This window comes from Vicugna pacos, unplaced genomic scaffold, assembly GCF_048564905.1.
Source record: "Vicugna pacos unplaced genomic scaffold, VicPac4 scaffold_19, whole genome shotgun sequence".
Taxonomy (NCBI): domain Eukaryota; kingdom Metazoa; phylum Chordata; class Mammalia; order Artiodactyla; family Camelidae; genus Vicugna; species Vicugna pacos.
Window position 1 is genome coordinate 50,813,495 of NW_027328740.1, and position 72,089 is coordinate 50,885,583.

The 72,089-nt window shown below is 33.2% G+C and overlaps 2 long non-coding RNA genes across 2 annotated transcripts in view; both read right to left on the reverse strand.

The window, feature by feature from the left end:
* Window positions 1–1,218, reverse strand: part of LOC140693312 (uncharacterized) — a 1,857-nt gene extending 639 nt beyond the window's left edge. Inside the window, exon 1 of the long non-coding RNA XR_012069033.1 lies at window positions 1,024–1,218. This is a non-coding gene — a long non-coding RNA (uncharacterized lncRNA). The remainder of the gene's footprint in view (window positions 1–1,023) is intronic.
* A 35,175-nt stretch (window positions 1,219–36,393) lies between these two features.
* LOC140693313 (uncharacterized) lies at window positions 36,394–38,064 on the reverse strand. The gene is made up of 3 exons (XR_012069034.1): window positions 37,792–38,064; window positions 37,006–37,147; window positions 36,394–36,666 (listed from the first exon to the last, which is right to left on the reverse strand). It is a non-coding gene; the product is annotated as an uncharacterized lncRNA (long non-coding RNA).
* Window positions 38,065–72,089: the final 34,025 nt, after the last annotated feature.

Below are 72,089 nucleotides of genomic sequence, written 5' to 3' on the forward strand. Positions count from 1 at the left end.
AATGAAGATACCAGAGAGGCATTTTTAATCCCAACTCTTCTTTTTATTCTGATTAAAACCTGGGGAAAGACTCGTTTAAAATTTGAATTATGGTAGATCTGCAGCTACAATCAAAGTGAAAAATTTTAGTAATATTTTAAACCAAAATACAAGACTACAATAAGCCTAACGTATAAAACATCAGATTTCACATTTACAATGCACAGATAATATCATGAAAATATGAACATTGCTATTTTTTAAATTTCCTTATTTGTAAAAGACACATACAAGTAGTATAGTCATCAAATTAAAGAAGTTAGCATTTGCAGTAACTGTGAATGCCACTTTTCACAAGCAGCTTTAATATCTTTATATAGATTTCTGATAAGATTCATAGTTGCAAGCAAAGTTTCTCTGAATCTTGAATACATATGGCACTGTCCTCATTTTTAGAAAAAATAAAGAATTTAAGACTTGGTAATTTTATACAGTTTTCAAAATCTAGCTTTAAATATATATTACCATAGACTGATGTACAACATAAATTTTCATATATAAGTTACCAAGTGGTTACTAAAATTTCTGAATACCTTGCTTAAAACAGAGACTTCTTTTCCTTGTGCCATAAAGTCAGCTAGACAAGCAGATCTTTGAAAATTCTGCCTCACTTTACTAAACACATAAAGGTTAAGCTGTCTAACTAAACTTTTCATACTTTCAGTTTAAATATTCTGAAAGGGGCCTTTCTTTCCAAAACTACCTTCTTAAAGACATCTTCATCAATCACTATGGAAGATCCATTATCATCCCACCAGATGGATTGATATTGGTCACTCCTAGCCATTTTCCAGAGTTTTCTTGGAAATCTCAGAGAACGAAAATCATTATCTTCATCTGGTTCTGAGACACAATGTGTGTAACATGGTCTTTTTATCAAAGATTCTTCAGACAAAGTCTGAAAAGCATTTTCTTCAATCATAGACCTTAAGTCCAAGTCCCCAGAGAATGTTTGATCACACAATAGAGATCTACCAGAGTTACCTGAAACAGTTGGTCCATCTTTATGAGACACATCTTGAATTTCTGAAGAAACATGTGTCATCTCAAATAACTTTTTCTACAGCTACTTTTATAATCTGCATGATTTTGAGCACTGCAGGTTCAAATGCTGATTTGGCAAGCCTGCACAGATAAACTGCTAGGCAATCACAATGGTTCTCAACCTGAGTAGCTGTGTCATCACAATACGACTGGTATCCCAGCAACCCAAGTGTAAAATTCCGCCAGTGTTTACTTCTCATTCATCCAGTTAAAATGAAACATAAATGTTGCTTATTTTTATAGTGTGATCTGCAAATATTATCCCCACAAAATCTTTTTAAATAATATAATTTTGGGGTCTATGAAATAAAACCAATCTCCATACTTTTGTACACAAATTTATACTAGATTGGTGAACAGAGAATAAATAATGCAAAAAAAATAATTTTAAAGTTTTGGAAGTTAAAGTGAAATTTGTGTAAAACCTCTACAGAAAATGTGTAACAATTTCAATATCATTTGTTATTAAAATTAAACATAATTTGATTCGGAAATGGAAGTATGTATTTATCTGTGTTCTTTAAAATAAGTAGCTGTATATTCAAAATATGAGAAAAATAAATATCAGTTTATTTGGAATGTTAATAAATAAATTGTAAATATTTATAAAATAAAATTTTATTTATATAATCAATCAAATTTAAGAAATCCCAAAGGGGGAAATTTTTGTTTTAAATTGTAATTCAGTGGTATAAGTAAAACAAATATAATTTAATATTCTGGTATAAAAAGTACAAAAGAGACAATCTTATTGTATATTTGCAAAAGTTTATTTTTGCCATTCTTTCAGTCAGAGGTTTTTCAGTCCCTAGAAGGAATAAATTTTCATGTCATCTGTATAATCCATACTCTTGTGGCTTCTGTTATGTGTTCCAAAATGCTGTTGATAAATACTCTTATGTACAAGATCCTGGGTTCAATAAGCAGTGCCTCCATTAAGGGGCAAACAAACAAACAATCAAAAAACAAAGAAATAACAGTATATGTGGTTTGGGGTGGAAAATACCAGGTAATGCATTTTAGGAAGCAATATGTTTCTCAGTCTTCAAATAGTTGGCATTGTTTATATAATACAGCATTTTAAGGCAAGTGTTCTGTTCACTAATTGTAAATGATAGCTATGTTCTGTATCAGTAAACTGATATAACTGGTATTATATATTATATATAAATCCAGTATAACTGGATTTATACCAAAATTTATATTATTTATTTCAAAATAAATTCCATTAAGGATAAGCCAAATTCAAAATGACAGATATAATTTTAAGTAAATAAATGTAAAATCAAGCTGTAATGTAAATTCTTACTTCAGTATCTGTAAATTCCATTCTAAATAAATATTAGCAACCTGAATTCATGGCATATTATATGTATTATAAACTATAGTTAAGTTGGATTTAGTCTTGATTCATAAATATTATTTAACATACGCAGATTATTATATGTGGTAACATCCTATAAAAAACAAAGAATTGAAAAATTACAATTTCAAGAAATGTAGGAAATTTATTGACAGAACTGATCTTAACTATTTTATTTAAATATTCTTTACAAATTCGCTCTATATAGAAGTTAACTAAACAAAATAAAAGCCATATATGAAAAACCCATGAGTAACATCAAGTTCAATGTTAACATACAGGAAGGTTTTCCTCTGGTACAGTAATAAGAAAAAGAAGCTCATTTTCACACATCCTAAATTACACTACTAGAAGTCCTAGCCAGAACATCTTGTCAAGAAAAAATATAAAAGGTATCCAACTTGTAAAATTCAGTAAAGTATTTACAGATGACATAATTATACATTGATAGAAAACTCCATAGACTCCTCCAGTGACTGTAAGAAATAATGAACAAACTTAGTATACTTGCAGAATACAAAATCAATATACAAATATCCGTTGCATTTTTATATAGTAACGACACATTATCAGAAAGAGAAATTAGGAAAACACTTGTGTGTAAATCTATACCAAAAAGAATAAAATAGGAATACATTTGTTAAGTGAAATAAAAGATCTAAACATAGATCTATAAATTTCAGGTGTAAGAAATATAAGTAAATTAATTAAATAGAAAGATATTCTGTGCTCATGGATTGTATACAATGTGAGGAAATATTGTAATCTATCTTTTCAATATTCAATCTCCACAGCACTAATTATTGAGGAGAATATGTTTTCTTCATTTTATACTCTAGCTTTCTTTTTCATGGGTTAATTCATCATAGGTGTGAGGGATTATATCTGGTTGCTCTACACTCTTCTATTGATTGGTGTCTGTTTCTGAGCCAGTATCATGTTGTTTTATTTACTAAAGCTTTGTAAGAGTGTTTAACATCAGAGAATTTTACACCATGACATTTAATACACTTTTTCAAGATTATTTTGGCAACTCATGTTCTTTGTGGTTACATATAAATTTTGATATTATTTGTTCTATATAATGGAAAAATCTCATAGGTATTTTGACATGAATCAAACTAAATGTAGATTCCCTTGGGTAGAATGGTTGTTTCAACCACATAGATTCACATCATTAACATAAGAGATCTTTTCATTTCTTTGGATCAGTTTTAATTTCCTTCACTAATGTTTTCTGTTTTTTAACGTATACGCTTTCACCTTATTTGTTAAATTCATTTCGAGGTGTTCTTTTCATATATATATAATTATATGCATAATATATGTAAACTCGTTTCCTACACAAATACAGCCGGCAGAAGGCAGTGGCAAGACCTATTCAAATTACTGAATGAAAGAAAGCTGTAATCAAAGATACTTTATCAAGCAAGGCTATCTTTGAGAATAGAAGGAGAGGTAAATAACTTCCACACAAGCAAATACTTAAAGAATTTGGTAAGAGAAAATGAAATAATGAAAGATCTACTCTAAATACAAAAGAAGCAGGATGCTATAGAAAAGAGAAAGGCATAATTATAAAGGCAATATCTTCAGTGACTTACAACAGAATATATAAGATGTTCTAAAAGAGAACATCAGAATTTTTAAGGGTCACAGAATGAAACAGGACAATACAGCGTTTTTATTTCTTGTTTCTCTTCTCTGTAGGATGGGTAAGAGTTTGTATTCTTATCAGTTAAAATAAACAGATACATTATGGGTAAATATAAATACACAACAAGGTAAACATAAGTCAAAATCTTACAATGAAATCACAAAGCCATAAAGAAACCAAGATAATAAAAGAAAACTATCAAGCCATAAAAAGAAAAAGAAATGAACAAAAAGGAAATACCACATCAACTGGAAAATGAAGTTCAAAATGGAAATAAACACCAGTCTATCAATAATTATCACAAATGAAAATGGAATTAATGCTTCATTCAAAAGATATATAGTCAGATGGGATAATATAACAAGACCCTACATAATGAAGCATACAAGAGACCCTATTTAGTAAGTGGAAAACACAATTGGAAGTGAGAAGATGGAAGAATATATTGCATGCAAATACACATGACCAGAAAGCAGGACTAGCAGTTCTTACTTCACAAAAATAGACTTTACAAGAAAGGTCATAGAGAAAGATAAACAACGACATGATATAATGATTAAAAGAGCAATAGAAAATGAGTGTTTTATACTCATTAATACATATGAACTCAATATAGGAGCACCTAAATAAATAAAGCAAATACTAATAGATAAAAAGAGAGAAATCGCTGGGAACACAATCACAATAGGATACTATAACACCCCGTTACCATCACTGGACGGGTCTTTCACACAGATAATTAATATGGGAACAAAGATACTAAAAGACATGATAAAATAATTGGAGATGGTTGATACTTCCAAAAGAGTACTTCTCCCAAAAACAGAATATACATTCTTTTCCAATACACATGGAACATTTTCAAGGAAAGATTATTAACTCAGGCACAGAAGAAGCCTCAAAAAATTTAAAAAGATAAATATTATTTCAAGCATCTTTTCTGAGTATAATACTATGAAACTAGAAATAAATCATAGAAAAACAGGGAGAAAAAATAACAGCATCCAGATTAAAAAACATGGTACTATAACAAAGGAGGGAGTTGATGAAATAAAAGAAGAAATTAAAAAATATCTTGAGAAATATGACAAAACACTTCACAAAGTCTATGGAATACAGTTAAAGCAGGTTTAAGAGGGAAGTTCTTAGTGACAAAGCCCTCCTCAAAAAGAAGTACAGTTTCAAATAAATAATCTGAAGTTCTATGTAAACTAATCATGAAGAGTAGAGCAAACAAAACCAAAAGTCAGCAGAAAGGGGGAAAAAGTAAAGCTCAAGGAGGAAAGAATTGAAATAGGGATTAAAAAATAGAAAAAAAATCAATCAAATTCTTTTTTGAAACTTTAAACAAAATTGACAAATCTCTCGGCAGGATCACCAACAAGAAAAGAAAGAGAACCCAAATAATATAAGAAATGAAAATGGAGAAAATACAAAGAGTACAACAAATTTACAAAATATCATAAGGAAATATCAAGAGCAACAGTATGGAAACAAACTGGATAACCAGGAAGTAATGGAGAAGTTTTTGGCAACATTCAGTCCACCAATATTGCATCAAGAAGAAATTAACCATTTGAACAGACAGATTACTAGAAATGGAATACAATTATCAATACAATAAAAAATATCTGCAAACAAAATTCAGACCCAAATAGCTTCACTGGGGAATTTGACCAAACATACAAAGAAAAATCCATATAAGTCCTCCTCAAACTCTTCCAAAAGATTGATATGGAGAGAGTACTCCCAAACCCACACCATAAGGCCAACATCAACCTGATACCAAACCAGACAAAGACACTACCCCAAAAAGAAAACTATAAGCCAATATCATTGAGAAACATAGATGTGAATGTCCTTAAGAAAGTATTAACAAACAGAATCCAACAGCATGTGAAAAAAAGATCATGCACCATGGTCAAGTTAGGTTCATCCCAGGAACACAAGGATGGTTGAACATATGCAAATCAATCAGTCAATTGTGATACACCATATCAACAAAAGACAAAAACGATATGATCATCTCAGCAGATGCAGAAAAAGCATTTGATAAAATTTAACATCTATTTGCCATAAAAGCTCTTATCACAGTGGGCATAGAGGGACCATACCTCAACATAATGAAAGCTATTTATGACAAATATATAGCCAGCAAAATACCCAATGGTGAAAAACTGAAACCCTTCCCACCAAAACCTGAGACAAGACAAGGATGCCCATTCCCACAATTTCAATTCAATATAGTCTTGGAATTCCTAGCCACAACGATCAGGCAAGGAAAATAAACAAAACTATTCAGACTGGGAAAGAAGAGGTAAAGTTGTCAATTTATGCAGACATGACACTGTATATAGAAAACTGTAAAAGCTTCACAAAAAATTACTTAGGCTAAAAAAGGAACTGGGCTAGGTAGCCAGATTAATCTACAAAAAAAAATTACATTTCTTTACACTACCATTGAATCATCAGGAAAACAAAGTATGGAAACAATCACTTTAATAACTGCACCCAAAACTATAAAATGCTTAAGAATAACTCTGACCAAGGTGGCAAATGACTTATACATGGAGAACAAGGAAATATTGATTGAGGAAATCAAGAAAGATTTTAAGAATTGAAGAGATACCCAATGGTCTCGTAATGGAAGCAATAATACTGTTAAAATGGCCATAATGTCCAAGGTAATCCACAAACTTAAACTGGTTTCCTATCAAATTATGCAAAACATTTATTTTGAGGACTGAAACAAATGATCAGAAGATTTATATAGAATCCAAAATGATCCATAATTTCCATAACAATATTAAAGACAAAGAAAGAGGCTGGAGCAATAACCCGACTGGTCTCCATACACTATTGCAGAGCTACAATAGTTAAAATGGCATGATATTGGTACAGAAACAGGCATATGGATCAATGGAAGAGAATAGAGAGCCTAGGAATAAATCTAAAGGCCTATGTTCAATTAATATTTGACATAGTAGCCAAGAATATGACAGAGAAAAGCCCATCTCTTCACCAACTGGTGTTGGGAAAACTGGATAGCAGCATGCAGAGCAATGGAGTTAGAACAATCCTTCAATCCATACACAAGAATATGCTCAAAATGGCTTGAAGACTTAAATGTAAGGCAAGACACACTATATCTCCTAGAAGAAAATATAGGCAAAAAACTCTGAGATAAATCTCAGCAATGATCTCCTAGAACAGCCTATCCAGTTAATGGGTGTAAGAGCAAAATTAATAAATGGGACCTAATTAAACTTCTAAGCTTTTACACAGAAAATGGAACCATAAACAAAGCAAAATGACAACCTACAGGATTAAAGAAAATATTTAGAAATAATGCAACTGACAAAGGCTAAATTTCCAAAATATAATGACTTCATACAATCTAATAATAATAAAAAAAACAAACAAGAAACCCAATCTGAAAATGGGCAGAAGCCCTAAACAAGCAATTCTCCAAAAGAGACATACAAATGACACATAGATTTATGAAAAACAATTGCTCACTATCATTATCAGAGAAGGACAATTCAAAACGATAATGAAGTATCACCTCACAATAGTCACAATGGCCATCATTCAAAAGTCCACAAACAATAAATGCTGGGGAAGCTGTGGAGAATGGGAACCCTCCTAAACTGTTGGTAGGAATGAAGTTGGTGCAGTCACTGTGGAAAACAGGATGGGGATTCCTCTAAAGTATAAAAATAGACTTAACATATGATCCAGCAATCCCACTTCTGGGTAGACATCAATCGGAACCATATTTCAAAAAGACAACTGCACCCCAAATTTCTTAGCAGTAGCCTTCAGAGAGGGGCCTACAAACACAATATTCCTTGACAGAAAAATGGATGAAGAAAATTTGATGTACATATGCAATGCAATCAATACTTTGCATTCCTATCAACACTGTCCACAGTGTTCCTTTTCCTACACAATCTCACCAACATCTATTTCTTTTCTTTTTGATGAGAGCCTTCTGACAATTGTGAGGTCTTGTCTCATTTTTGGTTTATGACTTTCCCAATAATTTATAGCTCTGAACATATTTTCATGTGTCATTTTGCCAACTGTATGTTTTCTACAGAAAATTGATTCAGATCTATCTATTCAGTTCCTATGGACACTTTTTTAACTGGATTGTTTGGTCTTTTTTTGTTTTTGTGGTGTATGAGTTTCCCATATAGTTGCATATTAACTCTTGTTTGGAAAATTTCACTTGCAAATATATTCTCCCATTGTGTTCGTTGACTTTTCACTTTATTGATCATTTCTTCTGCAGTGTAAATCTGTTTAGAGTGATACAATCATATTTTGTTTGTTTTCCATCTGCTTCCCTTGGCAGAGGAGACATATTGAGAATCAAATTAAATCCAATGTCAGAGTTTACTTCTTATATTTTACACTACGATTCTTTGTTTTCAGATTTTAGGCTTTATATGCCCAGGAGTGGGATTGCTGGGTCATATGATAGGTCTATAGAAAATTGCCTTCTGCTCATTTTCTGGCTGAGTTGTTTGTAGATTTTTGAAACGGAGTTGTATGAACGATGTGTGTATTTTAGAAATTAGCCTCTTGTTGATTGCATTGTTTCCAAATGTTTTCTCCCATTTGGAAGTTCATCTTTTCATTCTGTTTATTTTGCTGTATAGAAGCTTTTAAGTTTAATTTGGATCTATTTGATTATTTTGCCTTTATTGTTTTCAGCTTGGGAGAGTGACATAAGAAAATTTCGCTACAATTTATGTTTTGACTATGTTAGTTTCCAGGAGTTTATTGTGTCATGTATTAGATTCAGATATTTAAAACATTTAGAGTTTATATTTGTACAGTGTGATGGAGTGTTCTAATTTCATTGATTTACATGTAGATGTCTAACTTTCTCAACATCACATGCTGAAGACTGTCTTTTAGGCATTATATAATTTTGATTCCTTTGTCATAGTTTAGTTGACCATAGGTGTGATGTTTAATTCAGCCTCTGTGTTCTGTTCCAGTGATATAGATGTTTGTTTGTTTTCCAGCATTGTGCTGTTTTGATTACAGTTTTTGTAATATAGTCTGAGATCTGGGAGGGATATGCGTTATGCAACCAACTTTGTACTTTTCCCTCATTGTTTCTTTTGCAGTTCTAGTTCTTTTGCTTTTCCATACAAATCTTAGGACTGTTTTAAGTTCTGTGGAAAATATCATGTAATTCGATCTGAATCACTTTATATTTGTAGACATTTTTTGTAGTATACATATTTTAACACTATTAATTCCTCTAAACTAAGATCTTGAAATTTCTTTCCATTTCTTTGCATCAAATTCAAATTTCTTTATCAGTGTCCTATTGATTTTATTATCTTGGATTTTTCATAGATTTTTCATTTTTGATCTGTTTTCATATGGATTTTTTTAAAATAATGGAATATTTCACTGTTAGTATAAAGAAATGTGACATTTTTTGTATATTAATCATGAATCATCCTACTTTGCTAAATGTCTTTAATAGTTTTAGTTGTTTTCATGTGGAGAATCTTTAGGGTTCTCTATATAGATTATCCTGTCATCTAAAATAATAACAGTATTACTTTATTCAATCCAACTTGAGTAACGTTTTTTTCTTGTCCGATTGCTGTTGCTATGACTTCCCATACTGTGTTTAATAGAAATGGTGAGTGTGTGCATCCTTGTTTTATTCCTTAATTTGGCTTTCAGTTATTCACTTTTGCATATTATGTTGTCTGTGGGTCTGTAATTAATGACTTTAGTTATGTTGAGATATATTTCCTGAATCCTACTTTGGTAAGAAGTTTCTGTTTTTGTTGATTCTACTGTTCTTGTTGTTGTTGCTGCTGCTGTTTTAATGAATGAAAGTTGAAGTTTGTGAAATGTTGTTTATCGATTTATTGGGATGACCAAGTCATTTTCCCTTTTTCTTTTGTTAATGTGGTGTATCAAACTGATTGATTTCATGTAATTTCAACCTCTCTTATGACCCTGCAATGAATTAAAGTTGATCATGTTGTATGATTCATTTTAGGTATTGCTGGATTTAGTTTATTAATAATACTTTTTTGAATTTTTGCATCTATTTCAATCAAAGTTATTGGCTTGAAATTCTCTTTGCTTGTACTTTGTTTGTTGGCTTTGCTATCAGGGTAATGAAAGCTTCATAGAATTAATATGGGAGTTCCCTACATCTTCACTATTTTTGAATAGTTTGAAGAGTATAAGTCCTGCTTTGTATTTTTCTGCAATTCTCCACGGGAGCTGTTTAAATCTGCACCAATGTTTAATGTTTTTTTAAATGCAGATTCTATCTTTCTTCTAGTAAACAGTTTGTTCAAATTAATGTTTCTCCTTATCTCTGTCTATTTCTAGACATTTGTCTATTTCTTCTAAGTTTTCCAGTTTATTAGCATGTAATTGGTGACAAAATGTTCCCTTTTTTGTATATCTGAGAGAACAATTGTTATTTCTTCACTTTTATTTCTGAATTTATTTCTTTGGAGCATCTCTCTTTTCTTCATGATGCACCTGGATAGAGGTTTTTTGATTTTGCTTATCTTAAAAAGAAAACAAAAAACAAAATCATTGGTTTTACTACTTTTTGAATAGTTGTTTTTGCTCTCTAATTTACATTAACACCTGTAATATTTAGGATTATGTTTTTTTCTTTTTTTAACTTTTTTAAATTGATTTTCAATCATTTTACAAAGCTGTCTCAAAGTCCATTTTAGAGCACACTTTTTTAGGTACAATTAACATATATACATTTTTTCTCCCATTTTTTCACCTGTGAGCTGCCGTTAACGTCTTTTATATATTTCCCTGTGCTATAGAGTACAATCCTGTTTATCTATTTTACAATTTTGACCTCCCAGCCTATCTCTTCCCACACCCCACCCCTTGGCAAACAACACTTTGTATTCTCTGCCTGCGAGTATATTTCTGTTTTCTATTTATGCATTTTTTGCTAAGTTTGGTTTTGTTTTTTGATTCCACACATGAGCCATCTCATATGGTATTTTTCTTTCTATTTCTGGCTTACTTCACTTAGACTGATTTTCTCCTGGACCATCCATGTTGCTGAAAATGGCATTATATTGTCAGTTTATAAGAATGACTACTATTCCATTGTATAAATATACCACCTCTTCTTTATCCAGTCAACTGTCGATGGACATTTAGGCTGTTTCCATGTCTTGGCTATTATAAATAGTGCTGGCTATGAGCATTGGAATGCAGGTGTCTTCCTGAAGTAGGGTTCCTTCTGGATTTATGCCCATGAGCGGGATTCTTGGGTCATATAGTAAGTCTATTCCAAAGATTTTGAGTAATCTCCATCCTGTTTTCCACAGTGGCTTCACCAACCTGCATTGCCCCCAGCAGTGAAGGACGGTTCCCTTTATTCCACAGCCTCTCCAGCATTTGTCATTTGCGGATTTTTGAATGATGGCCATTCTGACTGGTGTGAGGTGATATTTAATTGCAGTTTTGATTGGCATTTCTCTGATCATCAGTGATATTGAGCATTTTCTGATGTTCCTTTTGATCATTTGTATGTCTTCCTTGGAGAATTGCTTGTTTATGTCTTCTGCCCAATTTTGGATTGGGTTGTTTATTTTTTCTTATTCAGTTGGATGAGCTGCTTATATACTCTGGAGATCAATCCTTTGACGGTTTCATATGCAAATTTTTTCCCATTCCGTAAGTTGTCTTGTTGTTTTACTTCCGGCGTCTTTACTGTGCAGAAGCTTGTAAGTTTCATTAGGTCTCATTTGTTTATTCTTGGTTTTAATTTTTATACAAGGAAATTTATGCAATATATATTTTCTATATATTGTAACATATTTCTAAATATTGTAACATATTCTCTGCATATAGTGAGACTTTTACCTCTTCCTTTCCAATCTGCATCCACTTTACTTCTCTCTCTTGTTTGATTGCTGTGGCTAGGACTTCCAAGTCTATCTTGAGTAGGAGTCGTGATAGTGTGCATTCTTTTACTTTCCCAGATTTTAGTGGGAAGAATTTGACTTTCTCACCATTGAGTACTATGCTGGCTGTAGGTTTGTTATCTATAGCTTTCATGATGTTGAGATATATTCCCTCTATGCCCACTTTGGTGAGAATTTTTATCATACGTGGGTGTTGAATTTTATCAAATGCTTTCCTGCATCTATTGAGATGATCATGTGGTTTTGGTTCCTTCTCTGGTTGATGTGCTGTATTACATTGATTGATTTGCATATGTTGAACCACCCCTGTGTCCCTGGCATGATCCCCACTTGGTCATGATGTATAATCTTTTTTCTGTGTTGTTGGATTCTATTTGCTACTATTTGGTGAGGATTTTGGTGTCTGTCTTCATCAATGATATTGGCATATGATACTCTTTTTTGGTAGTGTCTTTGCCTGGTTGTGGTATCAGGGTGATTGTGGTTTCATAGAATGACTTTGGGAATATTCCTTTCTTTTCAAACATCTGGAAGAGTTTGAGAAGGACTAGTATGAGTTCTTCTGTTATGTTTGGTAGAATTCCTCGGTGAATCCATCCAGTCATGGCTGCTATTTTTAGGGAAGTTTTATATTGCTATTTTAATTTCATTTCTGGTGCTCTGCTTTTTCAAGGGGTCAGTTACGTCTTGATTCAGTCTCGGTGGACAGTATGATCACAGAAACTTGTCCAGCTATTGTAGGTAACACAGTTTGGTTTAATATATTTTCATACTATTCTCATATGATATTCTGTTTTTCTAAATTTTGTGGTAATTTCTGCATTCTCATTTCTTATTTGGTGATTTGTACTCTCTCTCTTTTCTTCTTTTTGACTTTGGCCACAGGTTTGTCGATTTTACTTACTTTTTGGAAAAACCAGCTTTTGAATTGGTTGATTTTTTTCCTGTGTTCTTTTTCATCTCTGTGTTATTTATTTCCTCCCCTATATTTATGATTTTCTTCCTTCCCCTGTCTTTTGGGTATTTTTGTTCTTCTATTTCTAGTTCATTCTGCTGGTGGGTTAAACTGTTTATTTGTGGTTGTTCTTTTTTGAGGAAGGCCTGTATCACAATAAACTCCCCTCTCAGCACTGCTTTCGCTGTGTCCCATAAATATTGTGTGGTTTTGCTTTCATTTTCTTTTGTCTCAAGGTGCATTTTCATTTCACCTTTGATTTCTTCATTGACCCATTTGTTTATTAATAACATATTATTTAATCCCTATGTTTTCATTTTTCCCCTTTGTTTCTCTGTTGTTGATTTCTAGCTTCATGGCATTGTGGTCAGTAAAGATACTTGAGGTAATTTCTAACTTCTTAAAATTGCAGAGGTTTCTTTTATGCCCAAGTACATCATAAATCCTGGAAAATGTTCCACGTGCACTTGAAAAGAATGTATATCCTATTTTGTGGGGGGGTGCAATGCTCTGAAAATATTCACCAAGGGTTATATTTCTATTGTATTATATAAATTCTCAGTTGCCTAATTTATTTTCTGTCTCGATGATCTGTCTAGTTATGTTAATGCAGTGTTGAAATCTCCAAATATGAATCCCCCTTTATATCTGTTAGTAATTATTTTATGTACTTAGGTGCTCCTATATTTGGTGCATATGTATTAACGGGTGTGCTATCTTCATATTGTATCACTCCTTTAATCATTATAAAATGTCCTTCTTTTTCTTTCTTTATGGCCTTTGTTTTAAAGACTATTTTGTCTGAAGTCAGTACTGCAACACCTGCTTTTTTGGTTTTTCCAATTATATGAAATGCCCTTTTTCCATTCTTTCACTATCAATCTATTTGTGTCCTTCTCTCTGATGTGGGTCTCTTGTATGCAGCATTTTAAAGGTTCTTGCTTTATCATCCAGCCGGCCACTCTATGACTTTCGACTGGAGCATTTAGTCAAATAACATTTACAATAATTGATGATAGGCTTGTGTTTATTGACAATTTGAACTTTCCTTTGCAGTTGATTTGGTATTTACTCTTTGTTCCTTTCATCTTCCTTTTATGGTTTGGTAAATTTGCTTTGTATTATCATGAATTTTTTTTTGTTTTAGTGACACCCTGATAAGTTTTTGTCTTCTAGTTACCCTTTTTTATAATTCCCTTAGACCATTAATATAACTGTTTTTATTAAATGGGTAGTAACATGATCTCAAACCCATCCTACCGAGAATAAACAATTTTAAAAGGAAAGACCAAAAAATAAATTCTCTATTTTCCTGTCTCCCTTTCCCACTCTCAATGATTTGTATGTGTTGTTTTAAAATTTTGTGTTTATTTTATTTGTAATTCATGAGTTATCACCTTTCCAGCTGTGAGTTTCAAATTTCTGTTGCATCCTGCTACTTTTCTTTTTAGAGAAGGCCTTTCAATAATTCTTTTAGCTTGGGTCTAGATTTGCTGAACTTTTGAAGCTTTTTCAAGTCTTAGAAATTCTTTATGTCTCCTTCTACCAAAAAGGATAGCCTTGCTGGTTAAAGTATCCTAGGATATAACTTTTTTTTCATTCAGGACTTTGAATATATCTTGCCACTCCCTTCTGGCCTGTAGTATTTTTGTAGTGAAATCACCTGGGAGCCTAATGGGGATTCCCTTATAACTCACTCTTTGCTCTTCTCTTGCTGTCTTTAGGATCATTTTTTATCCATGACTCTGGCCATCTTAATTATATGTCTTGGTTTGGGTGTATTTGGGTTCTTCCTGTTTGGGACACTCTGATATTCCAGTATTGGATATCTGATTCCTTCTTTAAGTTTGGGAAGTTCTCAGTCATGATTTCTACAAAAACCTTTGTAATCCCCTTTGATCTTCTTCCCCTTCTGGGACATTTATCATGCCAAATTTGGCATGCTTTCTATTTTCCCGTAGGTCCCTTATGCTTTTTTCATTACTTTCTCATTGTTTCTCTTGTAGCTCTACTGTTTGGGTGCTTTCTATTGTCCTGTCTTCTCAGTCACTAATTCGTTCCTCTGCATTATATAGTCAGCTTTGCTACGCCTTTAAATCATTCCTCATCTCAGTCAACAGGTTTACCTATTCTACTCGGTTCTTCTTTATAGCTTCCATTTCATTTTTGACATATTTAATATGTCTAAACACTATCTCTTTTATTTCTTTCAGTACTTAGATCACTCCATTTTTGAAATCTTCATCTAGTAGGTATCGATGTCTATTTCACTGATCATTCTTTCAGGGGATTTCTCTTGTTCTTTTAATTGGGAATGGTTTCTCTGCTTCTTCATCTTTCTACTACCTCTCTGGCACTGATTTTTATGAAGTATCAGTTATATACTGTGGTCCTAAAGGAGTATGTCTACCTAATGACAATGTAATAATACAACTTAGAAAACAGAAAAAAGAGAGAAAGAGATAAGGAATTTTAAAGATGGGAGAAATAAAGCTTTGAAGACATTGTATAATGAATAATATTAAAGCAATTTGAAGCAGAGTTTGAAAAGTAATAATAATAAAAATATTTTAAAAAATTTCAAAGGGATTAAAATGGTGGTATATATAATTGAATAAGAAGTAAAAATTAAGAGGATAATAGAAAATGGAACAGGTAAAAACAGATTAAAACAAGGGGGTGGTCTGTGTACTCCTGAGGACTGTGTACTTTTAATGTGAAATCTTTCTGTATTCATCCTGTTTTGGAAGTTCATCTTGCTGTTTCCAAAGGCCCTCCATTGGAGCCCTCATCTGTGCTGCTCCCAGAGCATTTTGGCAAGCAGATCGCTTCTACACTAAACACTGGTTCAGGTGCAGCTCTCTTTACTTTGGGCTGGCTTGTCACTGCCCTGCCCGATGCTGCAGTCAGATGTTGCAGACTGACTAGGAAGGATTGGGCATCATGTCCTTTCCCAGCACCATGGTCAGGGGCTGCATTCCAGCTCAAAATTTGAGGGACCACCCGCCCTCTCAGGTTGCCGATCACTCTGCTGCTCTGTGCCACTGTAATCTCTGCCTCAGGTTTGCACACCGGATGTGGGCTCAGTGAAGACTGAGGAATAGGCCTGTCTCTGGTCTGGGCCAAGATCCAGCCCCTTGTTTGTCTTGGCAGACAACTTCTCTGAGGAATGAGACTGTAGTATCATATTTGCCTCATGCTGTCGGCAAGTCTCAGTCTGGCCCTTGATGCTGCTAAGTCCCTAGGTATAGATGCAGGTTTTGCCCTCACTGCCACCTGGGGGCAAAGCACCAGAGTCTATGGTGGCTGTGTCTGAGCCCCAGCTCTCTTCACTTAGAAACTTTTGTGGATTTTCATAGATGGGAATTGCACCCTTCCCACAATTGGGCACATCTGCCCTGTTGTTTTAGGGAGGGCCCAGGTTGTTCTGCCCTGTGCACCCATAGCAATGGCTCAAGCCCACTCCATTCCCCCAGGCCACCACAGTGCACCCATTCCCATCTACCACCCAGCTCGGGCAGCATGGCCCTGCCCCCAGCTTCTGGGCTGCATCTTCGGCTGGGTGCCACAGGGATTCTCTGTGCCTGTTTAACTTAGTTCTGTCATTCAACTTATACTATGTACAAGGCCAAGCCTTGGAGGCTCCCCCACCATCCTGCTGAACTCTCAGTTGGAGAGGGGAGACACAGTGAATGAGCAACAATCCTTCTTTGCTGCTCCCTTCCAATGGGACCTGTCCCACTCTGTTTTGCCTTGTATTCTTTCTTTCTTTCTTTTCCCTACCGATTTTTCACATCTTTATCTACTGAAGAGGACAATGATCTGTCAGATTTCTGCAGGTTATTTGGTTAGTTGAGTGGGTCTGTGGATATGAGTGCATTTGTGGAAAGGGTGAGCTATGAGCATCTTTCTACTCCTCCATCTTTGCCTCCCCCAAAGAAAGTCTCACTTTATGGTGGAAGATAAACATAGTCTGGAAAAAATGGAAAAGATATTCCTTGGAAATGACAAGAAAGTGCAGATTGCAATGCTTAACTCACACAAAATACGTTTTAAAACAAGGGCCAAAATGAAAAGAAATATGAGATTATATAAAGAAAAAGAGATCAATTAAAAAATAGGGTATTACACTCATTAAATTATATATGGACCAAACACCGTAGATCCTAGATATAAAAAGAAATTTTTGTAGACAAGAAAAATTTAATTCATTATAAAACAATAATAGTAAATGACTTTAACTCCTCACTATTCTGATGGCCAGATCATCCAGAAAGAACATTTGTAAGGAAACAGAGGTCTTAATAGCATATTAGATCATTTGAACCTAAGTGAGCTATTGGACACTGCATCAGAAAAGCAGAACACATAAACTTTTCAAGTGTGCACAGGATGCTGTCTAAGGAATTAACCACATATTATGTCATGAAATGAGCCTCAGGGACTTTAAGCAAACATAGATTACAGCAAGTAGTTTTCCATACACAAAAGTATGATACTGTGTATCAACACTAGAAAGAATAGGAAAAGCACAAACATAAAGCCAAACCATATCCTTTAAAAAAAATAAAGAAAGGTCAATGATGAAATCAAAGATGCAGTGAAATCAAAGAGGTTATAAAATCATACCTGGAGACAAATTACAATGAAAACACAGCTTCATAAAATGTATGGGATGCAGCAAAAACAAATGTAAGAGGGATGTTGAGAACATATTAGAATTTCCACAAGGAACAAGAAAAACCTCATAGAAAGTATGAAGCATACTGCACAAAATAGGAAGAAATAAGAACAAACAAAACACAAAGGCAGTAGAAAGAGAAATCTTTAATGATTATGTTGAAAATAAATTAAAAAAAGTTGAAAATTAAATTACAAATCATAAAATCAACAGCTTTAAGTTTTCTTAAAAATATTAACAAACAGTTAAACATTTAGCCAGCCTTATCAAGAAATACAGAGACTGTACCCTAACAAAATAAGAAGTGAAACAATAGAAATAATATCTGATATTACAGAAATACAAAAAATGATTATGAAATCACTATGAGCTGTTACATGACAACCAATGGGACGACCGAAAAGAAATGGACAAATTTCTAGAAATGTACAGCCTGACAACACTGAATAAAAAGAAAACTGAGAACTTGAAAAGAGTAATCAGTGTAAGTTAAATTAAATCTACAATTTAAAATCACCCCTTGAAAAAAATGCCGAGATGCTTTCAGTAAAACCTCTTTCCCCCCAGCTATTTTAAAAAATGAAGGAGGAAGGAAAATTCCCAAAGTTATTCTATGAGGCCACCATTAACCTGATAACAAGACCAGTCAAAGACACTAACAAAAAAAAAATAAAATGAAAATCCAATATCCTTGATGAATATACATTCAAAAATCCTCAAAAAACATCAACAAATGAGTCCAGCAATACATAGAAAAGATTATACACGATGACCAGTTGGACTCCTTCCAGAGTCACGAGGATGGTTCAACATACACAAGTCGATCAGCCTGACATATCTCTAATAAAGGAAGGACAAAATACACAATACCATGTCAATACACAAATAAAAGCATTTGACAAATTTTAAAATACGTTCATCATCAGAACTCTCATGAAAGTGAGTACAATGGAAACATCTCTCAACATACTAAAGGCCATTTATAACCATTTATAATAGTCAGGGAAAAGGCTGAAAGCCTTATGGGTAAATTCAGGACCAAAACAAAGATTCCTACTCTCACCACATCTGTTCAACAATAATAGAAGAAAGGAAAAGATAAAGAAGTAAAAGAAATGCAAAATGGAAAGAAAGAGGCAAAATTGTCACTAGAACTAATGGCATAACAATCTACATAGAGAGTCCTAAGGGCTCCACACTGACTATTATGAACAACAAATAATTTCATCAAGGGAGCAGGGTTCAAGGTTAATGTGAAGAAGTCTCTTGCATTTCTACACATTAATGATGAGATACCATAAAATGGACATTGAAAGCAATAATATTTAAAACCCCATACCCCCGAATACCTTGGAATAAATGTAACCAAATATGTGAAAGATCTAAACACTGAAAATAATAAAACATTGACAAAGAAATTAAAAATGATTCAAACAAATGGAAAGATGTGGTATTGGATTGAAAGAGTTCATATTGCAAACATGGCTGTACTACACAAAGAATCCTAATGATTTAGTGCAATTCCTGTTATGAAGCTGTAATATTTTCCACAGAATCAGAAAATAAATATCTCTAAGTTTTACATGAAACCATTAGAAATTGTCAAAATGACTTTGAGAAAAAACAACAAATCTGGAGGTATAACCCTCCCAGAAACCTTACTATACTACAAAGCTAAAGTAATACAAACAGCATGGCATTGGCACAGAGATATAATCAAAAAAAAATATATAGCCTAGAAATAATTCCACACACCTATGAGAAATGAAACTATGATAAAAGAGGCAAGAGTACACAACGGAGAAAAGACAGTCTCATCAATGGATGGTGTACTAAAAGCTGGACATCTACATGTAAAAGAGTGAAATGAGAGCATTCCCTGACATCAGATACAAAAATAAACTCCAAGTTTATTAAGGACCTAAATGAAAGGCCTGATACTATAAAACCGCTAGAATGGAATATAGGTGATACACTTTTGGATGTATATCATAGGAATATTTTCTTATATCAGTCTCCTAAGGCAAAAGAAATAAAAGGAAAAAAGCAAGTGGGACCTAAACAAACTTGAAAATTTCTGCACAGCTAAGGACACTATAAATGAAATGAAAACACTTCCTGTGTAATTGGAGAACATAATTGCAAACAATACAAGTGACCAGGGGTTAATAGATATAGGTTAATAGATGTAACACGGACTTAGGTTACACAACTCAAGGTGAAAAAGAAAAACCAATCAAAAACTAGAGCAGAGTACCTGAGTTAATATTTTTCCAAAGAAAACTTACAGATGAGTAACAGGCAAGTGATAAAATTGCTCAACATTACTAATTATTATATAATTGCAAATCAAAATCAAAATGAGGTATCACTGAAAACTGGTCAAATGGCTATTATCAAAAATTCCACAAATACAAAGTGTTGGAGACGATGTGGAGGAAACAAATATCTTGTTTTCTCTTCGTAGGAATGTAAATTGTTGGAACTTGTATGGAAAACAGTATTTAGATTTGTTTAAAAACTAAAAAGTTTACTACCATAAGACACAGTAATAACTCTCCAAGAAAAAATCAGGAGAAATAAACCTTAATTGAGAAGAAACAATGTTCACAACAGCACTATTTATAATATGCAAAATATGGAAGCAATCCAAATGTCCACAGTATACTATGGACTTAAGAATATATGATGTTTCTATAAATATACAATGGAATAATACTCAGCCATGAAAAGTATAATACAATGCTATTTCAGCATCATGAAAGGACCTACTACATTTTGTGCTTAGTGAAGTAACTTAGACTAAAACCAAACTATATAATATAATTTATATGTGGAATCTAAAGTATAACAAATATCTGTGTATATCTATTGATAGATGACAGATAAATAGATAGAAGGATAATACATGATAGATAAATAGATAAACAGATAGATAGATAGATAGATAGATAGAGACATGATGGACAGGTAAAGAGATTAGATAGACAAGACTTAAGCAGACTCAAAGATATGGGAAAAAATTTATGTTTAACAAAGTGAAGGGAAAGAGAATTTAATGGTAGAACATTGACAGAGAGAAAGTAGTATAAATAAACAGAGAAGAAACATTGATAATCTGTATAGATAATGGAATTAAACACAATAGCTTAAAATAATTGTAAGTTGCAATAATTGTAATAATACATAATGCAATATGATCTACAAAGTGGTTAGAATAACTATGCTGTAGATCTGAAACAACACAATATAGTACATCTACTGTACTTCAATTAAAATATAACGTCTCATGTATAATTAAGTCCTTTTTCCGTTGATAAAAGCTTCCTTTAATATTGTTTTATTTTTACTCTATTCTTTTTATGATTACTGACTCAAATTATTTCTTTTACTGTTGTAAACAAGTTACCAGTTTGAAGTATGTATATTTATTGCCCCTGTTTTCCTATTTTTCCCTCTTTTTATCCATATAGTATAGTAGCATTTAAAAACATACCAAAGAAACAGTTGCAACTTTCTCATGGTATCTCCTTAGCATTTTGTTCAATGTTTTGCATATATTTGCCATTTTATATTTCTTAGAAGATTTCTTTTCTACACCTCTTATTTGGTGTCTCGGTTTTGTTTTTTTCATCACATTCAGGTTTTGCTTGTCTGTTAAAGTCTTTATTTTCACTTTATATCTAAGTGATAATGGTGTAAGTATTATTGGGTTAGTTATTTCTTATTTCAGTAATATGAAATGTAATTTTATTTAACATTTGCCAATGTTTCCTTCTCAGAAATCTGCTGATAGCCTAATGGGGTTCCTTTGTAGATTATCAAACTATATTTGTCTGTGTTTAAAATTTTTTCTCTGTCATTGACTTTCCAATTTGCATATGACGTATCTTGAAGGAGGTCCCTTTCTCTTAAAGTTACTGGTGTTTTGTTGGCTCACAAATTGTATATCAGTTCCTTACACAGGTTCAGGAATTTATCAACCATTACTTCTTTAAATAAACCATCAGCTGCCTTCTAACTTTCTTCTCCCTCCAGGATTCCATTCTAATGTGCACTTTCTGGGGAAGTCTGATGGCTACTGTTGAATTTCCTCACTTTTTAATATCTTGTATCTCAGCCCTCTCCTATCATTTATAGTTTTGTATTGGTGAGTTTGCTAATCTCTATTCCACAAAGACAGTCTACTTCCACGGCTTTCTGTTGCATTTTTCAACTCATTTATTAAGTTCTACTGGTCCTCAAACAATAATTGGTTATTTTATAGTTTCAATCTCTTTGGTAATATATTCCTTATCATCATTTCATTTATTCTTGAGCTCACTAAACTACTTTCTTAGTATTTTTTTTTTGTATTGAGTTTCTGTATGACACCTATTCGGATTCTCTATTAGTTATATGGCAATATACTATGACTTTAAGTTTGTTTGCTGCAAGGTTGACATTGTGTGTGTGTGTGTTCACAGGTGCATGTGCGTGTGTGACTATGTTTGTGTCAGTGTCTGTGTCTGTGTATCTGTGTGTGTGCATGCCCTATAATTTTACTGTGATTGGTCATGATCTTGAAAAATTATTGCTCTGATGACACTAAATAACAGATTGGGAGTTGGAGTCCTTGCTTTTGTATTCTGGTAGTTTGCACTATTGCACAATTTTTGGTTTTACTTACCTGAGTTACCTCTGATAATATTTCAAATTGGCACTTTCCAGTCGCTACTGTCTGCATAAAAGATGTGCTTTCATTGTCACTTCTTAGACTTCTCGGGTAGTTAATGCCACTGTTCTCACTGGGACGGCAAACCCTTCCTTTTATCTGATATCCCTTGAGACTCAGTTTACACATTGAAGAAAGGTGTAAAGACTGGTGGGTATTTGAAATCAGGCAAGTGCCTTTGCTATGTCCAGTGTTGCAAGGTATCTTGTCTCCACCACTATGAATGGGGAGTAGGGACATTGTCATGAATGTCTGAGTGTCTGAAAGATGGAATTTCTGTCTCCATTGTGGCTCCCTCCCAGTAACATGTGACCATGAGTACTAGTGCAGTTGGGGGTGGAAGCTGTGTGAACTACTGAGACCCTGATTCCACTGGGTTCTCTGAACTTGTGGACTCATTTATCCTAGTCAGGGGGCCATGGTTGCAGACACCAAATCTGCTCTTCCCTCACTCCAGCCTCCTTTGTGTGATTTAGTCCACCAAACTTCACCTGTTCACATGTATTCTGGAGTATTGTTTTGTGTTGTTATTTTTGTTGAGATGTGAACGCTCTACTGACGGTAGATTTAAGGGGAGAGACAAAAATAGTTTAAACTTATGTCACTTTTAAAGTATATACTTTTTCAATTAAAAGCTTAAATTCTTCTAAAGGCAGCAAGAGAAAAGTAAAGAGTGAACTACATGGGAACCCCCATAAGGCTCTCAGCTGATTTCTCTACACAAACACTACAGGCCAGAAGGGAGTGGCAAGATATACTCAAGGCCCTGAATGAAAAAAGATGCAGCCTAGGATACTTTATCCAGCAAGGATATCCTTTAGGATAGAAGGAGAAATAAAGAGTTTCACAGACAAAAAAAAGCTGCAGGAGTTTAGCAACACTAAAGCCATGCTAAAAGAAATATTGAAATGGCTATTCTAAATAGAAAAGCAGCAGGATGCTACAGAAATGAGAAACATACAGCTGGAAAGGTGATAACTCATGAATTCCAAATAAAGAAAACACTTAATTATAAAAGAAGACATACAAATCACTGAGAGTGGGAGAGGGAGGCAGGGAAATATAGAATTTTTTTCTTTCTTTTTTTAAATTTTTTTAACAGTAGGATGGGTTTGAGATCATGTTATTATCAGTTTATTAAAAACGGGTATAGGTTAATAGATTTACAAAAAAGGGTAATCACAAGTCAAAAATTTACAAGGGAGTCACAAAAATTAAATAAAATCCATGATAATACAAAGGAAATTTACCAAACCACAAAAGGAAGAAGAAAGGAACAAAGAGGATATACCAATTCAACTGCAAAGATAAGTTCAAAATGTCAATAAACACACATCTATCATTAATTACTGTAAATGTTAATGGACTAAATGCTCCAGTCAAAAGACATAGAGTGGCAGAGTGGATAATAAAGCAAGAACCTTCAATATGCTGCATACAAGAGACCCACTTTAGGGAGAAGGACACATATAGATTGACAGTGAAAGGATGGAAAAGAATATTCCATGCAAATGGAAAAGCCAAAAAAGCAGGTGTTGCAGTACTGATTTCAGACAAAATAGACTTTAAAACAAAGGCCATAAAGAAAGATAAAGAAGGACATTTTATAATGATTAAAGGAGTGATACAAGATGAAGACATTACACTCGTTAATATATATGCACCCAATATAGGAGCACCTAAGTACATACAAGAATTACTAACAGAGATAAAGGGGGATATTGATGGGAATACAATCATAGTTGGAGATATTAACACTGCATTAACATCACTAGACTGATCTTCCAGACAGAAAATAAACAAGACAACAGAGAAATTAAATACTACACTAGAAAAACTAGATTTGGTGGATATTTTCAGAGCTTTACACCCCCAAAAAATAGAATATACATTCTTTTCAAGTGCACATGGAACATTTTCCAGGATCGATCATCTACTTGGACACAAAAGAAACCTCAACAAATTTAAGAAGTTAGAAATAATCTCAAGCATCTTTACTGACCACAATGCCGTGAAACTGGAAATCAACAACAGAGAAACAAAGGAGAAAAAAAGAAAAGCATGGAGATTAAACAATATGTTATTGAAAAAACAATGGATCAATGAGGAAATCAAAGCTGAAATTAAAAAATACCTTGAGACAAATGATAATGAAAGCACAACCACTCAAAACCTATGGGACACAGCAAAGGCAGTGCTAAGAGGGAAGTTTATAGCAATACAGACCTTCCTCAAAAAAGAAGAACAATCTCAAATAAACAAGTTAGCCCACCACCTGAATCAATTAGAAGAAGAAGAACAAAAAGCCCCGAAAAGCAGCAGAAGGAAGGAAATAACAAAGATCAGAGAGGAATTAAATACAATAGAGATTAACAAGACCATAGAAAAATTCAACCAAGCCAAAAGCTGGTTTTTTAAAAAGTAAATAAAATCGACAAACCTCTGGCCAAACTCAGAAAGAAGAAAAAAGAGAGAGCACAAATTAGCAAAATATGAAAGGAAAATGGAGAAACTACAACAAACAAAATAGAAATACAGAATATCATACGAGAATATTATGAAAAACTATATGGAACCAAACTGAATAACCTAGAGGACATGGACAAGTTTCTGGAAACATACTGTCCACCACAGCTGAATCAAGAAGAAACTGAACACTTGAACAATCCGATCACTAGAAAGGAAATAGAAATAGCAATTAAAAGCCTCCCTACAAATAAAAGCCCAGGATGGATGGCTTCACCGGGGAATTCTACCAAACATACAAAGAAGAACTCATACCAGTCCTTCTCAAATTCTTCCAGACGATTGAAAAGGAGGGAATACTCCCAAACCCATTCTATGAAGCCACCATCACCCTGATACCAAAACCAGGCAAAGACACTACAAAAAAAGAGAATTATAGGCCAATATCACTGATGAACATAGACGCCATAATCCTCACCAAAATTTTAGCAAATAGAATCCAACAACACATAAAAAAGATTATACATCATGACCAAGTGGGGTTCATCCCAGGGACACAAAGCTGGTTCAACATACGCAAATCAATCAATGTAATATATCACATCAACAAGAGAAAGGACAAAAACCACATGATCATCTCAATCGATGAAGAAAAAGCATTTGATAAAATTCAACACCCATTTATGATAAAAACTCTCGCCAAAGTGGGTATAGAGGGAACATATCTCAACATAATAAAAGCTATATATGACAAACCTATAGCCAGCATAGTTCTCAACAGTGAAAAACTCAAAGCTTCCCAATAAAATCTGGGACAAGACAAGGATGCCCACTATCACCACTCCTATTCTATATAGTCCTGGAAGTCCTAGCCACAGCAATCAGGCAAGAGAAAGAAATAAAATGGATCCAAATTGGAAAAGAAGAGGTAAAAGTGTCATTATATGCTGACGACAAGTTACTATATAAAGAAAACCCTAAAAGGTCCACAAAAAAGCTACTAGAGCTGATTGAAGAATTCAGCAAGGTAGCAGGTTACAAAATTAATGTTCAAAAATCAGTTGCCTTTCTTTACACTAACGATAAATCAACAGAAAAAGAAAGTAAAGAAACAATCCCCTTTAAAATAGCACCCAAAGTAATAAAATATCTGGGAATAAATCTAACCAAGGAGGCGAAAGAATTATACAAAGAAAACTATAAACCATTGATGAAGGAAATTACAGAAGACTTTAAAAAATGGAAAGATATTCCATGCTCTTGGATTGGAAGAATCAATATTGTTAAAATGGTCACACTGCCCAAGGCAATCTACAGATTTAATGAAATCCCTATCCAATTACCCAGGACATATTTCACAGAACTAGAACAAATCATAATAAAATTTATATGGAACCATCAAAGACCTAGAATTGCTAAAGCATTACTGAAGAGAAAGAAAGAGGCTGGAGGAATAACTCTCCCAGACTTCAGACAATACTATAGAGCTACAGTCATCAAGACAGCATGGTATTGGTACCAAAACAGACATATAGACCAATGGAACAGAATAGAGAGCCCAGAAATGAACCCACAAACTTTTGGTCAACTCATCTTCGACAAAGGAGGCAAGAATATATAATGGAATAAAAACAGTCTCTTCAGCAAATGGTGTTGGGAAAACTGGACAGCAGCATGTAAAACAATGAAGCTAGAACACACCCTTACACCATATGCAAAAATCAACTCAAAATGGATTAAAGACTTAAACATAAGACAAGATACAATAAACCTCCTAGAGGAAAACATAGGCAAAACATTATCTGACATACATTTCAAAAATTTTCTCCTAGAAGAAATAAAAGCAAGAATAAACAAATTGGACCTAATGAAACTTACAAGCTTCTGCAGAGCAAAGGAAACCAGAAATAAAACAAGAAGAAAACCTACGGAATGGGAGAAAACTTTTGCAAGTGAAACCGACAAAGGCTTGATCTCCTAAATATATAAGCAGCTCATATGACTCAATAAGGAAAAAGTAAACAACACAATCCAAAAATGGGCAGAAGACCTAAGCAAGCAACTCTCCACGGAAGACATACAAATGATCAAAAGGCACATGAAAAAGTGTTGAATATCACTAATTATCAGAGAAATGCAAATCAAAACTACAATGAGGTATCACCTCACACCAGTCAGAATGGCCGTCATTCAAAAATCCAAAAATGACAAATGCTGGAGAGGCTGTGGAGAAAGGGGTACCCTCCTACACTGCTGGTGGCAATGCAGTTTAATGCAGCCACTATGGAAAACAGTGTGGAAATTCCTCAAAAGACTAGGAATAGACTTACCATATGACCCAGGAATCCCACTCCTGGGCTTGTACCCAGAAGGAAATCTACTTCAGGATGACACCTGCACCCCAATGTTCATAGCAGCACTATTTACAATAGCCAAAACATGGAAACAACCTAAATGTCCATCAACAGGTGACTGGATAAAGAAGAGGTGATATATTTATACAATGGAATACTACTCAGCCATAAAAACCGACAACATAATGCCATTTGCAGCAACATGGATGCTCCTAGACAATGTCATTCTAAGTGAAGTAAGCCAGAAATAGAAAGAAAAATACCATATGAGATCGCTCATTTGTGGAATCTAAAAAACAAAAACAAACAAAAACAAAGCATAAATACAGGACAGAAATAGACTCATGGACAGAGATTACAGACTTGTGGTTACCGGAGGGGGGTAGAGGGTGGGAAGGGATAGACTGGGATTTCAAAATTGTAGAATAGATAAACAAGATTACACTGTATAGCACAGGGAAATATACAAAAATATTATGATAAATCACAGAGAATAAAATGTGACAACGAGTGTGTATATGTCCATGAATGACTGAAAAATTGTGCTGAACACTGGAATTTGACACAACACTTTCAAATGATTATGAATCAATAAAAAAATCTAAAAAAAAAAAGCTTAAATTCTACAAAGGTCAATATAAGAACAGTAAAGAAAGTGAACAAAACACCTCCCCTAATATCATAGTACTACAAAATATTTTTATTTTCCTGGGTTCTTTTCTTCAATGTTTTTCCCACCTACATGCACATTTTACTATTATATATCCCTATAATCTCTTTAATATTAATTAAATTATTTAAATATTTCTCTGTGCTGTAAATATAGCCCTGTTGGTTCTCTAATTTACTACTAGTAGCTTACAAATTTCTGTCTTCTCCATCCTTCTTCTCTTTCCCCACAGGAAACCACTACTTGGAACAGTACACATATCTATGTGATTCTTTTCGTGTTTTTTTATGATTATTTCTCTTATATCTTAATTTTCCCCATTTAAGTGACAACATAGAGTGTTTTCCTCTCTATGGCTTATTTTCCTATGTGCAACGCTCTCTTGGTCCAGTCACATTTTTCCAAATGGCAGAAGTTTATTTTTTAATTTGACAATGATGAAGTATTTATTATTTTATCTATATCTCACATCTACTTCTGCAAATCATCTGTTGATGGCAGTTGAGATGTTCATATATCCTTGGGTAATATAAATGATGATGTTAAGAATATTGGGGGTAATGTATCCTTTAAAGTTAATGTTTTCATTTTTTTTGAGGTTTATAGATAAAACTGGAATTCCTGCAGCATACAATGCTTCTATTTCTAGTTTTCTGAGCACTGTCCACACTTTTATAATAGTGGATTCATCAATTTACATTTTCACCAACAGTGTACCTGGTTTCCCTTTGATCGACATTCTTATCAACGTTGGTCATTTGCAGACTTTTTGTTAATAGCCATTTTGATTGCTGTGAGATTATATTTCATTCTGGTTTTGATTAATGATTTCCTAATGAGTAGCAAAGTTATGTTTCTTTTTATGTGCATGAAAATCATCCACATATCTGTTTTTGAAAAGTTTCAATAAAGATCATTCAACTGTTTTTATGTTGGGGGTCTTTGTTTTTTAAATATTGATTCTAATATGCTATATATACATTATGGATATTAATAGCTTGTTGGTTTCATTGTCTGAAACTCTTCCTTCTATTCTGTGTGTTGTCATAAGTCTTGCTGAATATTTCCTTTGCTATGCAAAAGGTTTTGCTCTTCACACTTATACAAGAAGTGGAATCCCTATATCACATATTATACCTATTATTTCCTCAGTAAAATTAAAAACTGTTATTGTTAATTTTCCTATTATTTTTACTTAGGGGATAGATCAAAATTAAAATTGCAATGATTTATCTCAAAGGCAGTTCTGCTCTTGTTGTTGGTCAGAAGTTTTATAATTTCATGTTTACTTAGGAAATTAATCCATTTTTATCTTACTTTGTATAACATGGGAGCAAGTGCTCTTACATTTTCCTTTTACATGTACTGTCCAGTGTTCCCAGAACTACTTCTTGAAGAGACTGCCCGTTTTCATTGCATACTCTTGCCTCCTTCATTGTAGACTAACTGACCATATGAGTGTGTGTTTATTTTAGGACTATTTATTTTGTTCCATTAATCTATATGACTCTTTTAGTGATATATTTTGATGTTTTGATTACTGTAACTTTGTAGTATATTCTTAACTCAGGGAGGATAATAACCAAAGCTTGGTTCACTACTCAAAGATAATTTTATAAATTTGGGTCTTTCACAATTTTGTATAAATTTTATCATTTTTCTCCTTGTTTTGTGAAGAATCATATGGATTTTGTCAGAATAGAAATTTACTACAAGGAAAAACCTGAGAAAAATTGAAAATTGTGGAGGATAAATCATAGAATATTAAACAACCAATGGATTGCTGCATAAATCAAAGAAAAAATAAATAAAGAAATGTGACCACAAAAACAAAGTCCATAGGGTATAGCAAATGCAGTATTTATAGGGATGTTTATAGCAAAATAATCCCACTTATACAAATAAGTCACATCTCACTCTTATAAAATAATCTTACAAACAAAAGATGTAGAAGAATAATAAACTTGTTAGTAGATGGAAAGACAGCTGGAAGGTCAGAACAGAAATAAAAAAATAAAGATGAAAAATAGAAATATCTAATCAAACTACATTATGGCTTTTGAAAGATAAATATAACTGATAAACTTTAACGAGACTCATGAGCAAAAAAGAGAGTACAGATTAAAAAGCTCCAAAATAAATGAGAATTTACAGCTTAATATCAAAGTAACAGAAAGCATCATAAGATGATACAACAAATTATATGCCAATTAAAATGGAATCCCTAGAAGAAATGGACAATTTCTTAGAAAGACATAATCTCCAGGATGGAATGTGAAATGGAAAATATTAACAGATTATCACTAATGAAATTGAATAAGTAATTAAACAAAATCTCCCAAGAAACAAAATTTCAGGCCTAGGCAAATTCACAGGTGATTTCTTCCAAACATTTAGAGAAGAGCTATTACCTATACTTCACAGAGAATTCCAAAAATTTGTAGAGGAAGTAAGGCTTCCTACCCCACATTTGTGTATCACATTATTATTAAAAGAGGAAAAAATATCTCATATAATTACAGGTTATATACTACTGATAAGCATAGATGCAAAAATCATCACTAAATTGTTAGCAAAGCAAACAAAACATTAAAGGATTATACAGTATTATTAAGTCCCTTTTATTCCATGGATGCAAAAGTGTTTCATTACCCACAAGTTAATCAATATGTTACACCAAACTAACAAATTGAAAAATAAAAATTATATGGTCACCTCAAAAGAGTCATAAAATGGTTTGACAAATTCAGTAACTATTTATGATTAAATTTCTCCTCAAATTGGGCATGAGGAAACATACCTCAACACAGTTAAGGTCATATATGAGAAAAATTCAGCTAACATGACACTCATTGATTGAAACCTGAAAGCATCTCCTGTAAGAGAAGGAAGAAGAGAAGAATGATCACTCTTACCACTGTTATTCAGTATAGTATTGGAAATTCTAGCCATAGCTATCCAAAATAAAAGTAAATAAAATATAGCTATTTCAGAAAAGGAGTAAAAGTATCTGTTTGCAGATGAAATACTTTAAACAGAAATCCTAAAGGAGACGCCACAAAACTACTAGGGCTTATCAATGCATTTGGTAAAATTTAAGAATGTAAAATTAACATACAGAAATCTTGCATTTCTACACACTAACAACAAGCTAACAGATAGAGGAAGTGAGGTAACTGTCTCACTTAGAGTTGCATTACAAAAAACAAAAAAATCAAGAAATGTATCCAAACAATGAGGTAAAATACCTGTACTCAGAAAACTATAAAATATTTATAACAGAAATTGAAGATAACGCAAACAGATGAAAGGATATACTGTGTTCATATATTAGGAAACAAATATTGTTTAAATGACAGTACTAGCCAAGAAAATACACAAATTACATTCAGTGCCTATCAAAATACAAAGTGCATTTTCAGACACTTACAAAAAATAAATCTTAAATTTACATGTAAACACAAAATAGTTGAAATCAGTAAAAAAGAAAACAAAACAAAACAAAACAAGCAAACTAAAAATACAATCAACTTTGACAAAGAACAAAGAGGAAGTATCACTGTCCCTGATTTTAAACTATAATACAAAGCTGCAGTAATGAATATAGAAGTGGCACAGAACAAACAGAATTTTGGAACACAACAGAATGCCTAAAAATGAAATCAAACAGTTATGGTCATAAAGCCCATTTCAAAAAATGAACATACATTGAGGGAAAGGTAATCAAAAGGCACATGAAAATGGTCAACATCACAAACCATCAGAAAAATGCAAGTCCAAAACACAATGAGATTTTATGTCACTCCTGTCAGAATGACAATGATCAAACTGGTAACAAATATAAATATTGGTGAGGATGTAAGGAAAAGAACCTTGATCCATGGCTTGAGTGAATGTAAATTTGTACTGCCACTGTGGAAACACTGTAGAGTTTTATCCAAAAATTAAAAATGAAATATGATCCAACATTTCCATATCTGGATACTTATTCCAAGAGAATAAAAACACTAATCAGAAAAGATATATTCAACCCTATACTCACTGCCGCATTATTTACAATAGCGAGGACATAGAAGAAAACTAATTGCTCATCAAAAAATGATGGATAAAGAAAATGTCTGTTGAATATGACACAACACTGTAAAATGATTATGAATCAATAAAAATGTAAAAAAAAAAGAAAAGAAAATGTCTGTTAATAGTGTATATATCTAACCATCTGTTAACTAAAGATTTATCTATATTTGTATATCTATATATGCATACACTCTAAATATGTATATATATATGCTCACTGTATATATATATATATGCACACACACACATAAAATTTTAATGGGTCATAACTCAGCTCTAAAATGTATAAGTTCTTGCCATTTGCAACAAATGGGTAGACCAAGAGTGTAATATGCTAAGTGAAACAAGTCAGATAGATAATGACAAATGCTGAATTATTTTACTCATATTTGGAATTTAAAACAAATTAACATAACAAAACAGAAAACGAGTTATAGATACAGAAAGAAATAGGTTGTTCACAAGAAGGAGGGAAATGTGGTGAAGAAAAAGAAAGAGTTGAGGAAAACTAAGAGAGAAAATTTTCCAGTTGCAAATTAAATGAGTCAGGGACAAGAAAATTCCTGTACGGGGAATAGTCAATAACTATGAAATATCTTTAAATAGCAACATATAATAACTAGATTTATTGTGATCAGTTTGAAATGTATTAAAATTTGCAAACATTTTGTTATGTAAGAGAAACTAACACAGTGTTATACATTAAAGTACACTTCAAAAACAAACAAACATACTTATAGAAAAAAAGCAGATTTGTAGTTAACAGAGGCAGGGGTTGGGAAAGCAGAATTACATTAATTCATTCGAAAGATACATATCTCCAGCAGTTAAATAAACGTGTTCAAGGGATGCTACGTATTAACATGGTAAATACAATTAATACTGTTTTATGTTATATATGAATGTTGTTAAGAGAGCAGACACTAAGGATTCTCATCACAACCAAAAGACAAATTGTATTTCTTTAATACTGTATCTAAAGGAGATAATGTGTTCTCCCTAAATTTGCTATAATATTTACTTTATGATACATGTAACTCAAATATCTACCCTGTGAACCAAACCTTACACAATGTGTTATGTCAAATATATCTCAATAAAAGCAGAAGGAAAAATGGAAAAACAATGATCATTGTTTCCCATGTCATTTCTCATGATTGTTTTTGCAGCAAGTAATCTTGAGTCATGATAGACTTATCCTAGATAAAGATACTAATAAATAAGTGATTCTGATAAATTATACATAAAGATACTAATATAAATAGTGTTTTACCATGCATTAAACTTTCTTCATGTTAACAGCCCACTGATTCTGTAGGCATCAAAATTTCACTCTGTGTATTCATCTGAGATTAGGGAATGGCTACAAATTTAACCATGGCTGCGTTTGCTGTGAGTGATAATGCTCACTGTCTCTGACCAAAGGTCTCATCTCCCCAACAACATCAGTAAGAAAGGAACATGCTAGGTTGCTAAAAATCTCAGCATGGTAAAATCTCAGAACTCCTACAATTCTTAACTGTTTTGCAATGGGAATGCAATACTGACAAAAACTTGATTTTGGATAACAATATGGTGTTTTCTCATGGTTGCATTAGGGGATGTGAAGATAATCCCTGGGATCCACAAGAAACACCCTCGCTCAAGTGCTGGCAAAGAACTGTAAATGTTCTGCATTATCAAGACTGAGGACTGCTTTCAAAATAATGACTATGCTCACTGTATTCCAGGTAGTCCAACGAAAGAAAGGTTATTGGTATTTGTAGTTGAACGGGAATATATCAGCAGTTCAAACTCTATAAACTTGTCAACGGGTGTTCAAAGCCAAAATAAGTCATGTCAACAATGAGAATTAAAAGAAAAAATTCTTGGACATAAGCTTAAATTAAAAAGGAGACACAGTCCTGTAATGGGCTCTGGGGATTGGAGAATGTATATGCCTCAGTCCAATTCAAGGGTTTAGTGGCTTGGCCCTAGCATTAGCTCGGGATTCAATGAACAGTTAACAGTGTACTGGGAGAAATATAATCTACCTTTCCCTGATCGGAAGAGAATCTGGTGGCTCAATGAAACTCTTAATTCACAGACATTCTGAAAGGTACAAAGGAATGATTCACTGATGACTCAACTAAGACAAACTTAGTTACTGCTTAACAATCCATCTTCACACACACACAGAGTGGTAGACAGATTTGTAGTATTTAGTGGGAAGAATTCAGTGGGCAGAGCTCAGAGAATAGTTTTCAAAGCACCAGCCAACTTTTGTACTTTTGCCAATAGTCTAGATTTCTCAGGTAGAAAACTAGAGATGGACAAACAATAAATTTCTTTAGGATTTCTAATTTTGAAAGTAAACTGTAGCTTTTGACTAATCAGTGTAGAACCTTGTTATGATGATCACTATAAGACCCACTGTGTGATAAGAGAGTTTGAAACAAGCTGCTGAACCAGCCCATCTTAACCCCAGACTGCTAATTTAAGCAACAACATAGCCACCATTAGATTTGAGCTGACAAACATTAAAGCTTGATGTTTCTGTTATAGGAAAAACCACTGCTGTCCAGACACTGATCTCCTGCTGCAAGTGGGCTCTTTTCTTCTCTTGGTAAAGGTCATATTGGTGGGATGTTGCTAGAGCTTACCCTGGCCAATTTGACCATTCTCCAGATTTTCACAGTCTTTCTTCACAACTGGTGACACATTTTCAGGACTCAATGTTGTCATTCCAGTCTTATCAGCTGACACTGGCTGCATGATTGTGAGCAGAAGACTTAGGCTCCCTCTCCTTGCCTACACTTTTTCCAGAATTTCAGCTCATTTCAAATTCTGAAAATGCTTCACCTTTTATTTTAAATTAATGGGAAATAGACAAAGTCTTCCATGAATATATTATATTTCCTAATATCTGCAAAAATTTGGTATTCTTGCAGTTGCACAAATTTCTAATTCTACCACCCTCACCTCTTTTTAGTCCACACAGTTTAGATTGCAATTTAGTTACTGAATATGACCACCCCAACCAAGGGGCTAGTACCTTTTAGATAGTTCTTGTGTGAATGTTAGAAGGGGCACAAGTTATTTGGTGTGTATAAATCTACATTAAATGTTTGCAATGGCAGGGTCTCTTCTGGACAAAGCTCTGATTCTAAGAAGTCAATTAATTAGAAGGCAGTATAATTATTAGAATGGGGAAGAATATCAGCTATTTTGAGGTGGATGGATGATGAAGTGACAGGAAAAAATCCAGCAAATGAGAATGGAATGCTTTATGCCTCTGGAGGCATGAATTAAGAAGAAAATAATACTTTGTCTTCTGTACCTACCTCCAATTACTGTGTTGAGTGACTAGTCCTTGGGCTACGAAAAGAGCAAGATTGTGGTGAAGAGTAAAGACCATAATGAAACAGTTTGAAAACCATGAGAGTTTTATTGTTTCAGGAAAGTAGATTTTGCTTAAAGTAAACATGTACTTTTCATTCACTAAATACTAAAATGCATCCTGTGGCATGTGCTGTGCTTACAGTGCTGGTATGCAAGTTAGACAAGGAAAGGGGGATAGACAGAAAATATCTGGAGGAGGTGATTTCTGTGCTGAGACTGGAAAAATCTAAATAGGTAAAAGGAGGACATCCTTTGCCCAAGGATGAGCTTGAGTAAAAGTTCTGAGGTTGGATTTAATATGGTTGATAAGCATTTGCCTGGATGTATCTCCAGAAACAGTGAAACATAAGGATATGTCAAATTAGTCAGATGCCAGATGTATAATGAAATGACTAAACTCTGTTGAGTTTGTGGGCTTAGAGTTGGAAAGGCATTATGTGCCACCCTGAGGATGTAAGCATGTCTTTGGCTGGAACAAAAAAGAAACATAAAATATTCACTTGAAAATATAGTGTAGACTCTTGAGGGGAGGAAAAGAAACCACCAATTTGAATGCTTTGAAAACAGCACAAAGAAGACAATAGATAAAATTACTTCTTAAGTTCTACCACATTCTGAATGTGCCATCTGAGAATACATCATGTGACTTTTATGATACCAGAGATGACATAATAGAGACCATGATTCCTGGGCCGGTTCCTGCATTTATATCCTGTTCCAACATATCCTAACTAAACACATTTAATACTTTCCAGGATGAACCAGAAACAACTTAGTAATTTTCCCTCTCTCCATGTTTTGGTCTTTTTACAAATTCTTCCATTTTCCTCTTTTCCTTACAGAAATTATTTAAATTTACACCCATATTGTTCCATCGAATGATCATATCAATCAAATATCTCTTTTTTTCTTTAAATGGTAACTTAGCCTCCCGTTTAACTCATTAATCCATTTTTTTTAAAAAAAAAGGATAATAAATGTACACAACTATGTTTATTTTTCAAATAAGAAAATTGCAGATATTTGTCGACATTTGCCAACATCAATTTTAATCTTTGTTATCCTGCATAATCTGGTAGTCCTCTGATAGATCAGTTGTAATTAGGATGACATTCATAACCTGAAGATGTCTGATGAGTTGGCCTTGAAAGAGATGTAGCTGATGTATCAGCTATCAATGGCACTAGAAACCGTGGTGTTCTCCCTTGTTGAAATTTAGAAAAACGACCTTCATTGGCAGATATGTTGTGATATCTTTTTGGAAAAGTACAAGGCTCCACAATCAGTCCAAAATAATTGCTCTGTATGGGAGAAAAGATGCTGTACTTAGAGTAGAATTTGTAGTTGTAATGAAGTTCAAAACACGGCCATTTGCTTCAGTGTAGCTGCTTTGAGAGTGCTCATGGACAGTGGTCAACTGATTGAAAATAGCACTTTGATCCACTGCAATTTGTTTTGGTGGTCTAACTGACATTGATGATAGAGGAGAAAAATCACCTTGATTGGGGTAGTTGTATCACCAATTATGTGGCTAGTAGAGGGCTTCCTTATTAGAGCCATGTTTAAATTTGGAGAAGGTAAAAATGCACTTTCTCCACTAGTGTCATACACAAAATCAGAATTATGTTTACCAACATTACCTCCTCCTTTAAAGAGCTTCTTGTTGAAATCTTGAGACGATGAAGATACCAGAGAGGCATTTTTAATCCCAATTCTTCTTTTAATTCTCACTAAAAGCTTGTGACAGGCTCTTTTAAAATTTGGATTATGGTAGAACTGCAGCTACAACAAAAAAAGAAAGATTTTTAATAATATATTAGAACAAAATACAACACTACAGTAAGCCTAACCTATAAAACCTCAGATTTCACGTTTACAATGCAAAGATAATATCATCAAAATATGAACATTGCTGACGATATTTTGAAGTTCCTTGTTTGGAAAATACACATTTAAATAGTACAGTCATCAAATTTAAGACGTTAGCATTTGCAGTAACGGAGAATGCCACTTTTTAAAAGCAGCTTTAATAGCTTTATTTAGATTTCTGATAAGATTCATAGTTGCAAGCAAAGTTTCTCATAATCTTGAATAGTTAATGCACTGTCATCATTTTTAGAAAAATAAGGATTTTAACCTTTGTAGTTTTATACAATTTTCAAAATCAAGCTTTACATTTATATTGCCATTGATTGATGTACAAAATAAAATTTTATGCATAAGTTACCAAATCGGAACTAAAATTTCTGAATACCTTGCTTAAAACAGAGACTTCTTTTCCTTGTGCCAGAAAGTCAGCTAGATAAGCAGATCTTTGAAAATTCTGCCTCACTTTACTAAACCCATAAAGGTTAAGCCGTCTAACTAAACTTTTCATTCTTCCAGTTTCAAATATTCTGAAAGGGGCCTTTCTTTTCAAAACTTACTTCTTAAAGACATCTTCATCAATCACTATGGAAGTTACATTATCATCCCACCAGATGGATTTAAATTGGTCACTCCCAGCCATTTTCCAGAGTTTTCTTGGGAATGTCAGAGGACAAAAATCATTATCTTCATTTGGTTCTGAGACACAATGTGTGTAACATGGCCTTTTTATCAAGGATTCTTCAGACAAAGTCTGAAAAGCATTTTCTTCAATCTCAGACCACAAGTCCAAGTGCGCAGAGAATGTTTGATCACACAATAGAGATCTACCAGAGTTTCCTGAACCAGTTGGTCCAACTTAAGGAGACACATCTTGAATTTCTGAAGAAATATGCTCCATCTCAAAAAATTTTTCTACAGCTTCATTTCTAATCTGCATGATTTTGAGCACTGCAGCTTCAAATGCTGCTTTAGCAGGCCTGCAAGTTAAACTGTTAGGCCATCAAAGTGGTTCTCAACCTGAGAGGCTGTGACATCACAAAATGACAGGTCTCCTAGCAACTCAAGTGGAACATTCAGCCAGTGTTTCCTTCTCATTCATCCAGTTAAAATGAAACATATAGGATGTTTAATTTTATAGTGTGATGTGGAAATAATTTCCCCACAAAATCTTTTTAAATAATTTAATTTGGGGTCTATGAAATGAAACCAATCTCCTTCCTTTTGTACACAAATTTACACCAGATTGGTGAACAGAGTATAAATATGAAAAAAATAAGTAAAATAATTTTAAAGTTTTGGTATTTAACTTGAAATTTGTCTAAAACCTGTGCAGAAAAGGTATAACTATTTTATTATCATTTGTAATTGAAGTGAAACAAAATTTGATTTGGAAACGGAAGTATTTATTTATCTGTGTACTTTACAATAAGTAGCTCTATATTTAAAACTTCAGCAGAAAAAATATCAATTTATTTGTTATGTTTATAAATAAATGGTAAATATATATGAATTAAAATTAGATTAAAATAATCAATCAAATTTAAGAAATCCCAAAGGGGAGAATTTTTGTTTTAATTTGTAATTCAGCGCTATAACTAAAACAAATGAAATTTAATATTCTACTTTAAAATAACACAAGAGAAAATCTTACGGTACCTTACAAATGTTTATTTTTACCATTCTTTCACTCAGAGGTTTTTCAGTCCCTAGAAGGAATAAATTTTCCTTTCATTTTTATAATCCATATATTTGTTGCTTCTGTTAAGTGTTTGAAAATGTCTTTGATAAATACAGTTATGCACAAAGTCCTGGTTTCTATAAGCAGTGACTCCATTAAGGGGCAAACAATCAAAAAACAAGGAAATAACAGTATATGTGGGTTGGGGTGCAAAAGAACTGGTAATGCATTTTAGGAAGCAATATGTTTCCCATTCCTGAAACATTTGTCATTGTTAGTATAATACGGCATTTTAAGGCATCTCTTTTGTGCACTAAATGTAAATAATAGCTATGAGCTGTATCAGTAAACTGTAGTAAATCCAGTTCTACCAAAAGTTATATTTTTTTTAGAAATAAATTCCATTAAACATAAGCCAAATTCAAAACGAGGGAAAAACTTTTTAAATAAATAAATATACACTAAAGCTACAATGTAAATTTTTCCTTCTGTATGTGTATATTCCATTATAAATAAATTTTAGCAACCAGAATTCATTACATTTTATAAGTATTATAAACTACAGTTAACTGTGATTTATTCCAGACCCATAAATATTATTTTACATACACAAATCAAAAAGTGTGATACCATCCCTTACAAAACAGAGAATTCAAAAGTAACAATCTCAAAAAATGTAAGAAAATTATTGACAGAACTGATCTTAACTTTTGTATACAATAAATTCTTAACAAATTCTCTCTGGATAGAATATAACTAAAAATAATAAAAGCCATATATGAAACACCCATGACTAACATCAAGTTCAATGTGAACATACAGGAAGGTTTTCCTCTGGTCCAGTACTACAGAAAAGTAGCTCATTCTCACAAGTCCTAAATTACACTACTAGAAGTCCTAGCCAGAAAAACTAGTCAAGAAAAAAGATAAAAGGCATCCAACTTGTAAACAGGTAGTACAAATTTTACAGATGACATAATTATACATAGATGGAAAATACCATATACTCCTCCAGTGACTGTTAGAAATAGTCAAAAAACTTAGTAAACTTGCAGAATACAAAATCAATATACAAATATATGTTGCATTTTTATATGCTAACAACAAATTATCAGAAAGAGAAATGAGGAAAATAATTGTGTGTATATTTATACCAAAAAGAATAAAAAAGGAATAAAATTGATAAGTGAAATAAAAGGTCTAAACATAGATCTATATATTACACGTGCAAGAAAAATAAGTAAACAAAATAAATAAAAGATATTCTGTGCTCATAGATTGTATACAATGTAAGGAAATACTCTAATCTAACTTTCACATGTTCAATCTCCCCTGCACTACGTATTCAGGAGAATGTCTATTCTTCATTTTATGCTCTTGCTTTTTCATGTATTTTTTCATGGGTTAATTGATCATAGGTGTGAGGGATTATATCTGGTTGCTCTATTCTCTTCTATTGATGGGTGTCTGTTTTTGATCCAGTATCTTGTTTTTTAAATTACTAAAGCTTTAGAGGACACTTTAACATCAGAGTATTTTACACTATTAGATTTAATACACTTTTTAAAAATTATTTTGTCAATTCATGATCTTTGTGGTTACATATAAATTTTGAAATTATTTCTTCTATTAAATGGAAAAATCTCATGAGTATTTTGAAATGAATCACACTAAATGTAGATTGCTTTGTGTTGTATGTTTGTTTCAACCACATAGTTTCACATCATTAACATTAGACATCTTTTCATTTCTTTGGATCAGATTTAATTTCTTTCATCAATGTTTTCTATTTTTTAATGTATAGGTTTTCATCTTATTTGTTACCTTGATTTTAGGTATTCTTTACATATATATATATAATTATATACATTATATTTGTAAACACATTTCCTACACAAATACAACAGCCAGAAAGCAGTGGCAAGACATATTCAAAGTCCTGAATGAAAGGAAGCTGTAATCTAAAGTAATTCATCAAGCAAGGCTATACTTTAGAATAGAATGAGAGATAAATAACTTTCATAAAAGTAAATACTAAAAGAAATTAGAAACAGAAAAAGAAAAATGAAAGATCTACCCTAAAGAAAAGAAGCAGGATGCTATAGAAAGGAGAAAGGCATAATTAGAAAGGCAAAAGCTACAATGACATACAATAGAATATACATGATATTTTAAAACTGGACATCAAAATTTCTAAGGTACAGAGTGTGAAACAGGACAATTCAGATTATTTTCTTCTTGTTTCTCTTCTCTGTAGGAGGGGTTAGAATTTGTATTCCTATCAGTCAAAATAAATATATATAGTAAAGGGTCAATATACATATAAAACAGAATAACCATAAGTCAAAAACTTACAATGAAGTCAAAAAGCCAAAAAGAAACCAAGATTATAAAAGAAAACTAATCAAGCCACAAAAAGAAAATGAAATGAACAAAAAGTAAATACAAAATCATCTGGGAAATGAAGATCAAAGTGGAAATAAACAACAGTGTATCAATAATTATCACAATTGTTAATAGACTACGTGCTTCAATCAAAAGATATACATTGTCAGATGGGATAATATAATAAAACCCTACATTATGAAGCATACAAGAGACCCACTTTAGTAAGAGGAACACACATCAATTGACACTCAGAAGATGGAAAAATATATACCATGCAAATGGACATGACAAGAAAGCAAGACTATCAGTACTGACTTCACACAAAATAGACTTTACAAGAAAGGCCATAGAGAAAGATAAACAAGGACATGATATAATTATTAAAGGAGCAATACAAAATGAGGGTATTATACTCATTAATATATATGCACTCAATGTAGGAGCAACTAAATACGTAAAGCAAATACTAATAAATAAAAAGGGAGAAATTGGAGGGAACACAATCACAGTAGGAGACTATAACTCCCCATTACCATAACTAGACTGGTATTTCAGACAGAAAATTAATAAGGGAACAAAGATACTAAAAGTTACGATGAAATAATTGGAGTTGGTTGATATTTTCAAAACAATAATTCTCCCCAAAGCAGAATATACATTCTTTTCCAGTGCACATGGAACATTTTCTAGGAAAGATTATGTACTCATGCACAGAAGAAGCCTCAACAAATTTAAGAAGATAAAATTATTTCAAGCATCTTTTCTGAGTATAAAACCATGAAAGTAGAAATGAATCATAGAAAAACAGGGACAAAAAATGACACCATGTAGATTAAACAACATGGTACCAAAACAAGTATGGGAGGTGAAGAATTAATATAAGAAATTAAAAAATATTGAGAAATATTACAAAACCCTATGTAAAATATATTGTATACAGATAAAGCATGCTTAAGAGGAAAGTTCATAGTGACAATGCCCTCCTCAAAGAAGAAGAGCAATTTCAGATAAATAATCAAACGTTCTATGTACACTAATCATGAAAAGAAGAGCAAACAAAACCAAAAGTCAGCAGAAAGAAGGAAATAATCAAGATCAAGTAAGAAAGAATTGAATTAGACTTTAAAATATAGAAAAAATCAAACATTTTTTAAATAGTAAACAAAATTGACAAAACTCTGGACAGACTCATCAACAAGAATAGAGAGAGAACACAAATAACATAAGAAATGACAATGTAGAAACTACAAAAAGTACAACAAATTTGCAAAATATCATAAGGGACTACCATGAGCAACTATATGGAAACAAACTGGAAAACCAGGAAGAAATGCAGAAGTTTCTGGAAACATTCAGCCCACCATTTTTGCATTAAGAAAATATTGACCATTTGAACACACAGATCACCAGAAATGGAATATAATTATTAATAAAATAAAAAATCTCTGCAAACAAAATTCAGACCCCAATAGCTTCACTGGGAAATTTGACCAAACATTCAAAGAAAAATCCATACCACTCCTCCTCAAACTTTTCCAAAAGCTTGATATGGAGAGAGTACTCCCAATCTCACACCATAAGGCCAACATCAACCTGACACCAAAACCAGACAAAGACACTACCCCAAAAGACAACAATAGGCCAATATCATTGATAAAAATAGATGTAAAATTATTTAAGAAATTATTAACAAACAGAATCCAACAGTATGTAAAAAAACATTATAAACCATGGCCAAGTTAGGTTCATACTAGGAACACAAGGATGGTTGAAAATATGCAAATCAATCAGTCAATTGTGATACACCATATCAACAAAAGAGAGGGCAAAAAACCACATGATCATCTCAGTAGATACAGAAAAAGCATTTGAAAATATTTAACACTTATTTGCAATAAAAGTTCTTACCACAGTGGGCATAGAGGGACCATATCTCAACATAATGGAAGCTATTTATGACCAACATATAGCCAACAAAATACTCAATGGTGAAACCCTGAAAACCTTCCCACAAACCTGAGACAAGACAAGGTTGCCCATTCTCATAATTTCAATTCAATATAGTCTCGGAAGTCCTAGCCACAATGATCAGGCAAGAAAAAGAAATAAAATGATTCAGACTAGAAAAGAAGAGGTAAAATTTTTATGATATGCAGACATGACAGTATATAGAGAAACTGTAAAAGCTTCACAAAAAATACTTGGGTTAAAAAAGGAACTGGGCAATGTACCCAGTGTAATGTACAAAAACCAATTACATTTCTTTACACTACCATTGAATCAACAGGAAAGCAAAGTATAGAAACAACCGATTTTATAACTGCACCCAAAAGTATTAAGTGCTTAAGAATATATCTGCCCAAGGAGGTGAATATCTTAAACGTGGACAACTAGAAAACATTGATTGAGGAAATCAAGGAAGATTTGAAGAATTGAAAAGATACCCAATGGACTTGTAATGGAAGAAACAAAATTGTAAAAATGGCCATACTGCCCAAGGCAATCAACAAACTTAATGTGATTTCCTATAAAATTATGCAAAATATTTCTTTTTAGGACTGAAACAAATGATCCTAATATTTACACAGAGTGATAAAAGATCCATAATTTCCAAAGCAATATTCAAAAAAATGAAAGAGGCTGGAGGAATAAACCACCAGGTCTCCATACACTATTGCAGAGCTACAATAATCAAAATGACAGATATTGGTACAGAAACAGGCATATGGACCAATGGAACAGAATAGAGGGCCTAGGAATAAATCTACAGGCCTATGTTGAATTAATCTATCACAGAGAAGCCAAGAATATGACAGAGAAAAGATCATCTCTTCACCAAATGTTGTTGGGAAATCTGGATAGCAGCATACAGTGTAGTTAGAACACTCCTTCACTCCATGCAAAAGAATAAACTCAAAATATCTTGTAGACATAAATGTAAGGTAAGACACAGTAAATCTCCTAGAAGAAAACATAGGCAAAACACTCTGAGATAAATCGCAGCAATGATCTCCTAGAACAGCCTACCCAGGTAATGGATGAAAGAGCAAAATTAATAAATTGGACCTAATTAAACTTATAAGCTTTAGCACAGCAAAGGGGATCATAAACAAAGCAAAATGACAAGTTACAGGATTAAAGAAAATATTTTAATGTGATGCAACTGACAAAGTCTTAATTTCCAAAATGTAAAGACTTCATACAATCTTATAATAATTAAAAAAAAGAAACCCCATCTGAAAATGGGCTAAACAAGCAATTCTCCAATAGAGACATACAAATGCCACACAGATATATGAAAAAAAAATTGCTCACTATCATTATCAGAGAAGGGCATTTTAAAACTATAATTAAATATCACCTCACAATATTCACAATGGCCATCATTCAAAAATCCACAAACAATAAATGCTGGGGAAGATGTGGAGAAAGTGAACCCTCCTACACTGATGGAAGGAATGTAGATTCGTGCAGTCATTGTGGAATACAGGATGGGGATACCTCAAAAGAATAAAAGTAGACTTAACTTACAAGCCAGCAATCCCACTTCTGGGTATATATCAAAGAGAACTCTAATTCAAAAAGACACCTGCACCCCAATGTAATTAGCAGTGCTATATACAACAGCCATGACATGGAAGCAACCTAATTGTCCAACAACTAATGACAGTATTCAGAAATTATGCCGTACTTACAAAATGGAATAATATTCAGCAATATGAAATGATAAAACAATGACATTTACACCAAAATGGATGTCCCCATAAAGTGACATTCTAATTCAAGTAAGACAGAAAGAGAAAGAAAAATAATACATGACATGACATATGTGGAATCTTAAAAAAAAATTTGGATGAGAACACAATGATTTCATCTACAAAACTTAAGCACACTCACAGACCTACTAAAAATTTTATGATTACTGCGGAAAGGGGCTTTGAGAGGATTTATTTGGGAGCTTAAGTTTTATAAATGTTATCCACTATATATAAAAATAGATTTTTTCAAAATTTATTTTGTATGACACTGGGCAGTAAGTTAAATATTGTGAAGTAACCTTTAAAAGGTACACAAATGTATGCATGTACGGGAACACTGTGCAATACACCACAGATTGACACATAGTAAATGGAAGTACTTCAATGATAAATAAATGAATAAATGTGTAAATAAATAAATAAATAAATAAATAAATAAATAAATAAATAAATAAAAATAAAAAATAAATAAATAAAATCTAAATAAAAATATTTAGTAATAAATGTAATACAAAGATTCACACTATATAACTTTCACCTCAAAATCTAAGAGAAAACAGAAAGAAAAAAGAAGAAAATTGAATGAATGAGAGTACGGCAAATAACAAGAGAAACAACTGAAAATATAAAAAAAAATACCTAAGTCTGTTTCTTTTAAACATTAAGTGGACAAACGTTTATGTTGGCTAAGAAAATGAAGACTCAAATAAAATTAGAAAAAAAAAGAGAAGATATTACCACTGATGTTGTAGAGATGCAAAAAATCATAAGAAATTACCACTAGACAACGATTTGAATGACTTAGAACAAAAGACAAATTCCCAGTAACGTATGTCTTCCAATACTGAATCAAGAAGGAATAAGAAAGTTAAATAGAGTAAAAGTGCGTATGAGTAAATCAATAATCCAAACTTCCCAAATCAGAAAAACTTTACAAGACGACATTACTGGTGAATTCTGTCACACATTTGAAGGCAATTTTTCACCAATTCTTCCCCAAATCTTCCAAGAATTTGAAGGGGTAAAAGATTCCAAACATGTTTTATGATGACAGCTTTATTTGCATAAAAATGATAGAAAGGACATTATATGTAAAATATAGAATATTATTCCTGAAGAACATATATGCCAAAATTCTCAACAAAACTCAAGCAAAATGAATTCAACAACGCATTTAATGTATAATACACATACATGAGTAAAGGGATAATCCCTGGGTTTAAGGATACTTCAAAATACTCAAATCGATAAAGGTGACATACCACACTAATAGAATGAGAAATAAAACTCATATAATCATCTCAATACGTGTGGAAAGAGCATTGTATATAATGCATCATACATTTAAGTTACTCCCAACAAATTTAATTAACCCTGTCAGTGCCACGATATAATATACACACAAACAGTGTGTGAAGAGAAGCGAAGCAGTTCTCTGTTTTTTTGATTTTTAGAAGAAGGGTTTATATAGGATATGCAAAATGCCTCGCATATCATCTAAGTTATAACAATGTTAATAATCTTAAGCTATTTATGTCCCCATGCTCCTGCAGTAAGCACAGGATGTTAAATAATCAAAAATTGTATTAAAGATCATCACAGAACTTCATTAAGTAGGCCATCTCTTATCCAGCCAGCTGTGCTTGTCTTAGGTTGTCCTCCTCTGAGGATCTTACCCATCATAGGCTATCCAGCCATCCATACTGGATACATTGATTAGGCCATTTCTTATCCAGCCTGGATATGTGACATTCCTCACAGATTGTTTATCAGTTCAGCCCAAGGGCTTATTCTCTAGAGCCTTCAGACAGGGGCCTACAAACCCAACATCCCTTGACAGAAAAATGGATGAAGAAAATTTGATATATATATGAATGGTATCAATACTATGCATTCCTATCAACAGTGTCCATGGTGTTCCTTTATCTCCACAATCTCATCAGTATCTATTTGTTTTCTTTTTGATGAGAGCCTTCTGACAAGTGTGAGGTCTTTTCTCATTTTTGGTTTATGACTTTCGTAATAATTTATAACTCTGAACATACTTTAATGTGTCATTTAGCCAACTCTATGTTTTCTAAAGAAAATTGATTCAGATCTATGTATTCACTTCTTATGAACATTTATTTAATTGGATTTTTTTGTCTTTTTTGTTGTTGATGTGGCATAAAAGTTTGCCATATATTTTGGATATTAACACTAGATTGGAAAATATAATTTGAAAATATATCCTCCCATTATGTTTGTTAATTTTTCATTTTATTCATCATTTCTTCTGCAGTGTAAATCTGTTTAGAGTGATACAATCTTATTTTGTTAGTTTTGCTTCTGCTTCCCTTGCCAGAGGAGACATATGTAGAATCATATTAAGTCCAATGTCAGACTGTACTTCTTATTTTTTACTCTAGGATTCTTTGTTTTCAGGATTTATGTTTTATATGCCCACGAGTGGGATTGTTGTGTCATATGAAAGGTCTAATTTTATTATTTAAAGGAACTTCCATACTGGTTCCAAAGTGGTTTCGCCAATTTTCATTCCCACCAACAGCGTTGGAGAGTTCCATTTTCTCCCCAACCACCCCATTCTTTACTATTTGTAGACATTTGAATGACAGACTTTCTGAATAGTGTGAGCTAAAACATTATTTTATTTTTGTCTTGCATTTGTATAATGATTAGCAAGGTGAGCATGTTTTCTTTTTCCTGTTTGTCATCTGTGTGTCTGCTTTAGAGAATTGTTTACTGCTCATTTTCTGGCTGAGTTGTTTGTAGATTTTTGAAATGGAGTTGTATGAACAATGTGTGTATTTTAGAAATTAGCCTCTTGTTGATTGCATTGTATACTAATGTTTTCTCCCATTTGGAAGTTCATCTTTCATTTTGTTTATTTTGCTGTGTAGAAGATTTTCAATTTAATTAGGACCTTTTTGTTTATTTTGTTTTTATTGTTTTCAGCTTGGGAGTGTGAAATAAGAAAATTTTGCTACAATTTATGTCTTGTTTTCCTTATGTTAGTTTCCAGGATTTTTATTGTGTCATATATTATATTCAGAAATTTAAAGCATTTTGAGTTTATTTTTGTACAGTGTGAGGGAGTGTTCTAATTTCATTGATTTACTTGTAGCTGTCTAGCTTTCTCAACATCACTTGCTGAAGACTGTCTTTAAGGCATTGTATATTTTTGTTTCCTTTGTCATCATTTAGTTGACCATAGGTGTGATATTTTATTTCTGTCTCTGTGTTACTTTCCAGTGATATAGATATTTGGTTGTTTTCCAGCATTGTGGTGTTTTGATTACGGTATTGTTGCAATATAGTCTGAGATCTGGGATGGTTATAGGTTATGCCTCCAACTTTGTTCTTTTAACTCATTGTTTCTTTTGCAGTTCTGGTTCTTTTGCAGTTCCATACAAATCATAGGACTGTCTTTAGTTCTGTGGAAAATATCATGTAGTTCGATCTGAATCAATTTATATCTGTAGACATCTTTTGTAGTATGTATATTTTAACAATATTAATTCCTCAAAACTGTGACCTTGAGATTTCTTTCCATTTCTTTGCATCATCTTCAAATTTCTTTATCAGTGTCCTATTTATTTTATTATGTTGGATTTTTCATTGGTTTTACATTTTTTGATCTGATTTCATATGGATTTTTTAAAATTATGCAATATTTCATTTTTTGTGTAAATAATGTGGCAGTGTTTGTATATTAATCATGAATCATGCTACTTTGCTAAATGTCTTTGTTAGTTTTTGTTGTTTTGGTTTGGAGAATCTTTAGAGATGCCTATATAGATTATCATGTCATCTAAAATAATAACAGTTTTACTTCATTCAATCCAACTTGAATAACTTTTTTTCTTGTCTGATTACTGTTGCTAGAACTTCCCATAATGTGTTTAATAAAAATGGTGAAAGTGGGCATCCTTGTCTTTTCCTTAATTTGGCTTTCAGGTTTTCACTTTTGCATATTATGTTTTCTGTGGATCTGTAATTAATGACTTTATATATGTTGAGATATATTTCCTGAATCCTATTTTGGTAAGAGTTTTCTATTTTTGTTGTTGCTATTGTTTTTGTTGTTGTTTTTGCTGTTGTTGCTGTCTTAATAAATAAATGTTGAATTTTATGAAATGCTTTTAATGGATTTATTGGGATGACCATGTCGTTTTCTTTTTTCTTTTGTTAATGTGGTGTATCAAACTGATTGATTTGTGTATGTTGAAACTTTCTTGTGAAACTGCAATAAATCCAAGTTGATCATGGTGTATGATTCATTTTAGGTATTGCTGGATTTAGTTTGCTAATAATATTTTGTCGAATTTTTCATTTAAATCTATCAAATATATTGGCTTGAATTTCCCTTTGCCCGTGCTTTTTTAGTTGGTTTTGCTATCAGGGTGATGAAAGCTTCATAGAATTTATTTGGGAGTTTCCCACATCTTCACTATGTTTGAATAGTTTGAAGAGTATTAGTTCTGCTTTGTATTTTTGTACAGTTCTCCAACGGAGCTCTTTAAATCTGTACTTCTATTCAACAATTTTTTTAAATGCGGATTCTATCTTTCTTCTTGTAAACAGTTTCTTCAAATTATTTGTTTCTCCTTATCTCTGTCTCTTTCTAGACATTTGTCCATTTCTTCTAATTTGGCCAGTTTATTGGCATGTAAGTGTTGACAAAATGATCCCTATTTTGTATATCTGAGATAACAATTGTTATTTCCCTACTTTTATTTCTTAATTTATTTCTTTGGAGCATCTACCTTTTATTCATGATGCACCTGGCTAGAAGTTTTTTGAATTGCTTATCTCAAAAAGAAAACATAAAACAAAATCTTTGGTTTTACTACCTTTTAGCATATTTTTTCTCTATAATATATATTTACACATGTAATATTTAGGATAATGCTTCTTCTATTTTTCACTTTTTTTATTGATTTACAGTCAGTTACAAATTTGTCTCCAATTCCAGCGTAGAGCACAATTTTTCAGTTACAATGAACATATATACATTTTTTGTCCCACTTTTTCATCTTTGAGCTGCCGTAAGATCTTTTATAAAATTCCCTATGCTATACAGTAGAATCCTGTTTATGTATTCTACAATTTGGGCCTCCCCGTCTATCTCTTCCAACCCCCAGCCCCATGGCAACCAAATCTTTGTATTCTATGTCTGCGAGTCTATTTCTGTTTTGTATTTGTGCTCTTTTTGTTTTGTTTTGCTTTGCTTTTAGATACCACAGATGAGCCATCTCATATGCTATACTTCTTTCTCGTTCCGGCTTACTTCACTTAGACTTATTTTCTCCAGGAGCATACATGTTGCTGAAAATGGCGTTATGTTGTTGGTTTATATGGCTGACTAGTATTCCATTGTATAAATATACCACCTCTTCTTTATCCAGTCAACTGTCGATGGACATTTAGGCTGTTTCCATGTCTTGGCTATTGTAAATAGTGCTGGCTATGAACATTGATGTGCAGGTGTCATTCTGAAGTAGGGTTCTTTCTGGATATATGCCCAGGAACGGGATTCCTGGTTCACATGGTAAGTCTCTTCCTAGGCTTTTGAGGAATCTCCATCCTGTTTTCCACAGTGGCTGCACCAAACTGCATTGCCACCAGCAGTGAAGGATTGTTCCCTTTTCTCCACAGCCTCTCCAGCATTTTTCATTTGTGGATTTTCGAATGATGGCCATTCTGACTGGTGTAAGGTGATACCTCACTGTAGTTTTGATTTGCATTTCTTTGATAATCAGTGATATTGAGCATTTTCTGATGTGCCTTTTGATCATTTATTTGTGTGCTTTCCTTGGAGAATCGTTTGTTTAGGTTTTCTACCCATTTTTGGATTCCGTTGTTTATTTTATCTTATTCAGTTGGATGATCTGCTTATATACTTTGAAGATCAAGCCTTTGTCGGTTTCTTATTCAAATTTTTTTCCCATTCTGTAGGTTGTCTTTTTGTTTTATTTCCGGCTTCTTTATGTGCAGAAGCTTGTAAGTTTCACTAGGTGTCATTTGGTTTTCTTGTTTTTATTTCTTCTATGAGAAAATTTTCGAGAATTATGTCAGATAATATTTTCCCTATATTTTCCTCAAGGAGGTTTATTGTATCTTGACTTATGTTTAAGTCTTTGATCCATTCTGATTATATTGTTGTGTGTGGTGTTCTAGCTTCATTGGGAGTGCTCTAACTTCATTGAATTACATGCTGCTGTCCAATTTTACCAACACAAGTTGCTGAAGGTTCTGTCTCAATTCCATTGTATTTTCTTGCCTCCTTTGTTGAAGATTAACTGACCAAGATTTTGTGGGTTCATTTCTGGGCTCTCTATTCTGTTCCATTGGCCTATATGTATGTTTTCCTGCCTATTTAGTGCTGTCATGTTGACTGTAGCTCTATAGTATTATCTGAATCGTTAGCGTAAAGAAATGTCACTGATTTTTGTATCTTAATCTTATAACCTGCTATCTTGCTGTATTCTTTGATCAGTCTTAGTAGTTTTTGTCTGGATCTTGCAGGGTTTTCTATATATAGTAACATATTACCTGTATATAGTAAGACTTTTACCTCTTCCTTTCCAATTTGCATCCCTTTTACATCACTCTCTTGTTTGATTGCTGTGGCTAGGACTTCTAAGCCTATCTTGAGTTGGAGTGGAGATAGTGTGCATCCTTGTCTTGTCCCAGATTTTAGTGGGAAGGTTTTAACTTTCTCACCTTTGAGTACTATGCTAGCTGTAGGTTAGTTATCTATAGCTTTCATGATGCTAAGTTATGTTCCCTCTATGCCCACTTTGGTGAGAGAATTTATCACATGTTTGTGTTGAATTTTATCAAATGCTTTTCCTGCATCTATTGAGATGATCATATAGTTTTGGTCCTTTCTCTTGTTGATGTGCTGTATTATATTGATTGACTTGTATATGTTGAACCACCCCTGTGTCCCTGGCATGATCTCCACTTGGTCATGAAATATAATCTTTTTTCTGTGTTTGGATTCTATTTGCTACTATTTTGGTGAGGATTTTGGCATCTGTGTTCATCAGTGATATTGGCCTATGATACTCTTGTTTGGTAGTGTCTTTGCCTGGTTGTGGTATCAGGGTGATTGTGGCTTCATAGAATGACTTTGGGAGTATTCCTTCCTATTCAATCTTCTGGAAGAGTTTGAGAAGCACTGGTAAGAGTTCCTCTTTGTATGTTTTGTAGAATTCTACATTGAATCCTTCTGGTTCTAGACTGTTATTTGTAGGGAGGTTTTATATTGTTGTTTTGATTTAATTTCTGGTGCTCTGATTGTTCAAGGAGTCAGTGTCTTCTTGATTTATTCTTGGTGGACAGTATGTTTCCAGAAACTTGTCCGTCTCCTCTAGGTTATCCAGTTTGTTTCCATAAACTTTCATAATATTCTCATGTGATATTCTTTATTTCTATTTTATTTGTTGTAATTTCTTCATTCTCCTTTCTTATTTTGCTAATTTGTGCTCTCTCTCTTTCTTCTTTTTGAGTTTGGCCAGAGGATTTTCTGTTTTAATTATTTTTTTAAAAAACCAGCTTTTAGTTTGGTAATTTTTTCCTATGGTTTTTTCAATCTCTATTATATTTATTTCCTCCCATTATTTATGATTTCCTTCCTTCTGCTGCCTTTTGGGGTTTATTGTTCTTCTTTTTCTAGTTCATTCTGCTGGTGGGTTAAATTGTTTATTTGTGATTGTTCTTCTTTTTAGAGGAAGGCCTGTATCGCTATAAACTCCCCTCTCAGCACTGCTTTTGATGTGTCCCATAAATTTGGTGTGGTTTTGCTTTCATTTTCTTTTCTCTCAAGGTATTTTTCCATTTCAGCTTTGATTTCTTCATTGACCCATTAGTTTTTTAATAACATATTGTTTAATCCCCATCTTTTCCTCTTGTTCTCCTTTATTTCTCTGTTGTTGATTTCTAGCTTCATGGTACAGTGGTCAGTAAAGATGCTTGAGGTAATTTCTATCTTCTTAAAATTGCTGAGGTTTCTTCTGTGCCCAAATATATCATGAAACCTGGTAAATGTCCCATGTGCACTTGGAAAGAATGTATATACTATTTTGTGGGGGGTGCATTGCTCTGAAAATATCCACCAAGTGTAATATTTCTATTGCATTATTTAACTTCTCTTTTGCCTAATTCAGTTTCTGTCTAGATGATCTTTCCAGTTATGTTAATGCTGTGATGAAATCTCCAACTATGATTAGATTCCCATCACTATCCCACTTTATATCTGTTAGTAATTATTTTATGTACTTAGGGTCTCCTCTATTTGCTGCATATGTATTAATGAGTGTTCTATCCTCATCTTGTATCACTCCTTCAATCATTATAAAATTGCCTGCTTTATCTTTCTTTATGGTCTTTGTTTTAAAGACTCTTTTGTCAGATAACAGTACTGCAACACCTGCCTCTTTGGCTTTTCCATTTCTATGGAATAACTTTCCCATCCTTTCTCTCTCAATCTATATATGTCCTTCTCCCTGAAGTGGTTCTCTTGTATGCAGCATATTGAAGGTTCTTGTTTTATTATCCAGCCTGCCACTCTGTGACTTTTCACTGGAGCTTTTAGTCCATTAACATTTACAATAATAGATGATATGTTTGGGTTTATTGCCGTTTTGTCCTTATCTTTGCAGTTGATTTGGTATTTCCTCTTTGTTCATTTCATCTTCCCTTTATGGTTTGGTCATTTTCCTTTGAAATATGAAATTTATTTAGTTTTAGGGACAACCTGGTAAGTTACTGTCTTGTTGTTACCCTTTTATATAAGTCTTTTAGACCATTATTATAACTGCTTTTATTAAACTGATAGTAACACGATCTCAAAACCATCCTATTGAGAACAAAAATTTTTAAAAGGAAAGACCAAAAAAAAAAATTCTCTATTTTCCTGCCTTCCTCTCCCTCTCTCAATGATTTGTATGTCTTATCTTAAAATTTTGTGTTTATTTTATTTATAATTCATGAGTTATCACCTTTCCAACTGTGAGATTCTCATTTCTGTAACATCCTGCTACTTCTCTTTTTAGAGTATACCTTTCAATATTTCTTTTATCATGGGTATAGTGTTGCTAAACTCTTGTAGCATTTTATTGTCTGTGAAATCCTTTATGTCTCCTTCTACCATAAATATAGCCTTTCTGGTTAAATTATCCTAGTGTATATCATTTTTTTCATTCAAGACTCTGAATATACCTTGCCACTTCCTTATGTCCTGTAGTATTTGTGTAGTGAAATCAGCTGGGAGCCTTATGGGGATTCCCTTGTAACACACTCTTTGCCTTTCTCTTGCTTCCTTTTGGACCATTTCTTTATCCTTGACTGTGGCCATCTTAATTATATGTCTTGGTGTGGTTGTATTAGGGTTCTCCCTGTTTGGGACACTCTGAGCTTCCTGTACTTGGATATTTGATTCCTTATTTATGTTTGGAGTTTTCAGTCATGATTTCTTCAAACACCTTTGCAATCCCCTTTGAACTTTCCTCCCCTTCTGGAACTTCTATCGTGCCAATTTTGGCATGCTTTCTATTATCAGATAGGTCCCTTATGCTTTTTTGCATTTGTTTCTCTTGTAGCTCTTCTGATTGGGTGCTTTCTATTGTACTGTATTCTAAGTCACTAATTCATTCCTCTGCATTATCTAGTCAGCTTTGTGACACTTTATATTTTTCCTTATCTCAGTCAACTAGTTTACCTATTCTACTCGGCATTTCTTTATAGCTTTCATTTCATTTTTGACATATTTTAAATCTCAAAACACTATCTTTTATTTCCTTCAGTAATTTGATAATATCTTTTTTTAAAATCTTGATCTAGTAGGCTATCAATGTCTGTTTCACTGATCATTTTTCAGGGGATTTCTCTTGTTCTTTTAATTGTGAATGGTTTCTCTTCCTCTTCATCTTGCTCCTACCTCTCGGGCACTGTGGTTTTTGGCGTATTAGTTATCTACTGTGGTCCTAAGGGAGTTTCTCTACCTAGTGTCTATGTAGTAATACAACTTAGAAAAGAGAAAAAAGAGAGAGAGAGACAAGGAATTTTAAAGAAGGGGAAAATAAATTTTTGAAGACATTGTATTATGCATAATAGAAGAGCAAGTTGAAGCAGAGTGTTGAAAAATAATAATAATAAAAATATTTTTAAATATTTCAAAGGGATGAAAATAGGGGTATGTATAATTGCCTAAGAAGTGAAAATTTTAGGGTAACAGAAAATGGAACAGGTTAAAACAGATTAAAACAATGGGGCGGTCTATGTCTTCCTGGAAACTGTGTACATTTAATGTGAATCTTTCTGTATTCATCCTTATTTGGAAGCTCATCTTCCTATTTTCGGAGGCCCTCCACTGGAGACCTCATCTGTGCCACTCCCATTGCCTGTCAGCAAGCAGATCACTCCTACCCTAAACACAGAGTCCAGGGCTGATCTCTTTACTTAGGGCTGGCTTGTCACTGCCCTGCCCGATGTTGCAGTGAGATGTTGCAGGCTGACCAGGCAGGAGTGGACATCATGCCCTCTCCTAGCACCATGGTCAGGGGCTGCATTTCAGCAGAAAAGCTGGGGGCCACACGCCCCCTCAGGGTGCCAGTCACTACGCTGCTCTGTGCCACTATATGGTCTGCCTCGGGTTTGCACACCAGAAGTGGGCTCAGGGAAGACTGAGGAACAGCCCTGTCCCTGATCTGGCCCAAAATCCAGCTCCTTGTTTGTCTTGGTGAAGCAAGTTCTCCGAGGAACCAGGACAGAAGTATCCTATCTGTCTCAGGCTGTAAAGTCTCCATCAGACCCATAAGGCTGCTAAGTACTTAAACATGAATGCAGATTTTGCCCCCGCTACTGCCTGAGTGCAAAGAATCAGAGGGTATGGTGGCTGTGTCTGACCCCAGTTCTCTTCACCTAGAAACTTTTGTGGATATTCAGACATGGGTATGCACCCTTCCACAAACAGGGAAAATCTGCTCTGTGGTTTGATAGAGGGCCCAGGTTGTTCTGCCCTGTGCACCCACAGAAATGACACACAGCAGCCTCCATTCCCCTGGACTGCCTCAGTGCAGATATTCCTAACTTCAACCCAGCTCGTGCAGCTTGGCCCTGCCCCCAGCCTCTGGGCTGCATCTTGGGCTGGTTGTCTGTGCCTGTTTAACTTAGCTCTGTCAGTCAACTTATTCTCTGTACAGATCCAAGCCTTGGACGCTCCCCATCCATCCTGCCGAACTCTCAGTTGGAGAGGGGAGACCCAGTAAATGAGCGCCAGTCCATCTTTGCAGCTCCCTCCTTGTGGGACCTGGTCCACTCTGTTTTGCCATTTCTTCTTTCTTTCTTCCTTTTCTCCTTCCAAATTTTACATATCTTTACCTATTGAAGAGGACAATGTTCTGCCAGTGTTCTGCAGGTTCTCTGTTTAGCTGAGTGGGTCTGTGGATGTGAGTCTTGGTGCATTTGTGGGAAAGGGTGAGTATCGAGCATCCTTCAGCTCCACCATCTTGGTCTCCACCCCCCAAAATCTCACTTTATAGTGGAAGATAAACACAGACTTGAAATAAATGGAAGAGATATTTCATGGAAATGATAAGAAAGTACATATTGCAATGCTCAACTCATACAAAATACATATCAAAATAAGGGCCACAATGAAACATATATATGAAATTATATAATGAAAAAGAGATCAATATTCAAATAGGGTATTACACTCATTAAATTTTATATGGACCAAAAACCATAGATCTTAATTATATTAAGAAATATTAGTAGACATGAAGGAATTAACTGATTATAAAACAATAATTGTAGATGAATTTAACACCTAATTATTCTGATAGCCATATCATCCAGAAAGAATATCTATAAGGAAATAGAGGTCTTAATAGTATATTAGATTATTTGAGCATAACTGGGTTACTGGACACTGCATCAGAAAAGCAGAACACATTAAATTTTGAAGTGTGCACTGGATGTTATGTAAGGAATAAACCACAAATTATGTAATGAAAAATGCCTCAGGAACTTTAAGCAAATATAGATTACAGCAATTATTTTTCCATACACATAAGTATGAAACAATGCATCAACTCTAGAAAGAAGAATCGGAAAAGCACAAACATGAGTTCAAACCACATCCTTATAAAGAATAAAATAAAACAAGGTTGATGATGAAATCAAAGAAGTAATAAAATCAAACCTAGAGACAAATTACAATGAAAACACAGCTTCATAAAATGTATGGGATGCAGCAAAGACCAATCTATGAGGGAAGTTATGAACAATTAAGGCCTTCTACAAAGAACAAGAAAACCTCACACATAGGACCAAGCATACCACACAAAATAACTTGAAATAAGAACAAACAAAACCCAAAGGCATTAGAATGAGGAATCTTTAATTAGTAGTTTGAAAATAAATGAAAAAATTCAAAAAATAATTTTAAAGTCCTAAAATCATGAGCTATAATTTCTCTTAAAAATATTAAAAAACTAGTAAGCATTTAGCCAGGCTTGTCAAGAAATACACAGAGTGGACCCAAACAAAATAAGAAATGAAAGAGTATAAATAATATCTGATATTACAGAAATACAAAAAAAAAAGATTATGAAAGGACTATGAGCAGTTACGTGACAACCAATTGGATGACCTAAAAATAATGGACACATTTCTAGATACGTGCAGCCTGCCAACACTGAAAAAAGAGAAAACAGAAAACTTGAAAAGGGCAATCAATATAAGCTAAATACAATGTATAATTTTAAAAACATCCCTTGAACAAAATGTCTGGATGCCTTCAATAAAAGCTCTTTCCCATCAACTATTGTGAAAAATGAAAAAGGAACGACAATTCCCAAAGTTATTTCATGAGGCCACCATTAACCTGATAACAAACCAACCACTAACAAAAAAAGAAAAGAAAATGAAAAACCATTATCCTTGATGAATATTCATTCAAAAATCCTCAAAAAAAATCAACAAATTAATCCAGCAATACATAGAAATGATTACACATGATGATCGGTTGGAGTCCTTCCAGAGTCACAAGGATGGTTCAACATGCACAATCAGCATGCCACATATCTAATAAAGGAAAGACAAAATTCACAGCACCATGTTAATACACACAGAAAAAGGATTTGACAAAATTCAGCATACATTCATGACCAGAACTCTCATGAAAGTGAGTATAATGGGAATATCTCTCAGCACAGTAAAGGCCATTTATAACAAATTATAATAATCAGGGGAAAAAGCTGAAAGCCTTCTGGGTAAATTTGGGAAGAAGACAGGGACTCCTACTCTCACCAAATCTGTTCCATAGTAATACAAGAAGGAAAAGGAAAAGAAAAAGAAGTAAAAGAAATACAAAATGGAAAGAAAGAAGCAAAATTGTCACCAGTACTAATGGCATAACAATCTACACAGAGAGTCCTAAAGTCTCCACACTGACTGTAATGAACAATAAATAATTTCATCAAGGGATCAGGGTACAAGTTTAATGTAAAGAAGTCTGATGCATTTCAACACATTAATCATGAGATATCCTAAAATGGACGTTGAAAGCAATTGTATTTATAATCACATTCCCTGGAATATATTGGAATAAATGTAACCACATATGTGAAAGATCTACACACTGAAAATTATAAAACATTGACAAAGTATATAAAAATGATTCAAAGAAATGGAAAGATGTCTTGTGCTCTTGGATTGAAAGAGTTCATATTGTGAATATGGCCATACTACACAAAGAAACCGACAGATTTAATGTAATTAATGTTACAAAGGTGTAGAATTTTCCAAAGAAGCAGAAAAAGTGACTCTAAGTTTTACATAAAACCATTAAAAATTGCCAAAATGATCATGAGAAAAACAACAAATATGGAGATATAACCCTCCCAGATACCTTACTCTACTACAAACTTATAGTAATAAAAACAACATGGCATTGGCACAGAGATATAACTAATAAAAATAGAGAGCCTAGAAACAATTCCACACACCTATGAGCAATGTATCTTTGATAAAAGAGGCAAAAGTACCCAATGGAGAAACGACAGTCTCATCAAAGTTTTGTGTTGGGAAAGCTGGACATCTACATGTAAAACAGTGAAGTGAGAGCATTCCCTGACATCATTTACACAAATAAACTACAAGTTTATTAAGGACCTAAATGTAAGACCTGATAGTATAAAACTGCTAGAAGGGAATATATGTGATACCCTATATATATACATATCATAGGAATATTTTCTTAAATCAGTCTCCAAATGCAAAAGAAATAAAAGCAATAATAAGCAGGTGAGACCTAAACAAACTTGAAAACTTCTGCACAGTTAAGGACACAATCAATGACATGAAAACACTGCCTGTGTAATTGGAGAACATATTGGCAAACAATGCAAGTGACCAGGGTTTAATAGATGTAGGTTAGTAGATGTAACATGGATTTAGGTTATACAACTCAATGTGAAAAGCAAAAACCCAATTAAAAACAAGAGCAGAGTAACTGAGATAGTATTTTTCCAAAGAAAATTTACAGATGAGTAACGGGTAGATGATAAAATTGCACAACATTACTAATTATTAGGTAATTGCAAATCAAAACCACAATGAGGTATCACTTCACACTCTTCAAATCGATATTATAAAAATGTCTACTAATGGAAAGTGTTGGAGATGATGTGGAGGTAGAAAATCTGTTTTTACACTTGGTAGGAATGTAAATTGGTACAGCTTCTATGGAAAACAGTATTCAGATTCCTTTAAAACCTAAAACATAACTACCATATGAAACAATAATACCTCTCCTAGGAAAAATCTGGGGAAAAAACCCTAAATTGTGAAGAACAATAGTTCACAACAGCATTGTTTATAACATGCAAGCCTGGGAAGCAATCTAAGAGTCCACAGTAGAGTATGGACTTAAAAAGAAATGATGATTCTATAAATATGCAATGGAATATTAGTCAGCCTTGAAAAAGTATAACACATTGCTATTTCAGCATCCTGAATGGACCTAGTAAATATTGTGCTTAGTCAAGTAACTTAGACAAAGACAAAAGTATATAACAAAATTTATATGTGGAGTCTAAAGAATAACAAATATCTATGTACATCTATCTATCGATATCTATTGATAGATGACAGATAAATAGGATAGATACATAGATACATGGTAGATAGATTGATAGATAGATAGATAGATAGATAGATAGATAGATAGATAGATAGATAGATAGATAGATTGATTGATTGATAGAGACATGGTAGAGAGATAGAGAGATTAGATAGAAAAGACTGAAACAGACTGAAAGATATGGGAAAAAATTTATGTTTACCAAAGTGGAAGGGAAGGACAATTTTATGTTACGATATTGAGAGATATAATGTAGTATGCATAAAGGATAGAAGCAACAAGGATAATTTGTATAGATCAGGGAATTATACACAATAACTTATAATAATTGAATGTTAAAAGTATTGTAATAATTTATAATGCAATATAATCCACAAAGTGGTTGGAATCTCGATGCTGTACATCTGAAACTACACAATATAGTACATCTACTGTACTACAATTAAAAATAAAACATCTCATGTATAATTTAGTAATTTTTCTGCTGATAGAAGCTTTCTTTAATATTGATTTATTTTTGCTCTTTACCTTTTATGATTACTGTCGCAAATAATTTCTTTTACTCTTGTGAACATGTTACCAGATTGATGTATATATATTTATTATCCCTGATTTCATATTTTTCCCTTTTAAATCCATATAGTATAGTAGCATTTAAGAACATATCCAAAGAAACATTTGCAAATTTCTCATGGTGTCTGCTAAGCATTTTATTCAATGTTTTGCATATTTTTGCCATTTTATATTTCTTAGAAGAGTTCTTTTCTGTACCCCGTGTAAGGTGTCTCAGGTTTGTTTTTTTCATCTCATTCAGGTTTTGTTTGTCTGGTAAAGTCTTTATTTTCACTTTATAGCTAAGTTATAACTGTGCAAGGTAGAGTATTCTTGGGTGAGAGATTTCTTTTCTCATTAGTTTAAAAATGCCATCTAATTTACCCTTGGCCTATGTTTTCTGCTGAGAAATCTGCTGAAAGTCTAATGGGGGTTCCTTTGTAGATTATCATAATATTTTTTGGGTGCCTTTAAAATTTTACTCTGTCATTGACTAGCCAATTTGCATATGACATATCTTGAAGGAGGTCTCTTTGCCTTAAAGTTAATGGTGTTTTGTTGGCACACGGACTTGAATATCAGTTCCTCACATAGGTTCAGGAAGTTATCAACTATTATTTCTTTAAATAAACCATCAGCTACCTTCTAAATTTCTTCTCCCTCCTGCATTTCACTCTAAAGTGCACTTCCTGAAGAAGTCTGAATGCTGTTGTAGAATTTCCTCACTTTTTAATATCTTGCATCTCTGCACTCCTCTATCATTTCTAGTTTTGTATTGGTGAGTTTGCTAAATACTCTTCCACAAAGGCAGTCTGCTCCCAATGCTTTATGTTGCATTCTTCATCTCAGTTATTAAGTTCATATGGTTCTCCAATAATGTTTGGTTATTTTATAGTTTCAGTCTCTTTGGTAATGTATTCCTTATCAGCATTTAATTTATTCCTAAGCTCACTAAACTGCTATCTGAGTTTTGTTTTTTGTTTTGAATTTCTGTATGACACTTATTTGTATTCTCTGTTAATTATATAGCAATATACCATGACTTTAGGTTTGTTTGCTGCAGGGTAAACATTTTGTGTGTGTGTGTGCGTGTGCGTATTCGTGTGTGTCTGTGTCTGTTTCGGTGTCTGTTTCTTGGCAACTGTGTGTGTGCGTGCACTATAATGTTACTGTGATTGGTCATGATCTTGGTAAATTATTGTTGTGAGGACACTAAATAACAGATGTGGAGTAGGAGCCCTTGTTTTTCTTTTCTGGTAGGTTGCAATATTGCAGAATTTTTGGTTTTACTTACCGGAGCTACCTCTGATAGTATTTCAAAATGGCACTTTCCAGTCGCTACTGTCTGCATAAAAGATGTGCTTTCATTGTCACTTCTTAGACTTCTCGGGTAGTTAATGCCACTGTTGTTACTGGGACGGCAATCCCTTCCTTTTATCTGATATCGCTTGAGACTCAGTTTACACATTGAGGAAAGGTGTAAAGATAGGTGGGTATTTGGAATCAGGCAAGTGCCTTTCCCATGTCCAGTTTTGCAAGGTAACTTTTCTCCACCAATGTGAATGGGGAGTTAGGACAGTGTCATGAATGTCTGAGTGTCTGAAGGATGGAATTTCTGTCTCCATTGTGGCTCCCTCCTAGTTACCTGTGACCATAAGTGCTGGTGCAGTTGGAGGCCGAAGCTGTGTGAACCACTGTGACCCTGTTTCTACTGGGTTCTCTGAGCCTGTGGGCTCAGATACCCTAGTAACTGGGCCTTGGTTGCAGACACCAAATCTGCTCTTCCCTCAGTTGAGCCTCCTTTATGTGTTTTAGCCCAACAACCTCAGCTTTACACATGTGTTCTGGAGTATTGTTTTGAATTTTAGTTATACTTGTTGAGATGTGAACGTTTTAAAGACCGAAGATTTTAGGGGAGAGACAAAAATAGTTTAAACTTATGTCACTTTTTTCAAAGTATATACTTTTTCATTTTAAATCTTAAATTCTAATTAGGACATTATAAGAACACTAAAGAAAGTGAACAAATCACCTCCCTTAATGTCATAGTACTACAAAATATTTTGATTTTCCTGGGTTATTTTCTTCATTGTTTTCCCACATACATGCACATTTTACTAAAATATATGCCTATAATCTCTTTAAAATCATTTAAATTATTAAAATATTTCTCTGTGCTGTAAATGTAGCCCTGTTTCTTCTCTAATTAATAACTGGTAGCTTGCATATTTCTGTCTTCACCCTCCTTCTTGTCTGTCCCCAAAGGAAAACACTACTTGGTACACTACACATATATATGTGATTCTGTTCCTGTTTCTTTATGATTATTTCTCTTATATTTTTAGTTTCCTCATATAAGTGATAACTTAGAGTGTTTTTCTCACTATGACTTATTTTCATATGTACAACCCTCTCTGGGTCCAGTCACATTTTTCCAAATGGAAGAAATTTATTTTTTGATATGACAATGACTAAGTATTTATTATGTTATCTATATCTCACATCTACTTCAGCCAATCATCTGCTGATGGGCAGTTGAGTTGTGCATCTATCCTTGGCTATTTTAAATGATGATGTTAAGAACATTGTGGGTAATATATCCTTGAAAGTTGATGTTTTCATGTTTTTAAAGATTTATATCAAAAACTGGAATTGCTGTAATATATAATGCTTCTATTTCTAGTTTTCTGTACACTGTTTACACTTTTATAATAGTGGATACATCAATATATGTTTCCACCACGAGTGTACCTTGGTTCCCTTTTATTAACATTCTTATTAATGTTTGTCATTAGAAGCATTTTTTAATAGCCCTTTTGGTTGCTGTGAGATTATATTTCATTCTGGTTTTGATTTAAGATTTCCTAATGTATAGGAACATTATGTTTCTTTTTATGTGAATGAAATTCATCCACATGTCTGTTTTTGAAAACTTTCCATGAAGATCCTTAAACTGTTTTAAAGTTGGTGCCTGTGTTTTAAAATATTGAGTCTAATATGCTACATATATATTATGGATATTATCACCTTGTTGGTCTCATTGTCTGAAATTTTTCCTTCTATTCTGTGTGTTGTCATATGTGTTGTATAAGGTTTCCTTTGCTCTGCAAAAGGTTTTACACTTCACACTTATAAAAGAAGTAGAATCCCTGTATCATGTAGTACATCTAAATTTTTCTACATAAACTTAAAACTATTGTTGATAATTTTCCTTTATTTTTAATTAGGAGACAGATCACCAATAAATATTGCTACAATTTATCTCAAAGAAAGTTCTCCTCATGTTTTTGTCAGAAATTGTACATTTTCAGGTTTTACATTTAGGAAATTAATCATTTTTTATCTTATTTTGTATTCTATGGAAGGAAGTGATCATACATCTTACTTTTACATGTACTGTCCAGTTTTCCCAGAACTATTGTTGAAGAGACTGCCTTATTTCCATTGTATACTTTTGCCTCCTTCATTGTAGACTAATTGACCATATGTTTGTGGGTTTATTTTCGGACTCTTTATTTTGTTCCATTGATCTATGTGTCTCTTTTAGTGATAAATTATGATGCTTTGATTACTGTAGCTTTCTAGTACTTTATAAATTCAGGGAGGATAATATCCACAGTTTTATTTTTCAAAGATAATTTTAGAAAATTTGGTTCTTTCCTATTTTTGTATAAATTTTATTACTTTTTCCCTGTTTGGGAAGAAACATATGGATTCTGTGAGAATAGAAATTTATTAAATGTAAAACCATAAGAAAAATAGTAAAATGCAGAGGATAAATCATACAATATTAAACAAACAATGGATTGCTGTAAAAATCAAAGGAAACATGTATAGAGAATATGACAACAAATACAAAGTCCATGGGGTATAGCAAAAGCAGTATTAATAGGGATGCTTATAAAAAATAACCCCACTTATACAAATATGAAACATCTCTCTCTTATAACATAATCTTACAAACAACAGTTATAGCAAAATAAGAAAAAATTTGTTAGTAGAAAGAAAGACAGCTGAAAGGTCAGAACATAAATAAATAAAATAATGATTAAAAATAGAAACATTCAATCAAACTAAATAATGGTTTTTGAAAGATAAATAAAGTTGATAAAATTTAACCAGACTTATGAGAAAAAAGAGTACAGATTAATAAGCTCAGATATAAATGAGAAGTTACAGTTTATATCAAAGAAATACAAAGCATCATAAGAAGATGCAACAAATTACATGTAAATAAAATGGAAACCCTAGAAGAAATATACAATGTCTGAGAAAGACATAATCTCCATGATGGAATGATAAATAGAAAATATGAACAGATAACCACTAATGAATTTGAATAACTCATTAAACAAAATTTCCCAAGAAATACAATTCCAGGCCTAGACAGCTTCACATGTGAATTCTGCCAAATATTTAGAGAAGAGCTATCACCTATAATTCTCAGAGATTTCCAAAAATTTCAAGAGGATGGAAGGCTTCCTCCCCCAACTTTCTTTATCACACTACTACTAAAACTGGAACAAATACCTCAAAAAATTGCAGGTTAAATACTACTGATAAGCATTGATGTAAAAATCATCACTGAAATGTTAGCAAAGCAAAAAATACATTAACAGGATTATATATTATGATTAAGTCCATTTTAATCCAGGGATGTAAAAGTGATTCATTACCTACAAATTAATCAATATGATACACCACACTAACAAATTAAAGAATAAAAATAATATAGTCACATCAAAAGAGTCATAAAATGTTTTGAAAAATCATTAACTATTTAAGATTATATTTCTCCTCAAATTGGGCATGAGGAAACCTACCTCAACACAGTTAAGTTCATATATGACAAGAACTCAACTAACATGACACTCACTGATTAAAAGCTGAAAGCATCTCCTGTAAGAGCAGGAAGAAGGCAAGAATGCTAACTTTTACCACTGATATTCAGTATAGTATTGGAAATTCTAGCCATAGCTATCCAAAATAAATGGAAATATAATACAGCTAATTAAGAATAGGAGTAAAAGTATCTGTTTGCAGATGACATACTTTAAACAGAAATCCTATAGATGGCACCTCAAAACTGCTAGGACTTTTCAGTGCATTTGTTAAAATTTCAGAATGTAATATTAACATACACAAATCTTGCATTTCTGCACACTAACAACAAGCTAACAGATAGAGAAAGTGAAGGAACTGTCTCATTTACAGTTACACTGCAAAACAAAAATCTTCAAATATATCCAAACAAGGAGGTAAAAGAACTGTACACAGAAAACTATAAAATATTTATAACAGAAATTGAAGATAATGCAAACAGATGAAAGGATATACTGTGTTCATTGATGAGGAAAGTAATATTGTTTAAATGACAGTACTAGCCAAGAAAATACATTAATTATATTCAGTGCATATCAAAATACCAAGGGCATTTTCAGAATTTACAATAAATAATAATAAAATTTACATGTAAACACAAAAGTGTTGAAATCACTAAAAAAAGAAAAGAAAAGAAAACAAACAATAAACACAAATATATCTGACAAAGAACAAAGAGGACGTATCACTTTCCCTGATTTAAAACTATAATACAAAGCTACAGTAATAAAAAGAATATGGTAGTGGCACAGAACAAAGAAAATAATGGAACACAAAGAAAGCCTGAAAATGAAATCAGACAGTTATGGACATTTAGCCCATTACAAAAAATGAATATACAGTAGGGAAAAGTAATCATCAGGCATATGAAACAAGTCAACATCACTAACCATCAGAAAAATGCAAGTCCAAAACACAATAAGAGTTTCTGTCAGTCCTGTCAGAATGAATATTACCAAAAAGATATCTAATATAACAGTTGGTGAGGATGTAAGAAAAACAACCCTTAGGCACTGCTGGAGTGAATGTAAATTTGTGCTGCCACTGTGGAAAACAGAATGCAGTTTTATCTAAAAATTAAAAATGAAATATAATCCAACATTTCCATATCTGGATACTTATTCCAAGAAAATAAAAACACAAACGAGAAAGGATAAATTCAAACATATATTCACTGCAGCATTATATATATGTACACACACACAGATAAAAATAAAATGAGTTATTACTCAGCAATAAAAAGAATAAGTTCTTCATTTGCAACAATTGGGTATAGACCAAGACGGTAATATGCTAAGTGATATAAGTCAAAAAGAGATCGACAAATGCTGTATGATTTTATTCACATTTGGAATTTAAAAGAAATGAACATACCACAACAGAAAAGGAGATATAGATATACAAAGAAACAGGTTGTTCACAAGAAGGAGGGAAACGGTGTGAGGAAAAAGAAATATTTGACGAAAATTAAGAGAAAATTTTCCAGTTGCAAATTAAATGAGTCAGGGGTTAGAAATGTGCTGTATGGGGAATAGTAAATAACTGTGAAATATCTTTAAATAGCAACATATCATAACTAGATATATTCTGGTGATCAGTTTGAAATGTACTAAAAATAGCAAACAGTACGTTGTGTAAGAGGAACTAACACAGTTTATAGATAAAAGTACACTTCAAAGACAAACATACTTATAGAAAAAAAATTAGACTTGTAGTTAACAGAGGCAGGGGTTGGGAAAGGAGGATTTCATTAATGCACTCAAAACCTACAAATCTCCAGCCGTAAAATAAATGTGTCTTCGGGATGCCCCATAAGAACATGAAAACTACAATTAATAATGCTTTATGTTATATATGAATGTTGTTAAGGGAGTAGACCCTTAGTTTTCTCATCACAACAAAAAGGCAAATTGTATCTCTTTAATATTGTATCTAAATGAGATAATGAATTCTCCTTAAAGTTGCTATGATATTTCTTTCATGATACTTGTAAATCAAATCACTATCCTGTGCACCTAAACTTACACAATATTCCTCACCAATTATATCTCAATTGAAGTGGAAATAAAAATGGAATGTCAATATTCAATTTTTCTCATGTCATTTCATATAATTGTTTCTGCAGCAAGTAAACCTGAGTCATGATATACTTATCCTAGGTAAAGATACTAATAAATAAGTGATTCTAATAAATAATACATAAAGATACTAATAAAATTAGTGTTTTACCATGCCTTAAACTTTCTTCATGTTAACAGCCCACTGCTTCTGCAGGTATCAAAATTTCACTCAGTGTATTCATCTGAGATTAGGGAATGGATACAAATTTAAAACTGGCTGCTCTTGCTGTGAGTGATATAGTTCACTGCCTCTTACCGATGGTCTCATCTCCCGACAGCACCTGTAAGAAATGAACATGCTAGATTGCTAAAAATCTCAGCATGGTAAAATCTCAGAACTCCTACAATTCTTAACTGTTTTACAATTGGAATGCAATACTGACAAAGCCTTGATTTTGGATAACAATGTGGTGTTTTCTCATGGTTGCATTAGGGGATGAGAGGATAATCCCTGAGATCCACAACAAATATTCTTGCTCAAGTTCTGGGCAAAGAAGTGTAAAGGTTCTGCATTATTAGGACTGAGGACTGCTTTCAAAATGATGACTACGCTCACTTTATTCCAGGTAGTCCAAGGAAAGAAAGGTTATTACAAATTCTAGGTGAACGGGTATAAGTCAGTGGTTCAGTCTCTATAAATTATTCAAGGGGTGATCAAAGCCAAAATAAGTTGTGTCAACAATGAGAATTAGAAGAACAAAGAAATTAGACATAAGCATAAATTTAAAAGGAGACACAGTCCTGTGCTGGGCTCTGGGGACTGGAGAATATATTTGCCTCAGTCCCATTCAAGGGTTCAGTGGCTTGGCCCTAGCATCAGCTCGGGATTCAATAAACAGTTAACAATTAGTATATTGAGTGAAATATCATCTACCTCTCCCTGATCAGAAGAAAATCTGGTGGCTCAATGAAACTATTAATTCACAGAAATTCTGCAAGCTGCAGAATAATAATTTACTGATGACCTAACTAAGACAAACTCAGTTACTGCTTAACAATCCATCTTCACGCACACACAGTGGCAGACAGATTTGTAGTATTTAGTGGTAAGAATTCTGTGGGCAGAGCTCAGAGGATAGATTTCAAACACCAGACAACATTTCTACTTTTGCCAATAGTCTAGCTTTTCCAAGGTAGAAAACTATAGATGGAGAAACCAACAATATTCTTCTTTAGGACTTCTAATTTTAAAAGTAAACTGTAGCTTTTGACTTATCAGTATAGAACCTTGTTAAGATGATCATTGTAAGACCCACTGTCTGATAAGAGAGGTGGAAAATAGTTGCTGAACCAGTCCAACTGAACCCCAGCCGTTTAATGTAAGCAACAACATAGCCACGGTCAGAGATGTGCTGACAAATTTAAAAGCTTGATGATTCTGTTGTAGGAACAACCACTGCTGTACAGACACAGATCTTCTGCTGCAAGTGGTCTCTTTTCTTCTCTTGGAAACGGTCATATTGGTGGGATGTTGCAAGAGGTTACCCTGGCAAATTTGCCTTTTCTCCAGATTATCAAAGGCTTTCTTCACAACTGGTGACATATTTTCAGGACTCAATATTGCCATTCCAGTCATCAGTTGACACTGGCTGCATGATTATGAGCAGAAGACTTAGACACTCAGACACTGCCTACAATTTTTCCAGCATTTCAGGGCATTTCACATTCTATAAATCCTTCACCTTTTATTTTAAATTAATAGGAAATAGACAAATTCTTCCATGAATATTTTATATTTCCTAATATCTGCAGAAAATTGGTACTCATGCAGTTGGACAAATTTTTAAATCCACCACCCTCACCTCCTTCTAGTCCACACATTTTAGGTTGCAATTTGGTTACTGAATACGACCACCTCAACCAAGGGTCTAGTACCTCTTTGATACTTCCTGTGTGAAGGTTGGAAGGGGCACAAGTTATGTGGGGTGCATAAACCTACATTAAATGTTTGCATTAGCACTGTCTCTTCTGGGCAAAGCTCTGATTCTAAGAAGTAAATTAATTAGAAGTCAGTATAGTTATTAAAATGATGAAGAGAATCAGCTATTATGGGTTGGGTGGGTGATGAAGAGTCAGGAAAAAATCCAGCAAATGGGAATGGAATGCTTTAGGCCTCAGGAGGCATGAATTAAGAAGAAAATAATACTTTGTTTCCTGTAGCTACCTCCACTTACTGTCTTGAGTGACTAGTTCATGGTCTATGGAAAGAGCTAGTTTGTGGTGAAGAGTAAAGACCATAACGAAATATTGTGGAAACCATGAGAGATTTGTTGTTTCAGGAAAGTAGATTTTGCTTAAACTCAACATGTATTTTTCATTCACTAAATACTAAAATGCATCCTGTGGCAAATGCTGTGCTTACTGTGCTGGTATCCCAGTTAGACAAGGAAAGGGGGATAGACAGAAATCTTCTGAAGAAGGTAGTTTCTGTACTGAGACTGGCAAAGTCTAAGTAGGTTAAAGGAGGACATCCAAATTCCAAGGATGAGCTGCAGCAAAAGTGGTGAGGTTGCAGCTAACATACTTGACAAGCGTTTGCCTGGATTTATCTCCATATACAGTGAAACATAAAGATATGCCAAGGTAGTCAGATGCTAGATTTATAAAGGAATGACTAAACTAAGTTCAGTTTGTGTGCGTAGAGTTGGAAAGGCATTAAGAGCCACCCTGAGGACGTAAGCTTGTCTTTGGATGGAACATAAAAACAAAATAAAGTATCGACTGAAAATATAGTGTAGACTCTTGAGGGCAGGGAATGAAAGCAACAATTGGAATGCTTTGAGAACAGAACAAAGAAGACAATAGATAAAATTTCATCTTAAATTCAACCACATGCTGAATGTGCCAACTGAGACTACATCATGTGACATTAATGATTCCAGGGATGACATAATAGACACCATGATCCCTGGGCTGGTTTCTGAATTTATCTCCTTCCACCCAATCCTAACTTAACACTTTTAATACTTTCCAGGATGAACCAGAAGCTACTTAGTACTTTTCCCTCTCTCCATGTTATAGTCTTCCTCCAAATTCTTCCATTTTCTCTTCTTCCTTACAAGAATTTTTTTAAATTAACTACCATATTGTTCCATTAAATGATCATATCAATCAAGTATCTCTTTTCATCTTTAAATTGTAGCTTAGTCTCCCATTTACCTCTTAACACTATTTAAAAAAATAAGATAATTAGAGGCAGACATCTATGTATATTGTTGAAATAATAAAATTGCAGATATTTGTTCAACATCAATTTTAATCTTTTTTATCCTTAATAATCTGATAGTCCTTTGGTAGATCAGTTGTGACTAGGATGACGTTCATAAACTGAATATGTCTGATGAGTTGGCCTTGAAAGAGAGTTTGCTGATGTATCAGCAATCAATGGCACTGGAAACCGTGGGTTGCTCCCTTGATGAAGTTTAGAAAAACGACCTTCATTGGCAGATATGTTGTAATATCTATTTGAAAAAATAGAAGGTTCCATCATCTGTCCAATATAATTCCTTTGTATGGGACAAAAGATGCTGTACTGAGAAGTAGTAGTTGTAGTTATAATGAAGTTCACAACACGGCTATTTGCTTCAATGTAGCTTCTTTGAGAGTGCCCGTGGACAGTGGTCAACTGATTTAAAATAGCACGTTGATTCACTGCAATTTGTTCTGGTGGTCTAACTGACATTGATGATGGAGGAGAAAAATCACCTCTGATCGGGGTAGTTGTGTCACCAGTTATGTGGCTGGTAGAGGGCTTTCTTATTAGAGGCATGTTTAAATTTACAGAAGGTAAAAATTTACTGTCTATAGTAGTGTCACCCACAAAATCAGAACTATGTTTATCCACATTACCCACTGCTTTATAGTGTTTCTTGTTGAAATCTTCAGCCAATGAAGATATCAGAGAGGCATTTTTAATCACAACTCTTCTTTTTATTCTCACTAAAACCTGGGGACAGCCTCGTTTAACATTTGGATTATGATAGAACTGCAGCTACAACCAAAGTAGAAAGATTTCAGTAATAATTTATACCAAAATACATCAGTATAATAAGCCTAACCTATAAAACCTCAGATTTCACGTTTACTATGCAAAGATAATATCATCAAAATATGAACATTACTGACAATATTTTGAAGTTCCTTATTTGGAAAATACACATTTAAATAGTATAGTCATCAAATTTAAGAGACAAGCTTTTGCAGTAATGGTGAATGCCACTTTTGAAAAGCATCTTTAATACCTTTATTTAGATTTCTGATAAGATTCATAGTTGCAAGCAAAGTTTCTTATAATGTGAATGCTTAAGTCACTGTCCTCATT